We start from the raw sequence: 70,963 nt of genomic DNA, 5'->3' as shown, positions 1-70,963 counted from the left end.
ACAGATATTTACGATTCTTAACAGTAAAATTACAGTTTCTAAGCAGCAACAGAAATAATTTTCTGGTTGGGAGTCACTGTAACATGAAGAACTGTATTAAAAGAGTCACAGTGTTAGGAAGGCTGAGATCCACTGTGCTGGACATGTTCAATTAGCGGCACTTAAAAGTCAATTAGCAGGGCTGGAGATGGCTCAGTGGTTAAAAGCACTGGCTGCTCTTCCAGGGGTCTTGGATTCAGTTCCCAGCAACCACATGGCAGCTCACAGTGTCTGTGACTCCTGTTCCAGGGGATCTGAGACCCTCACACATGCAGGCAAAACACCAATGGACATAAAATAAAAAATGTTTTAAAAGTCAATTAGCAGAGATGGTTTTCAGCATTTTTCAAACACATGTTTAGAATCTGTGCTGGAAATGTGCAAGGCTCTAGGTCTCTAACCCTTTAATAATTACACAGCAGGACACTTGCCAGATTTCATAGGGAGGCTGAGACCTGTATCAGTTTCAGAAGGTGTTTGTTGGAAACAGGATGTGCCTTAATTCCCTCATGAGAAAATTCAGGCAAAGAGAACCCCCACCTTACAAGAGTGCATTCAATAGCATGCCTGCAGAACAAAATAGAAAGGTAACAAAATGGGGCTGGAGAGATGGTCAGTGGGTAAGAGCACTGACTGCTCTTCCAGAGGTCCTGAGTTCAAATCCCAGCAACCACATGGTAGCTCACAACCATCTGTAATGAGATCTGAGGCCTTCATATATATACTTATAAATAATAAACAAATCTTTTTAAAAAAGGAGAAGAAGAAGAAAGAAAGAAAGAAAGAAAGAAAGAAAGAAAGAAAGAAAGAAAGGTAACAAATCAAACAGGTCAGGCTTGTGAGCTCAACTATTTGGGAAGCTAATGAAAAGACAGACATAAATTAATCTGGGCTATACATCAAGCTCAGGCCTGCATGAACAACGTAAGAAGATCCTATCTCAAAATGAAAAAACAAAAACGAGTCTAGACCAGGAGGACTACACAATGAGATCTTGTCTTAAAACAAAACAAAAAAAAAACCTTTCTATTTATTTGTCTTTTATACCTTTTACTTCTTTGAAAATTTTACAACTCCCTTTCAAGCCTTTTTCCTACCCATCACCATGTTGTTTTTAAAAAGTCTACTTGTAGTTAGTATTTTAGAACTTCGTACATATTATGTTCCTAAGTAAAACCCCAAAAGCCCACGCCAGTAACGACACCATATTATTTAACTGACAAGGTATCACTGTGTAACCTTGAACTTAAGAGACCCACTTACCTCTGCCTTCTTTGTATGGGGATAAAAACGGGGCACCACCACTCCGGATTTCTACAGCATGATTTTTATAAAACTTTCTTTGGATCTTTTAATTAGTAACCCGATAGTATTATGGTATTGTCTCTTAATCCTAGTAAATTTTAATAGGTATTTTAGACTATGAAAACTGTGGTAGAAAATCTAGAAGATGGCAAGGTGAACTACTAGTTTAACTACTATCCCATCTATCAAAGAGAGCAAAATGGAATCTTTCATTCAACTTGGTCTAAGAGGATAATGGAAGAGCGCAGAAAGGGCTAGGGATCCACCAGAACTGCTCAACAGAGCCGCAATAGCCTCCCTTGAAAGAACCAAGAAGAACCAAGCAAGTCAAAGACAATTTCAAAAAGTAGCGAAGCTGCAGGGAGCTACTGGCAGAGAGCAGGGATACCCACCCTGCCGGTCCAGAGAGGAAAACCGCGAGGGAAGCAAGGAGGAACACCGAGGTCCACGGACAGAGATCAGTGTAGAAATGCAAGGCAAGCAGGCTACCTAATTCCTAGGGTACACCGGCGCACCGCACAGCTTCTGGGGACTTCAAGCCGCCGAACCGCGCTGCTGACAGCCGCAACGCAAATCCCAACTCCTGAAACTTCACTGGCCACCACCAAGACGCCCAGGGCAATGTCCGCACTTCCGGGAGGCCGGGCTGCCAACAGCCAATTGCAGTTCAGGATACTGACAAAGCCCTATACGTCAACCAAGGGGTGCTCAGAACGTAACGATGACGCATACAGAGCTGCCGCACTTCCGGAGCTGCGCTGTACTCAGCGCCTGAGGCTAACCCTTCGGGGGTAGCAGAGGGTGCAGCTGTGTACAGAAAACCCAATTTCCAAAGCACCGGAATGGTTTTTGAAGAAACTGTTGTGCTGTCCAATATCATTGGAAACAGGACTCTGGGAATAAGACTTGCCAGGTCCTCTTCACCAGCTATAGGAATGGCGCTGGAACATAAGGTATTTTCAGGCTGATTGGCTAAGCCAGTCTGGGTTTTCACACTATCTCAACGTCAGAATTTTCAAACTATGGTCTCCCTGTGGAAGCTGGGATAGTTGTGCTCCCTATCACATAACTTAGGGTCCTTCAATCAAGTAGGTAAAAACTCTGGGCTGTTTCTAGCACTCAACCCCTGGGCTACTGCCCATCTTACTTTCACTAAAACACAACAGACTGGTCTTAAGAATTTGGAACACACACTGCTGGTTGAAAACAAAGCCTCTTTGGCAATGTCTTACTGTTACTTTGCCACCTGGGAACATCCCAAGAGAAACCACTTTTCCTACAGATCCTTGTTTACAAATAGTTCAAAAGAATCATTGTTACAAAACCTGCTCTAGTATGTTCAAAAAGATATAGATCACATTCCTGTGATTACAGAACTTGGGAAGTTCTTTCACTATGTCCTGGGTATCTAGATTTGGAACCTTCACCCTGAGTCATTTAAACCCTATGGCGCAAGTAAAAAACCTATATATGTATACATAAAGCTTTCAAAAACAGTGGCAAAGGCCTAACTGGAACTTTAAGTGCTCTATAAATAGATAGAAGATAGTTCAGGGGTGCAGTACTAGCAGGCAACTCTTCAGGGTTTTAAGTGGGATGTATGACTTGAAAATCTGCTTTAACAGATATCCGTTAAGTTATGCAGGAGTTATGAGGAATACTGCAACCCCCCAACTTTTCTTGTATAGCTGAAGCATTAAATGGTATCACCCTTGGAGCTTTAGAGATTCACTGCAGAACAGTATGCGCGTGTCTAAAAGCAGCCACTAAAAACTTTCAAGTGTATCCACATCTGGGGGCAGGAGAGATCTCTGAGGTTAAGAGCACTGACTGCTCTTCCAGGTCCGAATTCAACTTCTAGCAACCACATGGTTTAGTGGCTTACAATCACCAGTAATCAGAAGCCCTTTGTGTCTATCCACATCTGTTTGGGTGCCTCCCTCAGAGGAAAACTAGCACTTATAATGGCTGATATCTAAGCCTGAGATGATAGAAAACTGTTTCATGTGTGGGCACCTTCCCCCCAAATCAGTAAGGTGTTTGCCTATTTAAAAAGGCACTTACAGAGAAACTTAAATGGCCAAGTGGCAATGCAAACCTTTAATCCCAGCAACTGGGAGGCAGAGGCAGGTGGATATAGTTTAAGACCATACTGTCTACAGACAGGTTGGAGGACAGCCAGGACCACAACAAATAAAAATACCACCTTTTCAAAAAAAAATTGTAATGAATTCCTTTCCCAAGACAAGCTTATATATACCCAAGTTTGTAGATGAAACAGATTTTTACACCTGTAGTCTTCTGCATAAGTTTCTCAGTAAATGCTAATTCAATAAAGATAGGCAATCATATTTACAGTCATGTGGTTGTCAACAGTCTTTCACTGCTTAATTAAAAAGTTCCTCTGGATGTTAAAACACATCTCTCCCAACAGGGCCCATCAAGCAGGACTGATTAATAGATAATCTAAGACATTTTGCTTATAAAGACCACCAGAAGATGTTTACTTTAACTCCATTTATTTTATGCTGAATTTATTCCCGTGCCATGAGCTTTTGCTTCTTCAGTTTCTTCTGGGATATCTGAGAAAAGACAAAGGAACCATTTAAGTTTCTAGACTAGATAAAACCTTAAATCTTAGAGCAACTGAATTCACACCCAATAGGAAAAGCTCCATTGCTAAAAGGTCAAATTTAGTTGCAGACACCAAATGCAATGACTAACTACTCCAGTAAGGGCACAGGGTCTGCAGTGCTATGCCATGGAAGCTGCTTTCCTGCATAGTTATTACAAAAGTGTATCACAAGAGTCACCACAGCACCTCTTGTCTCTCTAGTAGACAACAGCAAAACTGAGCAACTTACCTTTTTCTTCTGTGCAACCTCCTCTTCTGGCTTTGGAACAATCTGTTCCTTCTCCGTGAGGATCATCTCAATGTGGCAGGGGGAGCTCATGTATGGGTTAATTCGGCCATGAGCTCTGTAGGTTCGCCGGCGCATCTTAGGTGCCTTGTTCACCTGGATGTGTTCAATGACTAGAGAATCTACATCTAAACCCTGAAAAGGGAGAGAAATCCTCAAACATCTGGTTTTTGATAAAGCTTCAGTACCCCAGGCCAGCCTCTAACTTGGATGACCCTGAACTTTTTGCTCATCCTCTAACTTTTTGAGTGCAAGGTTACTTTGCATTTTTAAAAGATTTCATGTATGTGAGCACACTGTAGCTGTCTACAGACATCAGAAGAGGGCATCAGATCCCATTAGATGATTGTGAGCCACTATGTGGTTGCGGGAACTGAACTCAGGACCTCTGAGAGAGCACTGTACACTCCCCTAACTACTGAACCATCTCTCCAGCCCCACTTTGCATTAAGTAGTGACTTTCAAGTGAAATAATTTCTAAGGCACTATTTTTAAGACATTCAATACCATAAAACTTACTGCTCAGTGGTTAAGAGCCCTGACTGCTCTTCCAGGTTCTGAGTTTAATTCCCAGCAACCACTTGATGGTTGTTGATGTGTCTCAAGAAAGCCACAGCCTACCTACACACATTAGCAAATCCACACAATTCTTTCTGAGGCACAACCTCAATGGAAAAAAATTGTTTTCAAATATGAAGTGATTAACCTGCCTCTAGAACAGCCATATACAATCAATAGACTATACCATCTCTAATGCTACCAAACCACCCAAAAGTGAACAGCATTTTGGTAAATTAAAATGTTTCGTTTGGTGTCACACCCTGATCTACACTCATCAATAAGGTATAACCCCCACCAACAACGAAAACTTTTTATAGGTTTGAGAATGGCAGAAACCATTAGGACACAGTACATCATGACCCTAAACCTTTTTAGGCAAAATTGTGATACTAGATTAGAAGCACAAGACAAAAGGCATCTTGGCCCCTCTTTCTAGAAAGAAAGTTTACCAAACTGACCTCAAGATATACCAAAAGGACAGCAATGGCTCAGGTACCTTAAGTTCAGCATTACTCTCTGCATTCTTAAGCATATGCAGCAAAAACTCAGCACTCTTTTTTGGCCAACGTCCCTGTGTCCAGCCCCACTGTTTGGCCTGAAAAGAAAAGTAGGTAAGCAGTTTGTTATCCTCCTTGAATCGGCAGAGATCGTTAAAAACTATGCCAACACCAAGGTTGCTCAGAACAAGTTTTATTTCACGGTTAATCCAAAGGTGTCCTAAGATAGTCATCACAGCAACCCAACTTTAGCCTACTTTCCCACTTCCTTACAATCTGCAAAAGAAAGCATTTTCAAAGACTTCTCACCTGGGCGCACCTACCAACGCCACCATTGTAACGCCGGAATGGCACACATTGCTTCTTTAAAGTGACATCCTTCAGATACTTGGTGGCTTTACGGATATGCATACCCTTGATTGCCTGGGCAGTTTCCCGGGTGTTCTAATGGAAGCCAGAAAGGTTTGGTTAACAATTGAGATGAATAAATTTAATTAAGTAAGCCCCACTATCTTGTAATTATCTGTCTGTTCCACAACAGTGCAAGTTTTACCCAAGTTCCCCACCGGATGACTGCCTTATATAATAGGGGGCTGCTCAGAGTTTATTTATTTTCACGGTAAATCCAAAGGTGTCCTAAGAAAGTCATCACTGCAGCCACCCCCAAAGACACTTAGGAGCAAATTAGGCTTCTTTTGACAGGAACACGACTCCCTTACCTTAAAATGAACACGAAGGTTTGAACCTCTGGATTTGCATGCTGCAAACAAGGAAAAGCGTCCATTATCTATTGAATTATGAACATGTCAAACAAACAATACAACTCACAAATCAAAACAGAAGCAGGTCTTTTCGGTCACTTACATTTTGTGGGGTTTTCTGGGTCAAGGGAGTAGCGAACCATCTTTACAGGTCACCTGTGAACACAGCAGCTAGTAACTAACACAATCAGCTAATAACCAAGGAGGTTAAACTAGCAACAGCTGCTCAGAGAATAGCTATTTTCATGATTAATCCAAAGGTGTCCTAAGATATGACATCATCGCAGCCAGGTTTTCCTTGGGGTGTGGGGGGTAGGGTTTCTCTGTGTAACTGCCCCGGCTTTCCTGGAACTCGCAGATCCGCCTGCCTCCCCAAACTGGGATTAAAAGCCTGCACCACCCCGACCTCGCAGGGAGCATTTCCTTAATGCCCACCTACCGGGTCTTATGAAGGTTCGTGACCTTCCCCTCGGACTACCGGGGTTCAACAACCCGGCGCCTCTCCACACTGGGACTTAGCGGCGGCAAGGCACAACTCTCTGCAGTCCCCTCCTTCTCCCCCGACCTCGCAGCCTCCCCGGCACCGAACTCGGCACTCCCGCCCCGTCCTAGGCTGCCCCTCACCGCAGAAGCCGAGCCTCCGGCGTCCCGGCCTGTTCCGAGCACCCGCCGGCCCCGTCACCTATGCCCGCCCCTCACGTTGCTCCGCGGCCTGCAGGGGCCTGCGGGACCCGGGGCTCCAGGTCGGACGCGCCCGCGCCCCTCCATACACAGCACGGCCGCCTGTGCCGAAGACCCATGGCCCTTCGAGCTCAGATGGCGGGACGGAGTCGCCAGCGCTCCCGAAGCCGCGATGGCGGAGGATTCACCTCCAGAACCCGACGCAGAGTCACACTCACCTCTGGCCGCTTACAAGAAGAGGAAGCGCAAAGGCTACTGGGAGAATTCATGAGACCTCGACCTCTCGCGAGACTTCCTGCCCTAAGGACGAGATCCGAGGAGTGGGCGGGCCAACTAGGGAGGAAGTGCGGGATGTTTATAGGAAACTTGGAAAGGAGTTGCTGGTTTAGGGACTTTCTCTTTTTTTTTTTTTTAAATCCCGAAATTAAAATGAATGGGTTTTAGGTGTCAGTAAATAAAAAACAGTCTTGAAGCATAGGACACGAATTAGAAATGCACGAGAAATCTAGCCATCCTCGTTGTTAGATTTGATTATTGTCAATATGTACTCTCTGAAAGTGGTTTGTAAATGGACAATTAAGATGAAAGGTCAGAGCCAGGAATGGCTGTGTTCGTCTTTAATTCCAGCACTCGGCAGGTAGAGGTAGTGGACTGCACCAAGTCTGTCGCCAGCCAGGGCTATATAGTGAGATCTTGTCTTAAATAAATAGCCTAAAGGCATGTGTCATGGTGCCTCATACCTGAAATCCTACTGTTCATTAGAATGGTGACCAGGGCTGGAGAGATGGCTCAGCAAGGAATAACATCTGTTGCTCTTGAATAAGACAAAGTTCTGTTCCCAGCACCCACAGGTAGCTCACACGTGTAACTCCAGTTCCAGGGAATTAAGATGCCTTCTGATCTTGGTAGGCGCCAGGTACACCCATGGTGCACATACACACTTGCAGGCAAAACACATATACACATAAAATAAATCAACACATTTTAATTACTTTAGTAAAATAGAATTCTAGGCCAGCCACCACTACATGAAACCCTGTCTCCACAAAAAGATCCAAGACTGGTTTATTGGGAGGCTAAGGAAGTAGGGTGGGAGTGGAGGAGAAAAAAACAGGGGTGAGGTGAGATGGGGAGTCCATCAGGTGTATGTTAATTATAAAGATTAGGCTAACTGAACACTGGTTCAGGATTGCTGTCTCCAATGCCAATTTCAGATTTCACTTGCAGAAAATGTGTTGGTATTTTCTTTCCCTCTCTGTCTTAGTCAGGGTTTCTATTCCTGCACAAACATCACGATCAAGAAGCAAGTTGGGGAGGAAGAGGGTTATTCAGCTTACACTTCCATATCGCTGTTCATCACCAAAGGAAGTCAGGACTGAAACTCAAGCAGGTCAGGAAGCAGGAGCTGATGCAGAGGCCATGGAGGGATGTTACTTACTGGCTTGCTTCCCCTGTCTTGCTCAGCCTTCTTTCTTATAGAACCCAGGTCTACCAGCCCAGGGATGGCACCACCCACAATGGTCTGGGCCCTCCCCCCTTGATCACTAGTTGAGAAAATGCCTTACAGCTGGATCTCATGGAGGCATTTCCTCAGCTGAGGCTCCTTTCTCTGTGATAGCTCCAGCTTGTGTCATGTTGATACAAAATCAGCCAGTACACTCTCTTTCTTGTCTTTCATTCTGTTACAGTCTGGCTTTGGATCTTCTGTGACCCCACTTCCAGGCAGCTCAGATTCCCAGGGACTGAGTTTGGCTTACAATACCTTGGACTCACTTGGCTTCCAGATGTAGTGTCAAAGATTCTTCCTTCCTCAGTACCAACTGCAAGGCATTACAGCTTTTTCTTAGTGCTTTTCTTTCTTCATAAGCATTTGCTACAGTCTGTAGAGTCCCAAATAAACTATTCTCTTAAGTTAGATAGACCCAAATATCAAACCATTTTCTCGGTATTTTTTCTGGGAATCTCTTAGGTGAATATATAACTAACTCATCCTTAAATAGAACCACGGGCTTAGAATGTAGTTTGCCAGTAGAATACTTGCCTAGACTCTCTCAAGACCTGGCTTTGATCTCTACCACCATGTGTGTGTGTGTGTGTGTGTGTGTGTGTGTGTGTGTGTGTGTGTGTGCTGTTTGAATATCTCTAGGCAAGGAAGAAATGATACAACTCATACTTTGGAAAAATGACCCTGACTTCCCAGTAAAGAGCAAACCTCAGTGGGAGTAGACATAAGAAGAGGGACGTGGACCATTTTGCAAACTCTGAGGGTCACTTATGCTAGGTTGGTCCTAGTGGCCAAAAGGAGTCCAATCAAATGTCTTCGCTGGAGATGTAGCTAAAGAACTAGCTAACAGACTGAATATTGGAGGAGTGTAAAGACAACGAAGATGCTCACATTTCCCTGTTGAATGCTGAATGGCACAATGCACTGAACCTAGAGAAGAAACAGGAGCAATAAAATAAATAGTCTGTGTGGTCTTATTCAAAATGTTGTCTTATCAGATGTGCCTGCACACATCACTCAGTACTCAGGAAGATGAAGCAGGGAGATCATGAGTTCCAGGCCAGCTTATGTTACTCAGTGAGTCAGAGACCAGCCTGAGTTATATAAGGCAACTACTATCTGAAAGTTTTGTTTTAAGATTTATCTTAGGAAAATTTAAAACACACACACAAAGAAATACACAGGGGCTTATACTGAACTTCCAGAGCAGTCTGGGTTTTGTCTTTTTCCTTTCTCTCTATCTGGCCAGTGTTACAGTGGTATTAGAACCTGTTTCTACTTGGGGTGTGGCTCAGCCCCTATGATACACCTTTAATCTCAAACAAGGAAGATAAAGTTAGTTTGCAAAAAAAAAAAGTTAATTTGTAGAAAGAAGCAGCCACATTTGAAATTGAAGTCTAATTGATTGGCAAAGTGATGAATCAGAGAAAGATTTGACAGAGTAGGATTTGCTCAATTCACATGAGAAGAGAGAGGAAAGCTACTTAAGTACTTAAGGGAGAGACAGACAGCACAGGAGGAGAGGACAGTGGAGGGATACAGTGGATGATACAGTGGATGGATACAGTGGATGGATACAGTGGATGGATGCAGTGGAGGGATGCAGTAGAGGGATACAGTGGAGGGATACAGTAGAGGGATACAGTGGAGGGATACAGTGGAGGGATACAGTGGAGGGATACAGTGGAGGGATACAGTGGAGGAATACAGTGAAGGGATACAGTGGATGATACAGTGGATGGATACAGTGGAGGGATACAGGAGGGATACAGTGGAGGGATACAGTGGAGGGATACAGTGGATGATACAGTGGATGGATACAGTGGAGGGATACAGTGGAGGGATACAGTGGAGGGATACAGTGGATGATACAGCGGATGGATACAGTGGAGGGATACAGTGGAGGGATACAGTGGATGGATACAGTGGAGGGATACAGTGGATGATACAGTGGATGGATACAGTGGATGGATACAGTGGATGATACAGTGGAGGGATACAGTGGAGGGATACAGTGAAGGGATACAGTGGATGATACAGTGGATGGATACAGTGGATGATACAGTGGAGGGATGCAGTGGAGGGATACAGTGGAGGGATACAGTGGATGGATACAATGGAGGGATACAGTGGAGGGATGCAGTGGATGGATACAGTGGAGGGATACAGTGGAAGGATACAGTGGATGGATACAGTGGAGGGATACAGTGGAGGGATATGGTGGATTGATACAGTGGAGGGATGCAGTGGAGGGATACAGTGGAGGGATACAGTGGAGGGATACAATGGAGGGATACAGTGGAGGGATACAGTGAAGGGATACAGTGGAGGGATACAGTGGAGGGATACAGTGGAAAGATACAGTGGATGGATACAGTGGAGGGATACAGTGGAGGGATACAGTGGAGGGGTACAGTGGAGGGATACAGTGGAGGGATACAGTGGAGGGATACAGTGGATGATACAGTGGATGGATACAGCGGAGGGATACAGTGGAGGGATACAGTGGAGGGATGCAGTGGAGGGATACAGTGGAGGGATACAGTGGATGGATACAGTGGAGGGATACAGTGGATGGATACAGTGGAGGGATACAGTGGATGATACAGTGGATGGATACAGTGGATGATACAGTGGAGGGATACAGTGGAGGGATACAGTGGATGATACAGTGGATGGATACAGTGGAGGGATACAGTGGATGATACAGTGGAGGGATACAGTGGAGGGATACAGTGGATGGATACAGTGGAGGGATACAGTGGATGGATACAGTAAAGGGATGCAGTGGAGGGATACAGTGGAGGGATACAGTGGATGGATACAATGGAGGGATACAGTGGAGGGATGCAGTGGATGGATACAGTGGAGGGATACAGTGGAGGGATACAGTGGATGGATACAGTGGAGGGATACAGTGGAGGGATATGGTGGATTGATACAGTGGAGGGATGCAGTGGAGGGATGCAGTGGAGGGATACAGTGGAGGGATACAATGAAGGGATACAGTGGAGGGATACAGTGAAGGGATACAGTGGAGGGATACAGTGGAGGGATACAGTGGAAGGATACAGTGGAGGGATACAGTGGAGGGATACAGTGGAGGGGTACAGTGGATGGATACAGTGGAGGGATACAGTGGAGGGGTACAGTGGAGGGATACAGTGGAGGGATACAGTGGAGGGATGCAGTGGAGGGATACAGTGGAGGGATACAGTGGAGGGATGCAGTGGAGGGGTACAGTGGATGGATACAGTGGAGGGGTACAGTGGAGGGGTACAGTGGAAGGGTACAGTGGAGGGGTACAGTGGAGTTCATGGATTGCAGTGCAGTAGGGTTGAGAGGGAGAGCAGAGCAGCACAGAGAGGGAAGGAGGGTGCGGTGTCACTGGGACAGTTTGTGCAGATACAGGTTGGAGAGAGAACAACTGGACTCACAGGTAAAGATAGATCAAACCAGAGAATGAGAAGGAACCAGAAGACTAGAACATATTGCTAGGGATAGTTTAAAGCCAACCAGAGCTATTCACGGGGTGAAAGAGAAGCCAGATTGAATCAACCAACTGGGAAAGGAGTTTGAGCCAGAACAGCTGAATTGAACCAGCCAGCTGGAGTTCAGAAAGAACTAGAAAGGGTGAGTTTATTCAGCAGAGAGTCTCAGAGGCTAGAAACATTGAGGGATAAATTAGATGGTATGGAGCCTAGAAGCTTCCAGGACTAAGCCTGGGTTAGCGTTAGCAGACAGAGGCAGTGAGCCTCCCAGACAACAATTACAACAAGGGAATAAAAGTTACTTTTACAGGCCAGGAAGCCCTGATCATCCTAATTCCTTTTCTTCTATTATGTTTGTTGGGGTCCTGGAATTCCCTCACAAACCACAGGAACACCAATCTCATCAGACAGTGATAGTTTATTGAACATATGCCCAGGACTGATCTACCAGTGCCATGGTCCTGATTTAGGGAGTGAACTGTGACCTCTCAGTTAAGGTCCTACAGGGCTTTAAAAACCTGAGACCTACAAGCATCTGTGCCAAGTTATTCCACCAATCAGGATTTAGGGATGAGGGATTTCCTTAGGAACATGTCTTTGTACATTTATCCTGCTTCCATTGGTTGGGGGTCTTCAACTGTGGTAGGGGACTTTCCTTGTCTAATATTCACGTCCTAACTTGTCTACCAGGATGGGACTTGTCTAACATTCATGTCTTAACTTGCCAACCAGGATGTCAGTTCCCAGAGAGGTCTTTGGAACTTAAACTGTACTTGAACACTACTCAAAATGGAGGTCCTATGTTGTGGTCCATCCCAGAGGCATCTTAGAAAAGCAAATACCATAAAAGCTTATACACAGGTGCGGGAAGTGCTGTTCAGTATTTGGTTCGGGTCCAAGCTTATTGAGGGTAACTTTACAAAACAGTTCTACTGACTTCTATCATGATTGGTTTCCAAGGGCACAAAACATAACAGAATATGTAATCAACTTGGCATTAGAAAGCTTTCTAATAACAGCAGAAACATATGAAAAAGTTTCCTAATAATGGAAGGCTATCCAGGTAACAGTTACCTAGGCCTTAACATTCCATCTCGGCTGTAATATTTTACCTAGACCTTAACAATGTTTTTTTTTAATCCCTCCTTCTTTAATTGCAGAGGTACTTTAAATAGATCTCATCATTTGGAATAACTGCAATGTATATCCCTGTACTGGCTGGGATCTTGACACAAGCTGGAATTATCACAGAGAAAGGAGCCTCCCTTGAGGAAATGCCTCCATGAGATCCAGCTGTAAAGCATTTTCTCAACTAGTGATCAAGGGGGGAGGGCCCAGACCATTGTGGGTGGTGCCATCCCTGGGCTGGTAGACCTGGGTTCTATAAGAAAGCAGGCTGAGCAAGCCAGGGAAAGCCAGCCAGTAAGTGACATCTCTCCATGGCCTCTGCATCAGCTCCTGCTTCCTGACCTGCTTGAGTTCCAGTCCTGACTTCCTTTGGTGATGAACATCAATGTAGAAGTGTAAGCTGAATAAATTCTTTCCTCCCCAACTTGCTTCTTGGTCATGATGTTTGTGCAGGAATAGAAATCCTGACTAAGATAATCCCTAATGGATAAATGGATAATCTATTGCTGCCTGTTGAGATTGGTGTTCATATGGTTTGTGAGGTAACTTCAGGACCCCCAACAAACATAACAGAAGAGGAATTAGGATGATCAGGGGTTCCTGGTCTGTAAAAGTAACTTTTATTCCCTTGTTGTAATTGTTGTCTGGGAGGCTCACTGCGCCCATCTGCTAACCCAGACTTAGTCCTGGAAGCTTCTAGCCTCTGTACAATCTAATCTAGCTCTCTAATGTTTATAACCTCTGAGACTTACTGATGAATAAGCTCACCCCTCTTTTTCTTCCAGGTAGCTTTCTCCCAGTACCCTCTTCCTTTTTACTCTTGTATTTTTAATGACACCATTCGTATACATCAAACCACCATCATCCACAACAGTGCCTTAATATAGCTCTTATCTTCATTTGAAAGGTTTTTCCAGTCTCCCCAAAAAAGTCTTTACAGTTTGTTCAAATTAGAATCAAAGCAAGATTCCAACATTGCATGTGAAAGATAGAGCTCTATCTGATCCATGATGTCTTCCCCTTCTTATCCTCTATGTCCCGCCCCTTTCCCTCATCCCTTGCTCCTTTGTGGAAGAGACAGGAATGACTAGCGTGGAAAATCTCCATACTTCAGGATTTGGCCTGTTGCATCTTTATTATATCTTTAAACATATTATTTACACATCAACACTTGATCAGATTAGTTTCTTTGGTCTTCTGTTTTGACATGAGGTCTCACTATGTAGCTCGGGCCAATCTCAAAGTCACAGTCCTCCTCAGCCTTCCTAGTTCTGGGGTTACAGGAGAGTGCCACCACTCCCTGCTTGTGAGGTAGCTGTATGCAGCCAGTTATCAGAATACTCTAGCAAGTGGCGAATAGCAGCCTGAACTCCTGCAAGGTGGGATGGGAAACACAGTCATTGTGCATTGTACTAGGTATTAATAGATCATTGTATGAGTCAGAAACTGGGGTTCATAGGGAAATGGTGGCACATGCCTTTGATCCCAGCACTTGGGAGGCAGAGGTAAGTGGATCTCTGAGTTTGAGGCCAACCTGGTCTACAGGGTGAGTTTCAGGACAGCCAGGGCTATGCAGAGAAACCCCTGTCTGGGGAACAGGGAGGGAGAAAAAAGGAAGAGAAGAAAAAAAGAAAGAAAGCAAATAAGAAAGAATAGGAAAGAAAGGGAGGAAGGAAGGAAGGAAGGAAGGATGAAAGAAAGGAAGGAGGGAAGGAAGAAAAGAAAAAAAGAAAATTGAAGGAAGAAAAAAAGAAAGGAAGGGGGAAGAAAATAAGAAAGAGAAAGAAAGAAAAGGAAAGAAAGACGAAAAGAAAGAAAAGAGGAGAGGAAAGGAACAGAACAGAACATGGGGCCTAGAGGAGATGGAGCAGAATGTGACCTTCAATCTACCTTTGAAACCTGTGCTCTTCCCACTGTCCTTGCTGCCTACCCCTTTCCCATTGCTCCAGGTTGCTGGCGACATGTGTCACAAGCTGCTGGCTTTGTTTCCTCCCTTGCCTTAGGCTGCCCACTCTGCTCCCCAGGGTCTGATGAACTATTTCCAGTTGTGTGACCACTACTGCTTGCTGTCCTCAAGATGGTCCTGAAAAGGAGCACTTCTCTCCAGTGCTGGGGGTGCAAGGGGTCTGGATTCTAGTATCAGAGGAGCTGGAGAGAAACCTAGGCAACAAAGAACATGGTAATGGGCTGCCAGCAAACGCCCTTGGGCTTTTCTAAGAGGAGTAAAACACACACTCCATTTGGCTCTCCTTAACAGTGACAACTGGAGCTTAATAGTGACCACTGGGGATTCCTTCGCCCCTTACATCTCCCCAGAACTGCAGAAAACAATTGAGTCTTATCCTTCCCCCAGCAACATTGAGTCTACTCACAGACTTGCAAAGACAGGTGTCATGTGGACTCTGCCAGTGTAACAGTCTGTCCAAACTCATTACTAATGGATCCTTTGGAAAGTCAGCTGCCTCATTAAACCATCTGACCAAGATGGTTAGCCTGCCCATCTTCTCAGAAGAGCTGTCTTCGGGGGTTTTCAGAGTGAATATTCCATGTTTAAGTCTTGTGCAGGGTCCACTGGCCTCCCTTGCTTCTGGAACATTCTTCAGAATAAAGCTGCTCGGCTCCAGGCCTCCAGGAGAGCAGGGAGAAAAAACTTAAGCCCCGGGTGAAGATTAGCTCTGCTCTGCACAGTCCGATTAGCTAGGAAAGGGGGAAATTCCTTCCAGACAATAAGAGGGGATGTAATCTTTTCCTCAGGGGGTCAGAGTCCTTTCATTTGCTTCTGGAGACAGGTCTGTTTTTCCCTGTTTTTCAGAGCTAGGATGGTGTTTGGAATTATGTTCTCTACTAGGCTTTCTTGAGGGATCCTGCTCTGTTTTGTTTTCCTGACGCTTTAATTCCTGATGCTACAGTGTATTCTTTATCATTATAACTCTATATCTGCATAGGTTTTAGGAAGTGCAAAGATTTTAAAGTACACATTTTACATTTTTATTTATCTATTATTACCTTTAATGGTATTATTATTACTATAATTATAATATTAATAATATGATATACTATATTAACAATATTATAGTGTTGTATTATGAATGACACGCTATAGTATTACCATAATTGTTAGGATTCTGTCTAAACTCCGCCCACAGTTGCCTGGCACTATAAAAGGTGCTGCTTGACCCCTCCTCACACTCTTGCTCTTGCTCTTACCTCCCCACCCTCCACGTGCTCATGGCTGGCATAACTTCTCCTCTTCCCTCTCTGCCCCTACTACCCTCTTAACTCCCCTCCCCATGTCTTGAATAAACTCTATTCTAGATTATAGAAAAGTATAGTGTGGCTGGTCCCTCAGGGGAAAAGGATGCCCAACATGGGCCCACCAAGGGACCCCCTCCCCCCCACACCTCGCCACACCTCCATAGAACACACCCTCCACTCTTTGTCGTTGTCATAACATTGGTGCCCAAACATGGGACATAGCCTCTCTTTATCTTTTTATAAACACATCCTTTGGGGTGGAGACTCGGATCTAGAAACTCTGCAGGTTTGCATTCCTCCTGCTATCCCATGGAAATCCAACACTCATTAGCTTAAACTTCGGAAAACTGGTAAGCCCCCCCCCAACTGGTCCGAGTAACCATTCCCAAGGTTCCAGGGGAGAGTTCTTGAGCTCGGAGGTACGCCTGTGCTGCCCTTGAGGATGGAGACATTCAGTCTTTTCACTGACCCTCGTTCTAGGACTTTTCCCCTTGGGTTAGATTTTCTTTTTCATTGCTGAACATGCCAGGCGGGGCCTGGATAGACTGCTGAGAAATTCCCGGGCCGAGTAAACTGCTCTCTGGCTTGGAGTGTAGCCCCAGTCTATCACATGACGACCTGATGGTCTGGCCTGTGCTAGAGTTTCTCTGGTTATTGATGATGCCCTCAGGACACTGGTAGGGGCAGTTAATATCCCCATCCTCACCCTATTTACTGGGATGTTTTGGTCTCATTTACAGTAATCAGAAAGCAATTTATCTCTACATGGTCACTGAGCCGGCACTCTCTTGCTAGCATCCATAGTATAGGCTCCCCCCTCCTTCCCTCATTGCTGTGGCTAGGGCTTGTGCACCCTGCTCTGCTGCTTCCCTCCAGTCCCCTGGTTCTAATCAGAAAAAGTGGGTCTGGCCCCACCCCTTGCTTCCTCCTAGAGATTCTGTGAGACTCGTGTGCAACCTTCCCTGTATGCACCATCTTCCTTCCGATGTGTGTGTGTGTGTGTGTGTGTGTGTGTGTGAGCTCTTTCTGTCTGCCACTGCAGGTGCTGCAGTCCCTGGCTCATGGACTCTGGAGACTTGCTTTCCCAGCCTTCCTGCTCAGCTCAGCTGCCAGGCTGGGAGCAGCTTTGGCCCTGCCTGCCTCTATAAACCTCTGAGCCACCACAACTTTGAGTGTGCCGGTGCCTGTCACATTCCCAAAGGTGCTTGCTCAGTGCCACAGGCCTGAATCCACTCCATCATGCCTGGCACAGCTTTCTTATTCCTTCTCCTCTACTTAAAAAAACCTGTCAACGTTATTTAAGATCTTCATTCCTATCTTGTCTTGATAAATAATGATTTTTGCTACTGCCATTAAATTATGCTATGCTCTATTTAGATGTAACCAGTCGTATAGCCTTTAGTCTTGTCAGAAGTCTAATAACTATTAATATATTTAAGATTATGATGGACAGAATCTCCTGAGATCTTTAACAGTTGGCCCCACAAGGTCTCAGAAGATACGAACACAGCTTCAAGAGGCTTCCTGGATCGTGGTGTGACAGCCACTGAGAAACACAGTGGACAGAACTGGACATCCTGAGTCAAATGATTTATCTAAATCCAGGTGAGTCATTTCTCACACGTATCCACTCCACAGAGGATAAAGCCCTGTCTCTGGGCTTGAAAGCCAGACTGGCTCCACCCAAGGTGCCACAAAGACAACAGAGACCACAGGGAACGGTTGGCTAATCGACTCTGTCGTTTTTTAACTGATATATGACTCCCAGGTTATAGTTTGTTTATTCTGACCAGGATTTCTGACAGCTAAGGTAACTGTAGCCTGACAGCTAAAGTAACAGACCTCTAAACTCAGTTTCTATCAACTAGTTCAGATACAAGCTTTCACAGATGGAAATGGTTTACTTCCTTACCTAAACTTGGGTTCCATTAATGCTTCAAACTCCTCTTCTTGCAAAACTTTCCATTATATGATATCCAAATGTATAATCACAAATTCTTGTTCCTTCTGCTCTGCAAAAAGCTCATCTTAAGAAAAAAACTCCTGTTGCTAACTCATGTTATTTCTTTTATAAACTTATGAGCTACAGGAAACCCACTCAGATCTACCTCTCATGGACCAAGTAGACTCCACCCAGATAAGTACATCTGCCTAAAATACTCACTACCTATTCCAAAGGGTAGGATTCCTCTGGATTTCAAATCTCTGGGTATATCTAAGAAAAGAAATTCTTTCTCCCAAATGTACTTAATCTCTACCTATAGTGTGTGTGTGTGTGTGTGTGTGTGTGAGTGTGTGTGTGTGAGTGTGTGTGTGTGTGTGTGTGTGTGTGTGTGTGTGTGTTCCAGCATCTTGTCAAGTCCAAGCACTCACTACATCTAGGACAGCTCCAGAGAGGCCACCAACAGATGCTTCAATCTTCTCTTGCAGACACAGACATAGACACTATTAGACCTGTTCCTTTTGACCTATCCTCAGATGGTTTCACAGACCCTGAACAACAAGGAAACAACCAATTCTAAGACTGACAAACAAACCCCATACCCACTTTTCTAGATTCCCTGAAGAAGAAACGTCGCTCCAAAGTAAGCGTGAAGTACACAGAGGTCATGGCAACCCTATTCCTGTTCCACCATTGTCTCTAATTTTTCTTTTTAGTTAAACCAAAATGGGAGAATGTTAGGATTCTGTCTAAACTCCACCCCACAGTTATGGCAACAGCCAGGAATGCCCCGCCCAGAGTTACCTGGCACTGAAAAGGGGCTGCTTGCCCCCTCCTCACTCTCTTGGTCTTACTTCTCTTGCTTTTACCCCTTTGTTCCCCCTCTCCCCATTCCCTTCCCCCCATCTCCAAGTGCTCACGGCCAGCTTCTATTTTTCTTCTCCTCTACTCCTCTTCCTCTTCTCTCTCTCCTCTCTCTCTCTCTCTCTGCCCCTACTACCCTCTTAACTTCCCTCCCCATGCCCTGAATAAACTCTATTCTATACCATACTGTCCTGTGGCTGGTCTCTCAGGGGGAAGGGATGCCCAACATGGGCCAGCCAGAGGCACCTCCCTTTCCACCATCATCTCACACATGGGCCAGCCAGAGGCACCTCCCTTTCCACCATCATCTCACACATGGGCCAGCCAGAGGCACCTCCCTTTCCACCATCATCTCACATCTCCGTAGAACATACCCTCTACTCTCTTTATCTTTTTCATAACATTAATAATACTAATATTATTATCTTTAATAATACCTTTAATAATATTATTATTGAGCCTTTGGAAGCACATTGCTAAGAGTTCCTTGTTGCTAAGGTTGACACTAAATGTGAGTTCCTCCTTGCTTCTGCCTCTCAAGTTCTGAGATTATAGTTAAATGCCACCACATCTGGCTCTGGGAGAGCCATAAAAGTACATTTCCAGGATGGGGGTAGCACGGTCAGTAAAACACTCTCTCCTTGAAAACAGAAGGGCTTAAGTTCCATCCCTAGTGCCCAGGAGGCAGAGATAGAGTTTAAATAAGCCAGTTGTTCTAGACTACTTGGCCAGTTCCAGGCTTTGTCTAAAGACAGACATGTGGAAAGTCCTCAGAGGACCCTTGAGTCCTTTGGCCTCCACACATACCTACACACATAGGTACCCTCACACAATGTCCACATACAGAAGAGTACATTTCCTTAGCCAGGTGTGGTGACACATGTTTTTAATCCTAGTGCTGGAGAGGTTCAGTGTAGCTTGAGGCTACATTGTGAGATCCTACCTAAAACAAAACAAAAACAAACAAAAAACCAAAACAGGTACGTTCTATTTTCTTTTCAACTTGTTATAAACTGACTTGTATGTGTGTGTTCGAGAGAGCCCATGTGTGCACGCATTTGTGAGATTTTCCTAGTAGGATCGTTGATATGTGGGTGTCCTTGTGTCTGTAATAAGTCTTCTGGACCCTTCCTCAGCTTCACACTAATCTCTCCCCTCCACGTAAGCAGGAAAAGGCCTTTAACAAACTGTCTCTAAGACCATGGATCTCTTTGGACATATATGCAAGGTTTCAACAAAAGAAAAGTTTCCTTCTCAGAAAGGCTCGGGCTAGTCATCTGCTTGGCCTCATACTAACTTGGGCAGTGTCTTCTTATCTTCTGGCTCCTTCACATTCTCTGGCTCGTTCTGTCTTCACCTGTGCCTAGCATGTTCTCTGTACAACTGTCTGTTTAATCCACCCTCTCTCTGCACTGTTCTTTCTTAAGCTGTCTTTTTTCTCTGTTCTCCTGAGACTTGAGCATATCCTATTCTGTCAAATATTTCTCTGATCCATCACCTTGTCTGCTACTCAATTAAGTGCCACTTTCAAACCCGGGTGCTTCCTTCTACATACTACCTTTATCTTCACTGTTTGGGATGAAAGGTGTGTAAATTAAGGGCACGTCTGAATTCCGGCCAGAGGGATTAAAGGTGTGTGCTAAGGCTGAATCGAATCACAACTAGAAACAGGTTTTTTCAGTAAACAACTCAGGGTTCACAATGTGATCAAACATCCTGTAACACACCTTGATGCCCTTTTAAGCCCTCAGGGTAACTCTAAGACTGGGTTCAACATGTGCATAACATAGTTGACTTTGTGCCTGGATATTGCCTATTCTCTTCCTTACCCTAAGTAAGGCTTAGAATTTCTTTTGACTTTCCTTCTTTTGCCCCTCTCACGATTTCCTGACTGTGTCATTGTAATTACTGGATGCTCTTTGTATCTGTTACAATTTTCTTGTTACAAAGAAAGACTATCGAACCTTTTAAACTATAATGTAGGTGAAGGGCTGAAGACTAGTCTCTAGAGCCAATTCTTTGTATGTCAAATGAGTATTTTGGGTGACAGGAAAGTGCTTCTAGAGCACACAGAGAAGATGGCACAGACCCGTAGCAGAACAGGGGAAGACAGGGGGAGATCAGAATAGAATAAGCTGCTGTGTGTCCACCACAGTCTCCTCAACAGCTTTGTAAACTGGCTCCTAACTCGGATAGGTGGCTGAGGACTCATTCCCTCTGGGTTCAAGGGCGGGGGGCCGGGGACTTGAGTTTACTGCTTCTCCTTCCGTGACATCTGCCTGACATAAGAAAGAATTCAGGAAAGGGATACAAGAATTCTGGGAACTTTTTTCTTGGTTTTTGTGAAGGGTTATCCTAGAAACTAGGATTTTTTTAATTTGACGACCAAGTTCCTGTTTCAGGTGGGCGAGCAGCAACTGGACCACTAGGTGGCGCCAGCTCGGCGTCTGGACCGCGTTCGCCTTCATTTATATGGAAAACATTCAGAAAGTTTGTCTGGCCTTGTAAACCTGAGGGACTAGGTGTTTCGTCTAAAGCAGGCTTTGAAGCTTTGCAGTGCTGAGATTGTGAATGGGGCTGGAGCTGAGAATGCGGACCCAGACGCCTAGGGAACTGAGCTTGTAGGAGATACAGTAATGAACCCATATTCCCACACCAGGGAAACCTGCCAATCAAGTGCCTGGCAGCATCCGGGCTGGGAAGTCACAAGAGGTCTTCCGGCTCAACCCTCTTGTTATGCAGATGGAGAACTATTCCTCAATTTCTCTCTGTGCAAAGACTTTCTTTCCGAATATAGCTAATTGTTTGGATGAAAATAAGGGCCACACATGCCTTATGACCTCCCTAGTAACTGAGGCGTTTTTTTAGAGATAGCTGTCTAAAGGGGTATAAATTTTGCTTCTTTCCTTTTGTTTCCAAGGGAAATTTTCCTTCCTTCCTTCCATCCATCTGTCCTTGTGAGACTCTGTCACACTTATACAAACACACACACATATACACACACACACAACACACTCCTCCCCCAAGATAATAAACAAAAAAGTGTTTCTTGAGTTTGGGGGTCTGTCACAGTAAATAATTGGATCTGAGGAGGGGACCATAGAACCCTGGCTTACAACCTAAGTATTTGTGGGTGATGTCTGAGATGGAAGGAATTGGTCTAGTGGAGCAAAACCTGAAAGTAGGAGTCAGAGTCTAGCCCAGGTTAGTGGGTTAGGACCAAATAGACTTACAGATCCCTTCCTGGGTATCTGCTGGAGGACCTCCACGCTCAGACAAGACCTTCGAACATCTGGTTTCAGACACCAGTAAGGGGTGGTGTTGGGGAAGTGGGGGGTTGGTGTTTTCTTCTACACATGCTATAATCAGGAAGAGGGGACTTTGTGAGAATGTCCAAAGTACCAGCCATCAGGTGTCAGAGGGGCATCTTAGCCTGTCAGCCACCGTGCCTCTGTGGTCGGCTGTTCCAGCCTTGTGGTGTGAGTGAGTGAACTGAAGGCCAGGGCTGAGTGACTCACACGAGAGGGATCTGGACAAGGCCCAGCAGGCATTCACTGTCGTGTTTCGCTGAATGAATGCCGGTTTGGATTTCACCCTGTGCGGATGGTTGGTCTTGATTGTATCAGCTGGATGGTACTAGGGATGACATGGAAACAGACCTCTGATGTCTGTGGTTTTCTGGATTAGTTTTAATCATGGTGGGAAGGCTCGCCATAAATGTGGGTAGTACCGTTTCACCATCCCATGACTGGGTTCAAAAAGTCAAAGGAAGCTGCGGAGGGGCACCCATCAATTCCTGCTCCCTGCCTGGGCTGCCCCCAGTGACTCCATGCTACACTGCCATGGTTAAGACAAATACCTCTTACAGAACCTGTCAAGGGCCATGGCCTCTCTAGAGAAGCTCCGCAGAGCTGTCCCTCCTCCACTGAGCATCTACGGGGGGGGGGGGGTAAAGGTCTCGGTGCCAGCAGCACTGTACACGTGCCCTGTGAAGGCCCGAGATTTTATCAGGGAGGGAAACCAGAGGCCACCGTGTGGTATCTTTTGGCAGGTCATACTCAGTTTTTCTTCTGCTCCCTTTAGCTGGCGTTGCAACCCCTCCAGTCACAATGTATCCAGCTGGTCACCCCATGATTGGGTCGCATTCATCTGGAAGCTTCAGACCAATGAACGGAGTGGACACCTCACCCCACCATTTATTGCCTCAGAACAAACTTCTTGTCTTGCTGGCAATTCTTTTATCTGTTGCTCAGATTGTGTCAAACCACATTCTGGGGCAACAGGCCTAACTTTGTGTCCCAGACAAGGCTCTGTTTATTTGGCTGGCTGGCATTACTGTGCTACTTCAGTCTTAATTTTCTGATATGAAGTCAGGCAGAAGTCGCTTGTAGTAGAACCAATCTAGGCTTATCCCTGACTAGCTTTCAAATAAACGAGCCTCAGACTATGGCTATTCTATATGGATTTGATGATTATTGGGGTAACCCCTAATCTACTCTTCTATCTGCTGGCCTGGCTACCTCTGATGTGTTTATAAAAAGATAAAAAAAGGGGGGGATATGTTCTATGGAGGTGTGGGGAAAAGGGTGCTTTGGTGGGCCCATGCTGAGGCATCTCTTCCCCCTGAGGGATCAGCCACATGATGGTATAGTATAGAATAGAGTTTATTCAGGGCATGGGGAGGGGAGTTAAGAGGGTGGTAGGGGCAGAGAGAGAGAAGAGAGAGTAGAGGCTAGCCATGAGCATGTGGAGAGAAAGGGGGGAGGGGAATAGGGAGAGAAGGGACAAAGGGGGAAGAGAGAACAAGGGGGAGGGGGAAAGCAGCCCCTTTCATAGTGTCAGGCATACCTGACTGTTGCCAGGTAACTGTGGGTTAGCGCATACCTGGCTTCCATTTCTGGATGGTAGCTCATTCCAGATGTAGTCAAGCTGACAACCAAGAATAGCCACCACACAGCCAAACAGTGAAAGCTGAGAAGAGAGGTAGGTCTTTTTATTTGTGTCTTTGAAACAAAGTCACCGGATGCTTGTTTTTAGCTTGAATTAGCTGGCCTGATGTTACCACTGGTAATCAGGATCTAACCAGTGCGGAGCAGGACTGTCCATGGGCCTTCATTTTTAGTGTTTCTTTGTTCGCAAAGAAGACATGGAAGAGAAAAGATTTGAAAGAGGAGAGGGGAGAGAAGAGAAAGCACCAAAGGAAGGGTTGGGGAATCAGGATGCTCCTACCAACTGCCAGGCAGTTTTCAATTGTCCGAGGAAAAATGACCAGCTGTCTGAGCTCGGACCCACCTCCTTCCCTGTTGAGTTCTGGAGTAAGGTTTTGGTGTTCATCTCATGTCTCTAAGAGCAAAAGTCTCCTTTTTGTGTTTGCCCAAGTCTCAGATCAGAAATGTCCTCAAGCTCTGACTTATTCTGCAGGGTTCTCCACAGAAACAGGACAGACAGAATGTGAAGAGTGTACATATTACATAGCAAGTATTTTATATGAACAGAAAATGCATTTACATACATTACATCATATAGATTCTATATGTTATCTGCATGGTGGATAGAATCTATCAGAAGAGGGTATCACATCCCCTGGAACTGGAGTTACAGGTGGTTGTTGAGCTATTTTTCTCTCTCTCTTTTAAGATTTTCTTTATTTTACATATGTGAATACACTGTCACTGTCTTCAGACACATCAGAACCCATTACGATGCAGTTGTGAACCCCTATGTGGTTGCTGGGATTTGAACTCAGGACCTCTGGAAGAGCAGTCAATGCTCTTAACCGCTAATCATCTCTCCAGCCCAGTTGTTGAGCTCTTGTGTGGATGCTAGGAAGCCATCCTGGGTCTTCTGTTCTTAAGCACTGAACCATCTCTCCAGCTCCCACATGTTTTGTTAAGACATATCTCATATGACACAGGTTGGCCTTGAACTTACAATGCAGCTGTAGGTGACTTTCAACTTCTGATCCTCTTGCCACTGTCTTCCAGTGCTGAGGTCACCGGAGTTTGCAGCATGCCTGGCTAGGCATTGTTTTCTTGTTTTCTTCACTTAACAAGAAATGTGGGATTTTCTCCTTGGCCCATATCAACCTACCAGGTTCTTTTCCATAGCCTTGTTGCTGGTATGTGGGCATGTAGGTAGCTGGTCAGTGGGGCCTGGAAGTTGTTGCCTATATGATGTTATTGCAAACTTTGCTTTGACAAATATGCTTCTATGGTTGCCACCGATCAGAGGATGGTGGCATATATCCTTAGCCCCAGCACTTGGAAGGCAGAAACATGGATCTTGTGAATTCGAGGCCAGCCTAGTCTATATATGGAATCCCAGGCCAGCCAGAGCTACACAGGGAATCCTGTTTAAAAAACAAAACAAAACACTGAAATGACCCTTTGGGGGGGGTGAAAAATAAATTATTTTTTAAATTGGATATTCTCTGTACTTACATTTCAGATGTTATCCCCTTTCCATCAAGCCCCTCCCCCTCCCCATCCCATTGCCTCCATGAAGGTGCTCTGTCTTCCAACCAACCTCTCCCACCTCAGCACCTTGGCGTTCCCCTACACTGTGAAAACAAGCCTTTGCTGGACCAAAGGCCTCTCCTTTCACTGATGCCAGAAAATGCCATCCTCTCCTGCATAGGCACCTGGGGCCATGGGTCTCTCTATAAGAACTGATTGGTTGGTGTTTTAGTCCCTGGGAGCTGTGGTGGGTTTGGTTAGTTAATAATTTTGTTCTTCCCATGGGGTTGCAGAACCTTTTCAGTTCCTTGAGTCCTTTCTCTAGCTCCTTCATTGGGGTCCCTGTATTCAGTCAAATGGTTAGCTGCGGGCATCCTCCTCTGTATCAGTATGGCTCTGGCAGAGCCTCTAAGGAGGCAGCCATATCAGGTTCTTGCCAGTAAGCATGACTTGCTATCAGCAATAGTGCCTGGGTTTAGTGGCTGCATATGGGGTGGATGCCCAGGTGAGGCAGTCTTTGGATGATCTTTTCTTCAATCCCTGTTCCTCTATTTGTCCCTTTATTTCCTCCCATGAGTGTTTTGTTCTCCCTTCTAAGGACTGAGGTGAAATAACCCTTTTATCATGTACACCCTGACTCACCAAATGCACCCTGATAGGAACTCTGTCCTGTTTTACTTCTTCCCTGTCCCTCTGCCTTCATCTGATCCTTCCTCTTGGATTGGCTGCCTCTGGGCAGCCTTAAACTCCCTTTAAGAAGTTAATCTCCCTCTGGTTTCTTGAGACTCCATTGAATGGTCCAGTGTCTGCCAGAGTGTCTTTATTTTACCCCAAATGTGGCTGTTCAAATCCAGGGAGGCTGGCTCTTTGTGGAAGAGGGAGCCCATCTACTTTCTTAAAGGAACTTCAAATGGTGAAGCATTCAGATTCAAACTTCTGCCACTTGGCTGCCATCAAAGTGGCCACTGAGAATGAATTGTAGGCAGACAGGCCTCACAATCCTTCTGCTCAGCAGAGGGGTTTGTTGGCTGCAAATCCTGTCAGACAGCAAGCAGACATACTTACTGCACTGCGGCAGGTCCTGTGGGAGGCTGTGATAGATAATGAATGTGGGGCCATCTCCAGGCCCTGGAAATAAGCTCTGGTGTCCAAGTGCCTGGGCACGGTGACAAAGGGCATGGTGGCAGGTACTGGAAGAGGCTATGAAGATTCTGTCATCCAACCCTGGTTTGCTGCCTGTGGTCCTCGTATTCTTGGCTTTCTCGCTGGAGAGGCAGGCAATGCTTTGAATGTGCTGTGTGTTTGGTTAGGGCAAGGTAGAAAGCATTCTGGGTTAAGAGTTAAGTAAGATGGTCTTGAGGAGGGAATATTGAGGAACTAATCCAGGAACTCCTTGCATTCCACTAATCAAAGGACACATTTCTAGCCCGTAGGAAAGGGCTTCTCAAAGAGCTTCATAAATATCAGGTACCATGATTATTTTTCTCCCCTGCAGGGCTCAGCTTAGAACATTGCTCTACTCACCTGTCTTTGGCTGAACTGACACTGACATCATTGTCTCTTTGCCGAGTGTTGGTTACAATGTGACAACTGACTGCCTCTTTCCTAAGAGGAAACTAATTTTTCTGCTCATTGAACTGAGCTGAGGACAGGCTTCAACTGGTTACAGCTGTGCATGGCGCTGAGCATATAACAGGTGCCATTCAGCTGTGACAGCTGTGTGTGGTGTTGAACACATAACAGGTGCCATTCAGCTGTGACAGCTGTGTGTGGTGCTGAGCACATAACAGGTGCCATTCAGCTGTTACAGCTGTGTGTGGTGCTGAGCACATAACAGGTGTCATTTAGCTGTTACAGCTGTGCCTGGTGCTGAACACATAACAGGTGTCATTTAGCTGTTATAGCTGTGCCTGGTGCTGAGCACATGGGGAAGCAGGAGTACTTTGTCTTCTTAAACTCATTTTCCTCTTGAAGCTAGATACAGCAGGACCAGGACCAGTGTACACTGGTGCATACCTTTAAACATCAGCACTGGAGAGACCAATACTGTACAGTGTGTTCCAGGCTAACCTTTTTGAGATTCTGTCTCAAAAAAAAAAAAAAGTCAAAAAGTTATGAAAGGGACTATTTTACCTCCACTACAAACAACATTATCTCTCAATTCACCTTCTGTTGTTTATTTCTGGAATTGAGCTCAGAGCCTTGCAGGGCTACCTCTTCATTGAGCTATACCCCAAGCTCCCTCCCCAGAATTTCAGCAGTGTGTAATTCTATTTCCTCCCAACTTGCCACAAGAAAGCCTTTTTATTAAAGAAAACACAGAGAAAGAGGAAAAGAAGGCTGACCTGGTGTCTCAAACCTGCTATCTTAGCGTTTAAAGATGCAGAGGCAGGAGGTTTGATGCCAGGCTTGAGGTCAGCCTGATCTATGCAGCAAGGGTCAGGTCAGAGTTACATAATAAAATCTCAAAACTACCAACCAACATAAATAAGTACAAAATTCCAACCTTCAGAACGTTAAAACTCTTGGATTTGACTTCTAAAACACGGGCTTGCGCTCACACAATACTGCACCTCACCCCCGCCCCGAGTGCTCATTTTTTTTCTGAAAGTGTTTTAACATTTTTTTTTTCATTTTTTTATATGTGAGTACACTGTAACTACAGCGTAGCTGTCTTCAGAGACAACAGAAGAGGGAATCGGAGCCCAGTACAAATGGCGCACAGAACCCATGTGGAAGAGAGGTCTGCAGGGGAAGTTGTGAAGCTCTGCTGTTAAAGATTCCACACACTAGAGGCCATGGTGGAGTTTCAGGACCGTGATTTACAAGCACTTTTGGGCAGGTGACTCCCTGCCTCCTCCTTCCCTGCTTCCTCCTGGCCTCTGTCAGCTGCACAGTGACCTTGCTTTCCCCTTTAAAAGCTTCCTCAGCTGGACAGAAATCAGTGTTTTTTCCACTCCTCTGTCAATATTGTTACTGCTTGGGGCAGGCATCTTGCTTTTGATGGCAGTCATTAGTGCAGCCATTTTACTTTTAAGTCATGAATGACCTACTTGGGTCTCTTCTTCTTTCTTCTTCTTTTCTTCCTCCTCCTCCTCCTTCTTCCTTCCTTCCTTCCTCCTCCTTCATCTTCCTCCTCCTTCATCTTCTTCCTCCTCCTCCTCCTTCTTCCTTCCTTCCTCCCTTCTTCTTCTTCTTCTTCTTCTTCTTCTTCTTCTTCTTCTTCTTCTTCTTCTTCTTCTCCTTCCTCTTCCTCCTCCTCCTTCTTCTTCTATTCAAAAGCTTTTCTCCTACAGGCACTTTGGACTTTTAAATTTAGCTTTCTATAGCTGGCTGTCAGGTTATTGTACACATGTCCATGTGTCTGGTATGAGCATGTCCTGTTGCCCAAATCATTCTGTTAAAATCATATTTTTTTGTTCGAATCTTCCCTCTCTGTCTAATGCTTTAGGAAGTGGACAAAGGTCTGGGCTTACAGATGGTGAGGCAGAGAGAATATGGTTGATCACAGTCTGCATGCTTATTTCATTACTTTAGTTTCCTGGCTTTACATTATGAACTATTTCAAGAAGACAGAAAAATGTGGCTAGGGTGTAGTCCAGTTAGTAGTCTGCTTGCCTACTATACACAAAACTGAGGGTGGGGTCCCCAAACTAGGTATGGGGAAACACACCTACAATCTCAGCATTTGACCAGGGGAGGCAGGGGCAACACAAGTTGACTATATACAGCATTTAAGGGTAGCCTAGGCTGCAAGATGCCCTATCTCAACAAGACAAACAACAAAATCAACAAGAAATAATACCGAAAGGGGGCTGGAGAGATGGCTCAGCAGTTAAGAGCATTGAATGCTCTTCCAGGTCCTGAGTTCAATTCCCAGGAACCACATGGTGGCTCACAACCATCTGTAATGGGATCTGATGCCCTCTTCTGGTGTGTCTGAAGACAGCTACACTGTACTCATATACATAAAATAAATAAACAAATCTTAAAAAAATACCAAAAAATCTGACTCTATTTGTGTCCTTTACTTCCTATTACAAATGTGTGACATTTTCTTGGGAACTCTCTTAAAAATCACATCTGAAGCCAGATGTCTAACTCCCCGCAGCTCCCCCTCCTTAATGTAACCCCTCCCCTAAGGTTTCCTGATTTTATACGTTTGCTAAAGTATACGGCGTAGCAATGAGTGCTTGCTTTGTTTTAATGACCAGCTACGTGGTATTGAGCCATAAATCTGTGGTGTGCAGCTTTGCCTGAACTTTTCTGAGGTTTCTCTGCTGAGCTATACTGTTCATTGCTGCTACATTGCTCATTGACTCCCTTCCCCATGCCCTGCAGCAATGGCATGCTGTATTTCAGATTAGGAAATGTGCTATTTAGTAGTTTTCTAACTAGATATTCAGTTGTCTCTCCTCCTAACTCTCCTATGTTAAGCATCTTAAGTTGTCTCCTGTGTGTGTGTGTGTCCCTTGGCATTTATACCACAGTGTACTTGTGTGTAGAGGTCAGAGTTGGTTCTCTCCCTGAGCTGGCCACACACTTTGCACTGATTGCACCGCCTCTGTCTTCCATCTCTCCATGGGAATGCTGGGATTACACATCCAGGCCAAGGTATCAGGCGTGAAAACCTGGGTTCTAGAGTTGACATCCGGTCATTAGGCTCGTGTGGCAAGAAGCTTTACTTGAGTCACTTCCTCTGCCCCCGGATTTACTTCTCGCCGTCCTGGTGGGCTTTCGTAGGTTTAAGGGTGGGAACTGGGTGGAGACAGGTAGGTAGTTTTTACTGGGATTGGTTGTTTTGGTGTGCGCCTTGAGTGGAGCTAGTAAGGAGTACACATTCTTTAAGCATTCTCCCTTGGCACCCAAGGAGAGTTACTGGCACGTTTTCGGGAGGGGACCACACTTACTATATTAGTAGTTCAGGAGTTCTTATGCACCCAGTCCTAAGGAGAACTACCAATGCATCTTTTAAAAGGAAGAGATTTTTTTCCCCCCTGTGTGGGGGACTGAACCTCAGGGGCTTGTCACACCAGGCAAATGGTAGCACTAAGGTACACCCCTGGCTCTCAAAAAAGAAATCATACCCAGCTGAGACTTGAAGTATGAGTATGAAATAGGACTCCCCCCCTCACAGTAGGAGTACAGTGCATTTGCAGAAATGCCTTTAAAAGGCAAACATCAATAAAGGAATGTGTGATAGTCAGCGATTAGCCGGTACAAGGGGAACCATGGTGTGAGAGAGGGAACTGAATGCTAGGACTTGTCTAGACAGGAGTTGGATGAGCCAAGGTACCCAATGGCGGGTGCAGGGGCTGATGATATAACCTACAGACTAGGTATTGAAGGGAGCCCCTAACGGCCTTAGGTCAGAGGTAAGTGAGAGAAGATGAGAGCAAGTGAGCCTATGGTGGAGCCTTTGCCTCTGTGGGGACGCTGCCAGGAACAGAAATGATAGCATCTCATAGGTGGGCTCCTTCTTCTTCCCTACAGCTTCTCCGTTCCAATTGGCTGAAAGAACAAAAGTAGGCATTAAAATAAATTATAAACGGTTTACCAAACCGTTAAATAAACTATAAATGAAAGAATAAAAGATGAATTAAATAAACCATTTTAAGAATCCACAGTGGGAAGTTACCAGCGAGGAGCAGTGGGACAAGAGGTTAAGGACATCGCTGGGATGTATCGATGATGTATCGATGTATCGTTCTGGAGCTCAGAATGAGTAGGAGGGACTTCAGACCTCACAGTGGGAGGTCCAGCGTTTTCGGGTGCTTAGGATTCTGTGAAGGTCTAGGCAGTCTTTTGTTTACCAACGTGAGTGTGGGTGCTGCTTTATTGAGAACCCAACGTGGCGGTTTCAGAGATCAGTGCAGAGTTCCTGCTCGCAGTTTCCCTAGTGTGGAGAGGGGGTCAGATGGTGGAGGTTGATTATGGAGGGACCACATTTGTTTCAATAGAGATAGTATTCTGAATGTAGACTGACTTCCACTCTGAATGTTGAATTGCCCCCTTCATTCCTTCCTACCATCCTTCCTCTTTTCCTCTCTTCCCTTTTCCCTCCCTTCATTTTAGTAGGGGGCAGGTTTCTAACTAGATCGACCAGGATGACCTCAAATTTGTGGTCCATCTGCCACATGTCAGTATAACATGCCTCAGAATCAAGGAGCGGATATAAAAGAGATTCCATGAATCACTGCACTTAACTTGTTCACAGAATTTTGGCCTTCAGTTCCCGCAACTTTGGGTCCTGTTGGCTTGGAAGGCTTGGGTTCCAAGACGGGAATTCTATGGGAGGCAACGCAACATTTCCATTGGCTTGAGGATGCGAGTGCTGTTTGGCCACGAATTGGAGCTGGTGAGATCGATCCAACCAGAGAGAAGGTTAGATCCTGACGAATGAGAACAAGGAAGATTCTGTTTGGGGCTTAGGTGTTCTTTCTTTTCCGCTCCTTCTTTTCTGTTAGTCCTTCTCCTCTTGGGGGTCTTTAATTAATTAATTTTTTTTTTGTAGAAAGGTTTACATAGCCCAGGTTGGTCTGGAACTCAGGATCCTCCTGCCTCGACTTCCGAAGTACTGCAATTGCAGGTATTAGCTTGTCCGGGTCATCATCTGTTTCTACGGTAAGTGGGGAAGGTCTGAGGGGAAGGCAGCCTGTCATTTGGGAATAGCCAGGAAATATCACAAAGTCACACTGCTCAACATGCCTCACGAAAGAGATTTATTGGAGGGAAAAACCTAGAAGGGTGGCTGCCTTAACTTGGGACAGAGGCAGTGGAGAACTGGGCAGAACAGTGCCATGTCAGAGATGAGGGTTGACCTTGGGAACACAGAGGAATTCTATATCACAAGTTGGGATTAATCTGCAGGGAGGGCCTCATAGCTTGAGGGGAAACTGGGAATGTGTGAGGTACCTGGACCAGTGGGGTGATGCTGTTGGGGTCCTCTGAGGTAGGAAACTGTGTTTCATGCTAGAGAGATCAGGCTTCTGTTAGCCTTACAGTTGCAGCAGAGGCCCAAATGGGAGCCACCTGTGGGTGGTCTGTTAAAGTTGAGCAAGGCGTGGTGGTATAGTTGATTCCTGACAAAGGCAGAGGCAGGAGGATCTCTGTGAATTCCCATCCAGGTGGTCTACATGTGGGATTCCTGGACAGTCAAGGCCACACAGTGAGACCTTGTGAAACTCTGTCATGAGTGAGTTTCTCCAGTTGGGTGGATGAGTCACATGGCTACAGCCCTCAAGAAGGCTAATTTGCTGAAAGCTATGCTAAGGTAAGGGGTCGTTTCAGACACTTAGTCAGGTATCCACACAGGAGCTGTGGCGGGGCCTCATGGAATCTGGGTTTAAGGTAGGTGAGGAAACTTAAGCCAGAAAGTCATAGACCCTGCCCATCACCTTTAATAAGCATTCTTATTCTGATGATTTGATTCTCCAGTGGAGAGACCTGGCCTCCTGCTTGGGCTGCTAGTGTCCGGTGTCCCCAGACCTCACATCTTGCTTTTTTAGATTCATGGTCTAAAGTCTTCTGCCTGATTCCCACTCCTGTGCTTCTCACTGGGGACTACAACACGTTTCACCGGGTCAAACGCTGAGCTGAGAGTCGGATCAGCCACATTAATTCCTGATGGTAGTGTTGGGAATGCTAGGCCTCCCACAGGCCTCCATCAGCATTGGGCTTCGATCAGATGTCCGCCCGTGAGTCCGGGTCAGTACAGAAAAGCCTTCTCTGCCTATACTGACCCTTCTCTGCCTTTTCACCTGTCCCCCGCTTTCCTTGTCCAATCTAGAAGGTTCTGTTTTTATAGCAAAGTGATTTCATGAGAACCATCCACGGCTACTGGTTTCCGAACCAAAAGCTCTCTTGACGTTTATTTTGTTGAACTCTTCTTCCATCTAGTTTTGAATGAGAATACCCCTTCATATTTCAAAAGCTTTCGAAAACCAATGAAATCATAAAAAAATAAAGCAAGATCAATTTCCATTCTATTCCTAGTCATCTAGATGCTTTCCCTAGTTTCCTCTAAGCTGCTAAAAATATTCCATAAATTCACAAAGTGTACGTGTATTTTCTTTCTTTTTTTTATTTTAAGAAAAAAAAATTTAATTTATTCTATCAGCGTTCTGCTGCATGTACACCTGTCGGCCAGAAGAGGGCATCAGATCCCTTTACAGACAGTTGTGAGCAGCTTGTGGGAGCTGGGGGTTGAACTCCGGAAGAGCAGCCAGTGCTCTTAACCGCTGAGCCAACTCTCCAGCATTTGCTCTTTCTTTAAGATTACATACTTTTTATTTTATGTGTATGGGCGTTCTGCATGGGCGTCTGTCTGTACGTGTGTGTGCTGCCCATAGAGGACCAGAAGAAGCTAGAGTTGTAGATGGTTGTTAACTGCTGTGTGGGTGCTGGGAATTAAGTGTGTATGTATGTGTGTGTGTGTGTTTTCCTGTGGAAGAGCAGTTGGTGCTCTTTTTCCTTTAATTAATTGATTAATTTTATTTTATGAGTGTGGGTGTTTTGCAGAAGAGGGCATTAGATCCCCTGGAACGAGTTACAGATAGTTGTGAGCTGAAAGGTTGGTGCTGGGAATCAAACCAGGATCCTATGGAAGCATAACCACTGATCTCTCCAGCCCTTCCTTGGGGCTCTTGACTGCTGAGCCATAACTCTAGCCCGTTTCTTTGTCATCTAGACACAAATTTAAGCATAATGTAACTTGCTTTTCCACCCAAATTTGCATATCTAAGACATACCGATTTATTTATTTATTTATTTATTTGTATTTGTATTTGGAGACAAATCAATGTTCTGAGCTCTAGCTGGCCTGGAACATGCTCTGTAGATCAGGAGGGCCTCTGAGTTGCTGGGGTCCGTGAAAAGCCAAGTGTGGTGTTGCACACCTTTAATCTCAGCAGTCAGGAGACAGACACGTGATGCTCTCTGGGGGTTCTAGGCTAGCCTGGTCTACATAGGGTTCCTGGACAGCCAGAATTACTTTCGGAGACTTTGTCTCTAACAACAATAATATATAAGTAAGTAAAAATTGAGTTAAAAATATGACTTGTTTTACTAACTTTTCTAATTTTAAAGAGTTTCCTTTTGTAAACGAAATTATACATTTTCCTGCGATTAAAAGGATTCTTACATTTTAAAAATCTGTATATGTATGAGTTTTTGCCTGCATGTTTGTCCATGTGTTACTTGTCTGTCTGGTGGAGGTCAGAAGAGGGCCTCATATATCCTGGATCTGGAGTGGCAGATAATTGTGAGCACCATGTGGGTGCTGGGAATCGAAGTTGGGCCTCTGGAAGAGCAGCCAGTGCTCCGAACCCTAGGCTCTCTCTCCACTCCAGCCCTGAGAGATGTTGTATGAAGTATGCTGTTTAGATTTAGAGATGAGAGAGGAATGTGAACTCAGTTAAACTCCAGGCCAACAAGTAAGTACAGTCTGATTTTTCATTCTTCTTCTTTTTTAAATAACACACAGCTTCTGTGTAGCCCTGCCTGGCCTGGAACCTGTTTCATAAACCACTTCCCAAGTACTGATATCAAAGACAAAAATTGGGTTAAAGTTTCTTGATTTTGAATCAGCGACATGCCATGCACAGCTTAGATCCCCGGCGAGGGATGCTTTCCCTTTCCCTTTGTGTTTCCCTCTAGCTTCCCTGTCCTTCTGTCCTGCTTCTAGCAGATATGCAGGGGTGGGACTGGGGTGCTGGGGCGGGACGCCTAACTAGGTCTTTTTTTTTTTTTTTAAGATTCATTTATTTATTTTATGTGAGTACACTGTAGCTGTCTTCAGACAGACTAGTAGAGGTCATCTAATCCCTTTACAGATGGTTGTGAGCCACCATATGGTTGCTGGGAATTGAACTCAGGACCTCTGGAAAAGCAGTCAGTGCTCTTACCCGCTGAGCCATCTCTCCAGCCCACCTTACTTGGTCTTAGAGGCTCATTTTGTTCATCTCAGGTCTCTGCTGAGTTCACACAGTTGCCTTTGGTGAGCTTCAAGCCTGAATAAAACCTTTCTTTTGGTTCTGATGCTGGGGACTAAAGCCAGGCTTTACACATAGGAGGTAAGTGTTCTACCAACGAGGTACATCCCTGGGCCTCTATGTACTTCTGATTTTTGAGAGAATGTCTGTGTCAAAGGCTGATTTTGGTCTGTGTTTCTCTGGCCTCTGCCTCCAGAGCGCTGAGATTAATGTGTTCCACCATGCTAAGTTTCTGATTTTTGCCTCACAACAAAGTTACAAAAACTGTTTATGTTCTCTGTTTATGTAGTGAGCTCCCTCACTAGCTCCTTCAAAGGAGCAAGCCTGTAACGCAGCCACCGTACAGCAAGCCATCAGAGAGAGGCTCAGAATTGCTACACTACTCTTCCCTGAACCACAGACTTGAATTTTTATCACTATCTGAACTGATTTAGGCTCACAGAAAAGCCTTTATTTTGCTTCATGCTTTTGAGCTTTCTGCCATTTGCTTGCTTGAAGAAGAATTTAAAAAAGACACATAAACAATTAACAAAGAAACAGTAATGGAAAAAGTGAAACTTAGCCAGTCATGCCTGGATAACTGTTTCATCATCCAAGTTTGTAATTTTTTTCTTTTACATTATGTTTTATGGTGTGTAAATTTAGCTGAAGTTACACTTCAGCTAAACAAGAGCTTTTGTGTGAGTTCATAGTTTATATGATACAATGAAACATTTGGACAGTGAGCGCCTGTTCAGCAAATTGCTGTGACTTCCAGGAGCTCTCCCTTCTAAGTCACTGGCTGCACAGAGATGGAAGAAGAAGAGAAACCATCACTGCGATTTCTAGGCCAGACTTTGCTAACGAGTTGCTGGTGAGACAGTCGTGGACCTTTGTATATTAACTACACAATCATTTGTTTTTATTGTTTAATTTTCAGAAATAGGGTCTCTACCTGTAGCTCTGGCTGTCCTGGAACTCACCATGTAGACCAACCTGGTCTTGATCTCACAGAGAACCATCTGCCTCTACCTCCCAGGTGTTGAAATTAGCAATTATTCTCATTACTGATTGTTTTCAAACTCAAAAAACCCCACCCCCTTTATTTTATGTGTATGATTGTTTTGTGTGTGGTGTATGGCCATGAACCATATGCATTCTTGGTGCCAGAAGAGACCAGCACAAGGCATCAGTCTCCTTGGAACTGGGGTTACAGGTGGTCATGTTCTTAACCATTGGAAGAGTGGCCAGGTTCTTAACTATTGACCCTCTCTCCAGCTCCAGACTGGCTTTAGCTTGTCATCCTTTTGTTTCTGTTTGTGAAGGCTGAGATCTCAGGGGTGCATCACCACATACAACCCTGATGATTTTGGATGAGGAGGGGCTGTAACTGGAATTCAGAGCAGCCCCGTATGCACACTAGGCAAGTGCTCTGCTTCTGAGTTACATCCCTACTGAATGTCTTATTTCTGATTCTTTTCAACGACTTGTCTTCTGTTGATGTACAAATGTACTGAATTATATTCATAGATTTCCTTGTATGATCTATGCTTATTTCATTTCTAGACTGAATATAAGAATAACTTGATAATGATTTTTTTACTTTCACATGCTGTTAAACTTTGCTTACTAATATTTTGTGTAAAATTACTTAAAATCAGGTTGGTTTGTGGTTTTCTTCTTTTTCTCTCTTGTTTTTCAGTCTTTGTCAGATTTGATGTGTTATTCTGGCTTGGCAAGAAGAACTTGGGTGATTTTATTTCTTACCTGAAAATGGCTCTGAAAAACCTTTAGGTACTTTAGGAGTTTGTTGTGTGTTTATTTAATAGATAAACCTTGGCATTGGGGATACAGCAGTGATCAAAATGAACCAAACTCCTTTGCGTCTTGGTGGGGGAAGCAGGTTGTGAACAAATGCTCAGCCAAGATGCAGAACATGTCAGCTGACGGTATGTGTCATGAAAGTAAAGTGAGAGTAGGAAGTGAGGTAGTTGCAAGGTAGGGGGGTTTCACTTTAAAGCTGGTGGCCAGGAAGCCTCAGAAAGACAGACCTACACAAAGACAGACTAGAGCACAGACCTGAGAGAGTGAGACCCATTAGCTTCATCCCAGAGACCAGTGGCCCAATGGGGACCATGCCCAGGATGTGAAAGGCTATGCTGAAGAAGGGAGAGCTGTAAGAACTCACATCCAAGGGGCCAGGAGGGCCTTGCAGAGCCAGAGGCTCTCTCCTCTCAGAATGGAGGCTGTGGTTTACTACAGGTGAAAGGTACTAGGGAAATGGACTATGTTGGGAGCAAAGGAAGTGTTCAGAAGAGCCAGACGGGAGAAACCTCGGAGGGGAAGTGACCTGGTTTTATTTCTGTTGCTATGACAGAATGCCCTGACATAAAGAACCTTAAAGGATTTATTTTATTTCACAATTCCCTGTCACTGTGGTGGAATCATTTTCACAGCTAAGAGCAGAGAAGGAATAAGTGCACGTGTGTTTGCTGCCTGCCTCTTCATTCATAGAGTCCAGGGCTCAAACCCACAGGAATGGTGCCATCTACAGTGGGCTTGGTCTCCCCACATCAGTTAATGTAACCCAGATAATCTTCCCAGACATGCCTACCAGCCAGAATGGCTGGCTGGGATAGTCTCTTCTTCCCAGCAACTGTGGGCTGTGTTTACAACCTTGGGAGGGACCTCATGAATCTTGTAACTTTCTGAACTTCTTAAGTTTCATTGATTTCCTGAGTCTTATGCCCCCCTTTTCCTTCCAAGAGGGGTTGTTTCAATTAAGAGGAAATACCTACAGACAATTCCAGAGTCCAGGGAGGGAGTGTAGTCCAGAGCTATCAACGGTTTTTCAGTCTGAGAGGAGACAGATTATTGACGGTGTGATTTTAGGTAACCGAGAAGGAAGTTGGGAGGATTGATCCTTGGGGCGCCCCATCAATTGTCAGTTAGCGGTGGCGCTAACTAGAGAGAGGAGAGAGAACTTAGGATGACCTATGCTGAGCTAAGGTGAGTGGTGGGGGTTGACATGGCTTGGTGGAGGCCATTGGTGACCTGGTGACCGGATGATAACAGTTGTGTTGGGTGGTGGGGGCCCAAGTCAGGCTGAAGCACAAGGGGTAATGGGAAGGAGAACAACCGGAACTGAGGGTGTCTTTGTAAACCCTCCCTTACCCTGCCTCAGGATTTCAATATATGGCATAGGCTGTCTTCGAACTCACAACCAGTCTTGGTCTCCAGATGACAGACATGTGCCACTGCCACACCTGGTGTCACAGGTACATCTTTAAAGGGCAGCAGAGAGTATAGTAATAGTATGAGTGTAGAAAGGGAGGTGGAGTCTGTGAGCGATTTTTTCCCCCTCCACAGAGTACATTACGTCATAGGTTCCCATCTCCCCACTTCCTAGACACCAGACCACTCAGTGTAGCCTCTCCCCAGACAGAGCTGATAAGGGAAGCCTGCTGTGACCTTGCAGTCTCCCTCAGAATTACAGCTGGGAGCAAGCCCAACCACTGATACCCAGGTCCAAGACAACCTTGAATAACTTCATCTAGTGCTTTCTGAATCCTAGCATTTAGCCTAGGTCACATGATGTGAACTCCTCCCCCTGCTCCCCCCTCCCCCGCCGCCATGTTCCCCAAGAAAGAACCTGTGAGCATCAGAAACTGCCTGTGTTCTTTGGAACTGAAGGGTAGGTCTCTTTCCTTTCCTGTCCTGCTATCCTTGACATCTGTTTCTCCTGGGGCTTTGTTGTTGTTGGTTTTTGTTGGTTGGTTGGGTTTTTTTTTTTGTTTTGTTTTTGTTTTTGTTTTTTGTTTTTGTCAGTCTTCTTTCTCCCTCCAGGGCATGGCCGTGGTTACAACTCCATAGTCTTCTAAAGTGAAATTCATCTCAGCCTCGTCTTTATTAACTTGTATTATCTTTTATTATCTATAAAACAGAGTCAGCATGATTTTGTATGTTGAAGTTAATGATCAGAGATGGAAAAGCAGTTGTAGTAATGCCCTTATGTAATGAATCTGGGGTGTGTGTGTGTGTGTGTGTGTGTGTGTCTTTGTGTGTATGTTGTTTAGACAGAGTTACAGACAGTCTTCCTAAGTAACAAGAAGGCAGGCTGAAGGCATAGGTACAGATCTGGAATGTAACATTATGGGTATTCTTTTCTGCTTTCTGTTTTCCCAATAAAATAGAAGTAGGGATATCAGCTGAGAATGGGGATGGCAAAGTGTTGGAAGTCTGAGAAGAGTGGCTCATGAGAAGGCAAAGATGGGTAAACAGTCTAGGGAGATACTCTTTTAGCCAGCCGATATAGTGGTCATAGATTTAATTAAGTAACATACACATTTTTTTTCCTTAGCTGTGTTCTGCTTTGTAAGTACCAGAGTGAAAAAACAAACTAATTTTAGCTAAGAGTTTGGTAGTATAAAGAAATTTATCCAAGGATAAATATATCAATATATTTTTGATGCTTTGGGGCTAGTGACTGGGTAGGATAGCTGTTGTTTTATTGTCTTTTCTTGTGGCTATGGGTCAGTGCCGGCTACTTTTATGTCAGCCTGACACAGGTATAGTCATCTGAGATGAGGGAACCTGAATTGAGAAAATGTCTCCATAAGATCCTTCTGTAGAGCATCTTCTTAACAAGTGATCCATGCAGGAGGCCACGCCCACTGTGGGGGTGTTACCCCTGGGCTGGTGGTCCTGGATTCTGTAAGCAAGCAGGCTGAGCAAGCCATGAGGAGCAAGCCAGAAAGCAGCACTCCTCCGTGGCCTTTGCATCAGCTCCTGCCTCCAGGTTCCTGCTGTTTGAGTTCTTCTTCTGACTTCCTTTGATGATGAAGAGATGTGGAAGTATAAGACAAATAAACCCTTTCCTTCCTAACTTGCCTTTATAGTGTTTCATCATAGCAATAGTAAACCTAAGACAGGGTCTATTCATTTAGCTCCTTTGAACTTGATGGGGCCAGTTACTTCGAGGAAATGGAGCATTCTGGCTCCAGCTTAATATTCCACTATAGTTTCAGAAGTCCCCATACACCTTTAACCAGGAAGTTAGCTTGTGGTCTGGTCCTCCCATTTGTCATCTGGCCCCATCCTCCGTGCAGTCCCTGTCTTCTGCCCTTTTCCGTTTCCTGGGAAGCAGAGAGTATGGCGGGAGGGTCTGGGCAGGCTAGGTAATATGTTATTCTCCCCCAGCTGGGCTTCTTCACACAGAAACATGTCTGGCAATAGTCTTTGCCTGGAGATGCTAGGCCCCTCAGATCCTGAAAGTCCCGATGATCTCATCAGGGTTCATTTAGCATTTGTGTAGGAGTTAGTTAGAGATGGCCAGTCATCTAGCAGATCAAAGCAATCGCTGCGGCTTTATGATTGGGGGAAGTTAAGTGTGAGTAGAGCTTCTTATCCATTCCTCATCTCACCCTCAGAGTTGATCTGTGACAGGATATGGCCTCTCCCCAGAGAAATGTGATAGCATGGATTGGTTTCTAGAAAATTCCTTTGAGTTACTCAAGACCCTTGTTAAAACTGAGTTTTATATGCTTTTTAAAGATACGTATTCAAGAGAAAAGCAAAACTATGCACGGAGTGCACAAACGGTCTTACTAAATTACCTTTACAAGAAGAATGACTTACTGCCTTTGATGCCTTGTTTTGATTTGTTTGAAACAAGGTCTCCTTATATAACCCAGGCTAGCCTGGAAGTCAGTCAGTCTGCAGCCCAGCTGGCCTGAAGTCTTGATCCTTCTGCCTCAGCTCCTGTAACAATGATATACGCCACCATGTAAGGGTTTTAGTGTCAACTGAACAAAAGAATTCAGAGAACTGGAAGGAGGCCATTATGTGTAAGAGAGGGGACAGAAATAAGAAAGATATCACAGCAGACCCACCCACGGCTGCCTCTGCACAGCCCTCTGGGATCATCCGGCAAATAGGATTGGGATTTCATTTCTCTGCAGTCCCTGACTCAATGCTTTTCAAACTCTGCTCATGGAGAATTCTGACCCCTCGATAAATCCTTCATGGGGTGAGCGCTCAAATCAATTCAGCCAAGGCTGAATAATCTCTTCCTGTCTTGGAGACTCACACTATATTTCATTTGCAGAATCATTCAACGAGTATTAAATGAGCTCTCTTCGTGTGTCAGGCTTTGTGCTGGGATTGGTGGAAATTAGAAGCGGAACCAAACCCAACTGCTGCTTTCGCGGAACTTCTCAGGAGGGGGATGGACATTACTCAAACAGCCAAACAAATGGTACATAGTTACAAACTAAAGTGAATTTTGAGGACTGAAGTACTAGTACTGAGCTGGATACGATCAGAGGGATGGAAAAGACCAAGTGACAAGAAGCAGAGAGAAGAGGGTCGTGACGTGATGTGACGTGATGTGAGATGGGATGATGCCACTCTTGAGGCCTTTCATACAGGGGTTGCCGATTAAGGACTAAGGCCAATCAGGAGCATTAAGGATCCTAATTTCAAAGCTGAAATCATAGGATGGCTGCAAGCAAATTAATGCTCCAGAGAAATAGTGCTGGGAAAAAAGAAGAAGGAGGAGGAGGAGGAGGAGGAAGGAGGAAGGAGGAAGAAGGAAGAAGAAGGAAGAAGGAAGAAGAAGAAGAAGAAGAAGAAGAAAGAAGGAAGAAGAAGAAAGAAGAAGAAGAAAGAAGGAAGAAGAAGAAAGAAGAAGAAGAAGAAAAGCGAAATCCAGACCCAGCTTGCCCAGCTTGAGTCACTCAGTTTTTCCACATTTAGTGCACGTAAACACTCTGGGGCCGGGCACTGGACCGTCTTGCGCCAGTTCACCAGTCTGTCTCCTTTCCACAAAGTGTTGTTGCCGATGGAAACCTCAGTGGTTGGAAACTCGCAGCCTCTTACTTTGTGGAGGAGTGCCAAGGTGCTCATTGCTCCGATGCCACTCTCCTGACCTAGCTCTGCCACTCGAATCCCAAATTCCGCAGGCAATAAATAATGCAGGAAGAGCCCAGCCAGGAGGTGGGGCATAGGCCCATCTATCAAGGTCTCTGCGAGCCTTAGCTTTACCCACGGGGTCTTTCTCTTCTCTGAGTAAGCCACACAGATTATCATTAACCCTTTCGAGCTTCTTACAGTATCTAGCACAATGCCAAAGGTTTAATATTTGGTGGGGCCAATGTGATTTTTCGTTTTCTTTTATTTCATGTGCACTGGTGTTTGACCTGCACGAGTGTCCGTGTGAGGGTGTAGGACCTTTAGAACTAGACTTAGAGACAGCTATGATCTCCCATGTGGATGCTGGGAATTGAACCTGGGCTTCTCTGGAAAAGCAGTTGGTGCTCTTGGCCTCTGAGCCATCTCTCCAGCCCTAGGTTTTCTTTGCTACAAGCCAATGGCATAGCTGTACTCCAGGTTTTCTACAAAGTCTGGCGGTCCTGTCACTCCCACATTTTCTGTCTTTCTCTTTCCCTTTCTTTGTAAGCTGGTGCCTCCCTATGGAGCCCAGGCTGCTGAGATGTACTGTGTATTTCAGGGTGGCCTTGAGTGAAGGCTCCTCCTGCCTTAGCTTTCTAAGTACAGGGTTGCAATGCTTACATCCATCTCTGTCTCTTCAACCAGCAATTCTGGCTGGGTGTCCATGTCATTATCTGCAAAGGGAGAGGGCATACTTGGCCAATCTCTTAAGATTGGGTTTAGTTTTGATACCATAGAACTGTACTATCTAACATGGTAGACATTAACTATTGAGCATTAACTATTAACTAGCGTGGCTAGCCTGGATTTCAAAAGAAGAGTTTTAAATGATTCACTAATGATTTTCATATTGACACCATGTTGAAATTGTGTGTGTGTGTGTGTATGTGGTATGGGAGCATCAGATGCCAACATTAGCTGTTTTCCTCTATTGTGCTTTATATTTTGAGACAGCAGTTTCTCACTGAACTTAGAGTTTGCTGATTTGACCAGACAGTGAGCCCCACAGATTCCCCTGTGCCCACCCCCGCCCCCAGTACTGGGATCGAATGTTTGCACTGCACGTTCTAACTTTTGGGGAGGTGCTAGCGACTGAATGTGCCTTCTCATACCTCCGTGGCAGGCAGTTACTGACTGAGCTCTCTCTCCAGCCCTCGAAACAATTTTGAAATAATATTTTGAGTGTATTGGCATAAAATATATTGCTAAAATGAATTCCACATGTTTCTTTTTTACTTTTACAATATGGCTAATAGAAAATAAATGTAAGATTATATACACAACTCTTTGGATTAAATCATGCCCCCCCCATTCACATTTTGAAGCCCCAGTGTGATGGTTTTCGGGGATAGGGCCTTTGGGAGGTGGCTATTTTGTTGAGGTCTCCAGGGTAGGATCTATCGTGGGATTAGGATGGTTGGTAGAAGAGACATTAGGACTTTCTTTATGCCATGTAAGCACACAATGGGAGGGCTATAAAGGCCTTCACTAGAACTGGAAAATGTTGCTGCACTCAGTCTGGACTTGTAGAACAGCAAAAATCAAGTTGTTTAAGGTGCTCCATCTATGCCTGAGTTAACTAATACAGTTATAATCGAGATTTCTGGGAACACCTATAGATCAAGATTGTAGCTATACGAGGCAAGGATGGCCTCTGGACCATTCTGAGTCCCTCTGTCTCTAAGTAGCTGCTCAACAAACACCAGATGAGCCCCTTTCTTAGTTGTAAGTAATGTAAACAGCTCTGGATACGAGTGGGACACTGAGTAGCAGTTGGAATCCTCAGAGAAGAGAGCTTGAGGGGCTCCGTGGAGAAGGAGGCTAGCCCAAGGTTTTCTGCACACTTATCTAGTGGCGACTTCATGCTGCACCAGGTAAGTAGAGCTTGTTCTTCCTGGATGTGGTGCTTGGAACCTCAGGAGTAGGTGCTTTGAAACTTCTCTCACTGTTTTAATGTGGAGACACTGGAGGGCGCTCTAACCACCCGGTACGGTGGGATGGTAGGCGCTTCATAGTTTAGTCTGTTCATTAGGTGAAACCACGTACCCATGTAAGGGAGGCTGGCATTAGTGCCTGCTTTGGAAAGTGGGCCCTCAGAATCCGAGGGGATTCAATTCCTTATCCCAAGAAATGGCTAGAATCCTTTACCATGGGAACGGCTGAAAACTCCCCCCCCCCCCCATGTATGACGGGCTCGACAATGGATAGATACTCTGCACTCTAATAACCTCAGTAAGCGTTCTGAAACACCTCACATTGTGTTTTAATATGCAGACACAGGGGGACCTCCAAACACCCAGCAACGAGACGGTCAAGGTTCCATAGCCTTTTCAGTTAAAGAATCAGGTTGATTTTGTTGAACCTTTTTGCTGTTTTTTTTTTTTTTTTTTTTTTTTTTTGTTCCACCCCGCAGAATAAACGGGAATACCTTCTCCTCCCTCGTGGTCTCTCCTGTTACAAAGGTCTTCGAGACACTCCCTGCATACTGAGACAATGACAGTGTCTAAATGCAGAAAGAGAGAGGGAGCTTGGGAGAAGGCTGCTGGGGGAATTCTGTGCTCCTGGCTACCCTTTCACCGTGGCTGTCCCTAGCTAATGGAGACCTAAGGACTATTTTCATTTATTTATTCATTCATCTGTCACAGGCTAGCTCTTGATTTCAGCTATGTAGATTCTGCTAGTAAAGATTGCCAAAGACTCATATCTAGAGGTCAGTTGGCCAAGAGCAGTAGAGACAGACAGACTTCCTCCAAAGATGCAGCCAGTCTGGTGCCTGTTTCTATCTGTTAAAGTGCAGGTAACACCTGGCCTGGGCTTGTAGCCTGCCAAAGGAATAGGCGAGTGGGAGGGGCACCCGAGGTGATAATCAACCTTCCCACAGGTTCATCACATTGAGTTTTACACTCAAACGATAAAGCCAATCTACTTCGTTAAACGGCGATAGCTCACGTGAGCCACGAAGCGTGCTCTTCTGGCAACCAAAGTCACAGAACAGGACTTACTCGCTAGGGCCCGGTCTTTTTTTTTTTTTTTTTAACACTGGTCCCTTGAACGCTCGCTAGCTCACTCTAGGGGGGAAGGGGTGCGGGGCTGCTGCAGGGGTTCTCCTTTCCGGGAGCGGTGGGGCAGTTTCCCACACTCCAGAGTGTAACCAGTAGGGCAGTTTTCCCTAGCTGAAGGAGCGTGGACGGTGACTCGCAGCCCTGAGGCGGCAGGTTCCAGCTAGCTTCGAGATCAGGATCTCCACCAGTTGGAAGGTGCATTGCCTCTGTCACCGCTCTAGACTCAGGGACTCTATACAGACTCCGGATTACTGTTCCAATCCTTTTGTGACTCACGGATACAAGATCCAGATTAAAGCGGGAGGAAAGGATGGAAAACAGACAGGAGGATGCTTAATTTCACACACGGGGAAGTTGGCCAGGTGTCTCAGACCCTTTCTGGGTTCACCTTCCTGGCGCTCCATTTCCAAAATTGAGCCAACCCGCATTAAGCGCTTTCTTAGGCGAGCGAGTCAATTTCCCCACGATCCCTAAGCCTCAGGGACTTTTATTCTCTTACATTGCGAGGTGAAGGAATGGCCGTGTACAAGTTGGGTGGCTTGTCCCGAGTGTCGCAGCTAGCAATGAGACGAAGTTTTTGAGGTGTGGTTTGTGTAACCCTAAAAAGCAGACCCCAGCCCACAGCTCCTGGATCTGCTATCACCTTGCTTGCACCTGGGCTAAAGCTGAGAAAGACGGAATGAACTAGGTGGCTTTCCCGCATCCCCACCCCAGTCTTGGGTGCGGAGAGACCATCCCAACGTTGGTTGGCTCCCCCATCTTGGAGCAGATGACCCCCTGTCTCCGGGGATCTGTTCTCTAGTGGGAGTACCGTTTCGGGGAAATATCCCTTTGCGGGATCCAGGAGCGAGCGGAGGATCTGAAGATTCACAGATAGGAAGGGAGGCAGGGGAGGCTGGCGTCCCAGCGGTGGAGCCGGACCGCGGTGTAGTTAGTTTATCCCTGCGGGAGTCCTGGAGGTGGGTGTGTGGCACGTTCATTCAAACTTTGGGGAGTTCTCCGTTTGCGCGTCAGTGAAGGTGTGACCAATCAGAGTCCCGAGACGGGAATAAATTATGCAAATATCCATCTGGCGATGGGTCAGATGACTAGAATACTTTTAAAAAGTACCTCTCCTGGAGTTCGCGGTGTGACAGCGGCGAGTCCCGGCTTCGCAGCGGGTCCGGGCGAGGACAGGTCGGGCTGGGCAGCGTGTCCCTTCACACGCTCCCTTGCCCCCTCGCCGCTCGAAGCGCTACCAACCTTCCTGGTTCTAACTTCAGCTCCAGCTGTCTACCCCATCACCTTCTGGCCCAGACCCGGTCGGTCCACTTCTAGGCTCAGGAGGTTTTAGTGGCTTAAAAGCAACAAGCAAGCAAACAAACAAAAAAACCCAAACCAAAAAAAACCTGCTTGAGAAGAGGGGGCGTGGCGGGAAAGGATGCAAAACCTGGTTTTCCTGCTCGGCTTCTGGAGTGTCTATTGTTGCTTCCCGGCGGGAAGTCTCACAACCTTAGGTCCCCAGGGGTCGCTGCAAGGTAACGTGCGTTTATTTTTATTATTCTTCTCCTTTTCTGCGCTGTGTCCTTACTGTTCTGCGGACCCTTCGTCAGTGCTTCTACATCCCAACGAAAATCCTTTCCCACTGAGCTGTCTGTGTTCTCCTCCTGGGTCTCGGAGGCCACTTGTCTTAGCGTTTCGGATAAGAGCATCCGCCAGCAAGTAGTTCTGGAGGCTGCGGGCTAGCAGAGTGCGTGGGCTGGAGTCCTCTCTTTGCTTCTTTCCCATTCCATTAATCAGCGCGGTCCGGCTAGTTGAGTTGCCTCTTAGATGCGCTTAAATAATATCATATTTTAAACCTTGTCTTGTCTTTGGAGGTTGGTGAGGCTAGAGGATTCTTCGAAAGCGCTCTAACTTCCGGTGCCTCTCCCCCCTCCCCCCTTCATCTGCGTTTAGGTGTTTTGGAAGTTAAGGTGGTGGAGCGGACGGTTTCAGATTAATAATCGCTTGTAGGGAACACTTGGTCTGTGACGTCCTCCTCGAATAAATCTTCCTTCCTTTCCCCCTTCCCCCATTTTTCTTCTAGCATCTTGCTCGTGCTTCTTTGGTTAGGTATAGCACTCTTTGACCGGAGACAACCTGTCTCTATGGAGTGAGGGCGGGGTTATCCAGAGCCAGCATCAGCTGGTTAAGTAGTGGAGCGCCCCAGAGCACCCAAACCAAAACCTATCATTTCATTTAGTCTGCAGAGATAGCGCCAGGAGCTAGGAGTCCGTGTTAGTTACCTCGGAGCGTAAGTTGGAAGGGGTTGGGACGGGGTGGGGGCATCCTACCTTCTCCTAGCTCGCATTAGCTTGAAGGGTGACTTGAGGTAGGTGGCGTCTGAAGTTCTTTCAACTTTCTGTGTCCGGTGGTTCTGAGTATTTTGGGGTGGGTGCCATTGGTTTGAAAAGTATCACTGCATCTCAGTACCGGGGACTCTTGATGGGGGGAGGAAGACGGTGAGGAAGGGAAGAGATGGCAGCCCCGTCCTTGTGGGATCTAATCTCAACCTTTAGAACTAATGTATGTAAAAGCTATTCAGGAGTGAGGGAAGGAAACAAAGCTGAAGGAGGTTTGAAGTGCTGCTGTCGGGTTGGGGGCTTGAAGGTGGGGAACCTTTTACGACGTGGTCAGCGAGAGCCTTATCTAGAGCTTGACCTCTGGGCAAGAAACTGAGAGGGTCATCTGGGTGAAGAAGCCAAAGTGACCTGTTCTTAAATTGTAGGAACCAAGCTAGATTGCGGTGAGGGGAAGTCAGAGCAAGCCAGGTATCAGGGTGGTCCTCCTTGTCTATGTATGGGTTTGGCTTCAGGAGGCCAACAGCTCTCTTTTTTCCCCCCTAAGCTAGCCCCATCTGCTCCCTGTGAGAATGGCTATCCAGGTTGGAGGACTGAACTGGTAATGTCTGTAGCTCAAATTTCTGCCAGTTGGGGCTTTAATTTCATGACAGCTAACTCGTGTTCGGGTCATGTGTTTTTAGCTGTGTTTTTTTGGATTTTGTCCCTCTTACATCTGGCATATGTCCTCAGACCCTGTGTCTCCACGGTTATGGTTTCTCTGTTCTCTTCCCCCTTTTGTTCTTCTCTGAGGGAGGGGATAATGTCTCATGTAGCCCTGACTGGCCTCAAACTCACAAGCATGTGCCACCATACCTGGTCTATGTGGTGCTTAGGATCAAACTCAGTGTTTTGAGTTACTCCCTGGTTCCCTTGTGTATCTTTTAGAGTCTGGGATTGAACCCGTGGCCTTGTGTGTACCAAACGCACTGCACTACAGAGCTACACCCCCAGTCCCTTACAAGTGTTATTGCTTATTATTATTTTAAAAATTGGAAACCAGCATGAGCTAAATTGCTCAGACGTTCACTCTGTACCTCAGGCAGGTCTCCAGTCTGCTGTCTTCCTGCCCTCAGCCTTCATAGTAGCCCGGATTACAGTCTTGTGCTGCTCAGAAGAACTGGCTTATTCTCCTGTTTCTTAACTCTTGGCTTGATTAAGCTCCACGATGCTCATTTGATATCTCCCTGATGTTTCTGGGTGACGGCTGAGCACTCTATCTTCCTAATCCGTCATTACAGAGGCTTACAAGGATAGTTGAAGGCGCGACAGTGTGGGCCAATTAGTGACTGTCTTAAATTACAATGTCACGTGATCCGAGTGGCCATCAGTGCCATGCCCTGGGAGCAGGAAAGGACAGCACTGTATGTGACAGACAGCTGGAAGGGACAGCTTTGCTGCTCTGAGGAATTTTCCCATGGCTTCTGCTATGGAGTAACAAATCAGTGCCTGTTGCCCCCGTAGAGAGCCCGGAGAATGTGTAAGGTCTTTGAAGTAAGTGTTAGATCACAATGGGAAAGCCGTTTGTACAGAGGGTCAATACCCTTTTGCCCCCAGTTCCAAAATCCCAAACCTCTCAAAACTTGGAACCTGGGAACTTGGACAGCAAGAACCTGACCTTATATGATCTCAACTCGCCTGGCAGCAAACCCCGAGAGAAAGCTATCTGTGGTTTTTGTATTTCTGTCTCTAGAGTGTGAGCGGTCCTGTGTTTCTCTGCAGAAAAATTTTAGTACATTTGACCCACAGGGGATACCTCAGAGTCTGCAGGGGCAGCCATGTAATGTGTGGTATGTGTCACAGTGCTTGCCCCCCCCCATGTCAGTGTCACACTCTGCCAATAGGAATCCTTTTGCTTCAGCCTCCCACCTGCTGAGATTAGTTATTTGAACTAATTTGAACAGGTGTGAGCCACCAGGTCTATGGGGTGGGGGGGGGGGAAGACAGAGAGAATGGATGAGGACAAATTTCAGCATCCCTGGAACTCTCTCTCTAGCTCATGCTAGCCTAGAATACAATCCTCCTGCTTCCACCCATTTCTGCCTCTGGACTGCTGGTATCACAGGCACACACCAATGTACCTGGCCATAAAAATTTTTAAAAATCGGAACATCTTGACTCGACTGGTCTTAGGCATTTCAGGAGAAGAGAACCCACACTCCGAAGGTAGGGATTTGAGGGAGGGAAGGAAGGGAAAAATCAGTTTGGTAGGGAAAAATTAAGAAAAGTAAGAAAGACAGCTACTTACTTCCGAGCCACAGAATTTAGTTCAAATGACTAATTAATACTCATTGAGGATAGTTGAGATATTGGACCGATAATAATTTCACATTCCCTTAGGAGGCAAAGAGGAAAACACTCAGTAGGTGTAAAAAGCAAAACCCAGTGAAAAGGAACCGGCTAAAAAGATTGAACTCGAACTCACCACTTCAGTCATCAGAAGTATTTACCCTGTTCTTTCTCCCTAGATGAGTATCATAAACCCACCGGAGCACCAGTTCCCGCCAAACCCTCTGTGACTTTTAACATCCGCACTTCTAAGGACCCAGAGCATGACGGGTGTAATCTCTCCCTTGGTGACAGCAAACTCTTAGAAGACTGTGGCTTCAACATGACAGCCAAAACCTTCTTCATCATTCATGGATGGACGGTAAGCTCAGGAGGGGGCTCCTCAGCTTTACATAAGATTTGATTCCTTTTGTTTTGGTCAATTAAAAAGAATAGCAGTGCTTCCAGATTCCGAATTCTCTACCCCCCCTCTCCTTGTGGGCCGCTTGTATTTCAGACAGCTGTGAAAAATGTAATGGGCGCTTCTCCGAGGGGGTAATCTGGGCTCAGCAGGGTGGCATTTAGGGTTGGCATGCAGTGGGCTTTCAGAAAGTGGTTCTCTTGAGGCCAGCAGCCCAACTCCTCCAGCTATGAAGGAGCTCTAATTATGCTTAATTACACTGGCCAACCACTGCCTGGAGGGAGCCCATCCTACTCCAAGAGCAGAGCTGAACTGAAGCAAGTGACTGGCTCAGAGAGTCGGAGGGGCCAGCTGGCCTGGTTGGCTGGCTTCTGTTGGCATGCTGCCCTTCTGTTTGCATAGAGATGGCCCCGTTTAAAGGCACTGGGCTCTTTATGTGCCCTAGCTGAGCAATTTCCATTGAAAGGCCCATGACAAACTTCAACAAAAAAGGGCTTTAACACTCGGCTTCAGAAACTCTTGGCCAGCAAGGGATTTGTTCATTCATATAATGACAGTCTGTAGGAAAATGGCACCATTAAGCGAACAGGTTTCTGCCTGGACTAATTGGGAGGGGACGTTCTTCCGCTTAATGATGAGAAATTCATATCCGTTACATTCTTGCTGGGTCTTCAGTTGGGGATGGGGTTTGGGAGCTGGGAGTCCACTTTCCTAAAGTGAATGACGGGAAGACTGAGGGCCTGTCTGTCTGTCCATCTTCATCCTTCAGGACACCAGTGGAATCTCACAGTTGAATTTCTCTAAAGTCCTCCTGTCAAAATGCAAATACTAACTGCCTGCAGCTTACAAATGTGGGAGCATTCCAGAAAGTTCTTTTGTAATGTGTTTGGAGCTTGGAATGGTAGTTTCCCATAGAAGGAAGTTGTAAATAGTGTTTGGGTTCCCAGGCTAAGCACAGAAAATCTATTTATTTGATAATGTACGTGTGGATAGGTTTACAACTGCTTCTAGTCACCATGTATAATGTTGCTTCTGTGGGAAAATGTGTTCTGAGTTCTAATTTGGGATTCCAGGGGTGGATTTTCCTTACTCTGGGGTCAAGAGGATGGCAGAGATGGGTTGTGGGAAGGACTCATTTGTTAACTTGGCGTTTGGGTAAGTGACAGTGCCTCCCTGCATCTCAGAGGGAGGAGCTAATTCTCCAAGGCAACCTTCTTCAGCTCCTTGGAGGATGGACCAGGCCACTTGCCTGACAGACAGAGGGATTCAGACTAACATGACGCCACTATTTATCACCATCAATACCCAGGCAGGAGAAAGTAGGGCAGTACAACACAGTACAGCAGCTGGGAACATTTTGATGGGAAACTGGATCTATGAAGAACAGTGGGGGCTGGGAGGAGGCGGGGGCGGGAGAAGCATCGAGCCTTCCTGCCTTCAGCTGACTTGTGTGTGTTCGAGTCCTTATTACCTCAGCAGCCTTTACGAGGGATCAGTCAGATGGGGAGAGGATCCTGGGATCTCTGAAGTCCAGGCGGAGAATTGAAAGGAAAACAATCGTTCTGTTCCCTTTGCAGATGAGTGGAATGTTGGAAAGCTGGCTGTATAAACTTGTATCGGCCCTGCAGATGAGAGAGAAAGATGCTAACGTAGTGGTGGTTGACTGGCTGCCCCTGGCTCACCAGCTGTACACAGACGCAGTCAATTACACCAAGGTGGTGGGACAGAGAATAGCTGGGATGCTTGACTGGCTGCAGGTAAGCGGAGATGAAAGGGAGGCGTCTCCCACAGCAGTCTCTTAGGAAACACAGAGCACAGGTTGAGTGTGATCCAAATTTCTAGCGTTGCAGCGTGCACTGCATGGACTACTTCAGAGCCCACAGCAGAGCCTTTTAATTAATGATAGATATCTGGGTTCTTCTCTTACTTTATTTGCTATTTACAAAAAAAAAAAAAAAAATTGTCTTGCGGAAGATGAGTTCTTGATCTTTGAAGCCAATGCCTCCCGGGTGGCTGAGAGTGGCCAGGAGCCAGTGCCGGCTTTCACTCTGAAGGAGCCAAAGATAGAGGCTCTTGCCTTAGGAGGGTGGCTGTCCTGCAGGCTGACAAGGAGGCTGCTTCACAGAGATCAGCCTCTGCATTGTTTGAAATACTGTGTGCAAAACAGATCCTGAGGTCTTGATTTACTTCCTATAAGCTAACCGCTTGCCTGAGACTGGTAGACTTAATGGGGGTTGAGCGTTTCCAGCCTGGCTCTCCTCTCCCCTGGGGAGCTTAGGAGTCCTGGCAGCATCCTGGGTAGGATTTTTTAGCAGTAGTACTTCTTCGCTCTGACAAGCTTTAGAGTGTTTTCAGAGCCACAGGTCAGAGCCCCATCTCAGCATACCCCCCCCCACCAAGATGAATATTCTGGAAGGGGACACCATGTAGGAGCCCAGGTAGCTTAACGTAAGGAGTCAGAAGCTCTTGGGGGGAGGGGGGTAGAGGTCAAAGCCTCAGGGTACAGGCTGGACGTAGTCAGTGCAGTTATGACTGGCAGTTTGGTCTGCAGTAGGTATAGTGTCTTTTAGGTCGTCTACACTCTGCCCCAAAGAAAGGAAGCCATTCTGTTCTTACAGGGGGAAAGGTCAGGCATGGCCTGTAGTCACATTTTCCACCCCACCTGCTTGGCATTTCAAAAGCCACACCAAGTCCTGGTAATGCTGCAGGGAGTCTTATGCCTCTGACCCCGACAGCTCTTCTTTTATCACGATGGACTTGTTGAATTGTTGGTGGCCCCGGAGACTCAGGAATACACTTTTCAGCTTATACTTTTGGATGATTTTCTGCAGGAGAAGGGAGACTTTTCTCTTGGGAACGTTCACTTGATTGGCTATAGCCTTGGAGCACATGTGGCTGGATTTGCTGGCAACTTTGTGAAAGGAACAGTGGGCAGGATCACTGGTAAGATCTGCCTCCATCATATATGTTTATGTGTGTGTATATGTATGTATATATATGTGTGTGTTGTATATATGTATGTATGTGTATATTTGTATATACATGTGTATATGTGTGTGTGTGTGTGTGTGTTGTGGTAGCTGTGCCCTTTCACATGTATATATGAACTGTGTTAGCCATGCCTTTCTGACTTTCTCCTTCCTGGGAGACATTCAGGGTGGGGAAATACCAAGGTCATTGATTCTATCAACATAGCTTGGAAGCCGCGGGTCTAGTCCTAGAGGAGGGGAAACAGGCAGGGGTGAGACAACTTGCTCAGGGCCAAATAGCTAAAAAATACTGAGCAGGAGCCAAAGGGCCCTGCCCTGGCTTCCAAGTTTCTGAGTCGGTTTTGGTTTCCACCCTTGAGATTCCAGAGAGTTGGGAAAGGAGGAGTGGTAGAGTCTACTTTGGATGCTGGTCTCTTTATTTTATCAGCTGACACCTTCTTTCCAGGACTAAGGTTGTTTCTGAACCAGTGACAGTTACCTGTGCAGAATGAGTGTTTGAGTTTTGTGATTAAAGAGACTTTCCTGATACTGGTATCCAGGTACTCAATAGAAAAAATTTTTTTCTGTGTTGAAATTGAATTTTTAATGCTTGAATTTGGATTAAATTACTCAATGATTAGGGAAAATGTCAAAGATCCTTTATCCAGTTTTTGGAGGGCCATCTGTCAGGTACACAAGAGAGCTTCTTCCACACTAACATTGTTGGTAAATTTGTTGCCCTGACCTTTTTGCTCCTCCCAGCTTCCTTTACAGCCATTCATCCCTAGCTCCCCTCTCATCCCTAAGATACTAAGGATAAAAATCTTAGATTGTTTTCTGTTGCTATAACTGAATGGCACAGAATGGATAGCTTACAATGCATAGGAGTTTGGGGTTTTTTGTTTGTTTGTTTGTTTTTTGCTTCCTGGCATCTATTAGCTGCATGATAATGTGATGGAGGTTATCTCATGATTAACCAGAACAATTGTGCTTGTTTAGGTCATTCTTTCTCTTAAAAAAAGAGAATTGGGGCTGGAGAGATGGCTCAGTGGTTAGTAGTACTGTTTGTTCTTACAAAGGACCCAGATTCAGTCCCTAGCAACCAACATGCAGCTCACAGCTGTCTCCAGAACTGTGACTCCAGTTTCAAGGGATCTGACACCCTTCCACAAATGAGCATAAAATAAAAATAAGTAAATTATTTTTTAAAAAAATCAGAATCAGGTTGGGAACCTTATTCTGATGACTTTTTCTGATGTTAATTGGCTCTCAAACTTCTCACGTCCCAGTACTATGGATTTGGGATTACTTTTTCTGTCTATGAATTTTGTGGGGAGGATGCATGTAAGTCACAGTCAGAGGATACCTAGAAGAAAAGGTATGCCCATCTTTCCCTGTAGTTGTTTTAGTTTAATTCAGTACTCAAGTGGAAAGGAGTCAAATAGGTGTGCACACAGAGATTAATAGGTACACACGGAGAGTCTGAGAGATACAAACACAGAGTCTAGTGGATGCATACACATGCCAGTTAATAGATACACACGCAGTCTAATAGGAGCACACACAGAATCTAATGGGTGCACACACAGACATGCATACACACTCCTTTAGAGCCAATGATTCAGTCCAGCATAGCCCAAGAGCCCTTCTTCCTGACTGGTAGTGTATTAGTGTGTGAACTGTCCAAAGGAGGCTGTGATTGTGTGGCCATTCTCCAGTGTTCCAGCCAGGGGCAAACTGCAGCACACATGTGGTCTCTACCAGGATCAAGGCCCAATGTGTCCTTGGTAACAGGACAAACCAAAGATCTTGTTTTTCCCTGTTCCTAGTCTGAGGAGAGATAGGGCTAGCAAGAAAGCTTTTCAGTTCTTTCTGCTTGTCTAGGTGGGAGCCACTGAGGAGAAGACCTCCCATCTGTGGCCAGCTGGGGAACTGGCAGGATGTTAATCAGTGCCACATGCAGCAGTCCTCATGTCCCCAGAGCAGGCCCTTCCCTCCAACCTGTCTGTGGAGCAAGGGCCTGGCCTCTGTCCAGTTTCGTGCCCCACACTGGTGTGGGTGTCTGATGGGGGCAGCCTGTCTCTTCTCTTCTCACGGAGACCTGAGTGATAAGAAGGTGGAGACCACAGCTTGTGTGTGACTCTCGGCACTGATGTCACTGCACAGAGACCACAGGTGTCCTTAGCTCTGGGTCTATCAGAGATTTGAGTCCTGGCTTGAAGGTGTGGGTTTTGTGGGAGTTTAACCTTCTATAGCTTCAGACAGCAATCTGTGGTGCAGAGGGAAGAGGCCATGCCTTCCTAACTGAGTCAGCAAGAACCAAGCAGGTAGATTCTTTTAAGAGTATGACTGAGGTATGCATCCTGGGTAGGCTATAGGATAGGTGCTGTTTAACGTTCAATTCTCAAGCATATGGTACTTCCTCCATGTTATCTCTAAGCCACACAGTAACCTTGCAGCTTTCACAGATTGGGGAAGGAGGGACGGGGTGGTTAAACAATGAGCCCAATATCTTGCACAATATTAAGCCTCAGATCTGGGATTCAGGCCAGGTTACTGGGTTGCAGGGCCTGCCCTTAGCTACTATCTAAGGGTGTAGATAAAATATATAATAAAAAAAAAATAGATCATGTCACTTTTTGCCTTGTGGGCCTGGGATGTATGTCACACAGTTTTGAGCAGGGAGCTGGCTCAGTCTGGGTAGGTGAAGGCCCCACACTGGCCTGTGAGGCCCCCTCAGCTGTCGGCATTCCTCCAGCCCAGCTTCGTTTCCATGGAGTTGCCTGTCTGGTGGGGACCTTTGTTTGCACCAAGCAAAGAGCCCCTCTCTTGTACTGGTTGCAAAGCATAATGTTCCTCTTCTTCTTTCTTTTCCCCTTCGGTGCACATGGTGAGAAGCAGGGAGAAGTTTCTGTGTCACACTGTGGCCTTGCAGCCTATCAAACAGGACATTGTAGACTATCCTAGAAGGGCACACTTTCGTGCCTTCTTTTTTTTGGTCCTGGGCTAGGGTTGAGCCCGACATAGCCTGGGATCCCTTTTGGCCGTGGCCACCCATACAATCCTCCAAACGCCTCTAACTTTCTGTACCTATTGCCTCTTTCTAAGACATGGACTTGCTGGGTGTTGTGATGCTTGCTTTAATCCCAGCAGAATGTGGTTTACTTAGTGAGTTCTACAAGAGTGCGGGCGTGCAACTGGACAGAGGCCGGTTTCCCCGCTGCAGAGAGGTTGGAGGAAAGGCCTGCTTTCAGGCATGGGGGCTGCTGCATGTGGCACTAATTAGCATTTTGCCAGCTCCCTAGGCTCTTGTCTCAAACAAAAAAACAAAAGACAAAACCAAACCAAAATAAACAACACAAAACAAATGATGTGGGGTTTGGCCATATTACCTCCAGGCCTTGGTGTCTCTCTCTAGAGGAAGTGCTGTTATGTGGGGCCTGTGGAGATTTGGTGTGTGTGTGTGTCAGGGCCATGTGGCACATTTTAGGATGTTTATCTGTATCTCCGGCCTGTCCTCAGTAAATGCAGCTACTTTTCCTACTCTCAAGTGCCATAAACAAACATTTCTTCTGAAATCAACCAAATGTTTCTCGGTGACAAAAGCACTTTCCAGAGTCCAACATTGTTCATGATGAATTAGGACCCATAAAACCTTTTTTCTTTTTTTAAACACTCAAGATTTTATTCCCCTCCCAGTCCACCCTCCTACTGTTGCATATCCCATACCCCACACCTCCTTCCCAGTCCCCTGTCTCCATGAGGATGTCTCCACCCTCCCCACCCACCCCACCCACCCCAGTCTCTCGAGGGTTAGGAGCATCTTTGACTGAACCCGAACCCGAGAGTCCTCTGCTGTATATGTGTTGGGGACTCATATCAGCTGGTGTAAGCTGCCTGGTTGGTGATCCGGTGTCTGTAAGATCTCAGGGGTCCAGGTTAATTGAGACTGCTGCTCCTCCTACAAGGCTACCCTCCCCCTCAGCTTCTTCCAGCTTTTCCCTAATTCAACCACAAGGGTCAGCAGCTTCTGTCCATTGGTTGTGTGTAAATATCTGCATCTGACTCTTACAGCTGCTTGTTGGGTCTTTCAGAGGGCAGCCATGATAGGTCCTTTTTGTGAGCACTCCATAGCCCCAGTAATGGTGTCAGGACTTGGGGCCTCCCCTTGAACTGGATCCCCTTTTGGGACCCATATATCTTACTGATTAATTCTTTCCACTTTCTTTTCTTTTCTTTTAAATCTGTAGAACAAGGAGCCTCCCTGCTTGGGACAAATCCAGACAAGTTCTTAGTCTCTTAATTTTTTTTACATGAGCTATATAAATCGAGGCCCGAGGTTCCACTTCATATATGATCCTGAAGAATAGGGAAAATTCTCAGTGTCTGGTTCAGAAGCCAGCCCTTCCCATTGAACTCTCTGGGGACCAGGAACTCAGAAATCTACATTTATGCTTGGGCAGTGAGTGACCTTGGGCAGTGAGTGACCTTGGGCAGTGAGTGACCTTGGGCAGTGAGTTACCCGGAGGGTAAGAATGAGTCCAAGTATGAGCCAACCAATCTGGGGCAGAGCGAGTTCTGCTGTGGAAGGTGCCTAGGGCCAGATGACTGGGATGGATGGGTGGCTTGGGTCAGGAGCTGAGTATGATCTAGAACTGTTATAGTTTTTATTCTCTGTGCTTCTCTAGAGCTGAGATCAGTGTATACCTTGTGGTCAGTGTACCAGGTTGACTGAGGCACTGGGACATGTGGGGGCTTCAGAAAAAAAAAAGCTGGTTCTGTGATTATAGGACTTAATTCTGGTGCTGGCATCTCGGTCAACTACATATGGGTTTCTAGTTTTTTTTCCAGGCTGGCTACATCAGGATTTGGTTACTGGGCTTAGAAAGCATCTTCACTCAGCATACTTGGACTGTATGTCAAGACTCAGTGCCTTGATGCTTCTGACTAAGTTCACTTTGGCTTTCTGTGCTGCAGGTCTGGATCCTGCAGGACCCATGTTTGAAGGGGTGGACATCAATAAGAGGCTGTCCCCGGATGATGCAGACTTTGTGGATGTCCTGCATACCTACACGCTGTCCTTTGGCCTGAGCATTGGGATTCGGATGCCTGTGGGTCACATTGACATCTATCCCAATGGTGGTGACTTCCAGCCAGGCTGTGGATTCAATGACGTCATGGGATCTTTTGCGTATGGAAGTGAGTTTGTACAAATCTGCCTTGTGTTTGATTCACTCTATCCATCTGTGAGTCAGCCCGAGGTGTTAGCGGAGCTAACAGAGTTCAATTAATCACCCCTATCTCTTTCCACAGTGGTGAGGCACACTGCTTGCCTGTTGACAACATCCACCTGCTTCCAAATCACAATCGTTATTGATTAATTTTATTTTTTTGCTTGAGTCCGAGTCTCACTATGTAGCCCTGGCTGGCCTGGAACTTTATATGTAGACCAGGCTGGATCCAAACTTACAGAGATCTGCCTCCCGCTGCCTTCTGAGTTAAAGATGTGGGCCACCATGTTCAGCATTTATGTCTGGTATTTTTATCCAGACAGCTGTTGGGGCTTAGTGAATCTACCACACAGCTGCCTTTTATCACTTGACTTTCTTCCTCCTCCTCCTGTTCTTGCTCCTCCTCCTGTTCCTCCTCCTCCTCCTCCTGCTCCTCCTGCTCCTTCTCCTCCTCCTCCTGCTCCTCCTCCTCCTCCTGCTCCTCCTCCTGCTCCTCCTCCTGCTCCTCCTCCTGCTCCTTCTCCTCCTGCTCCTGCTCCTCCTCCTCCTGCTCCTGCTCCTCCTCCTCCTCCTCCTCCTGCTCCTCCTCCTCCTGCTCCTTCTCCTCCTGCTCCTGCTTCTCCTCCTCCTGCTCCTCCTCCTGCTCCTTCTCCTCCCTCACCTCCTCCTCTCTCTCATAGTTTTAATGTTTGTTTTTGTTTTGAGACAGGGTCTCTATTTCATCTCTGTTTTACTCAACAGGCTGGCCTTGAACTCACAGAGGCTTTCTTATCTTTCTGCCTTGCAGTGTTGGGAATAAAGGCATGTGCCACCACTCCTGGTGGACAGCCTCCTGCCCATCCCTTCACACATGGGTCCTACAGGATCCGGGTCACTCTTAGTGTATGGGCTCTCTTCTCTATTTCTTGAAGCAAATACTGCTGCCTTCTCTCACAGACTGGACAACTATGGTTGGAATGGTCTTCAGTTCCTCTATATCTTAGTAGGAGCTTGGAATACCACTGAGCCTATGTTAAGAATCACACACTGCCAGCCTTAACAGACCTAACCATCACTGATGAGTGTGTATTGATTACCGACTGAGTGGGGGAGTCATCTAGAATTGGCTCATCCCGTGTGTTCCCTGTCCCGTGTTTCCTCAGCGATCTCAGAGATGGTGAAATGCGAGCACGAGAGAGCCGTACACCTCTTTGTTGATTCTCTGGTGAATCAGGACAAGCCAAGCTTTGCCTTCCAGTGCACGGACCCCAACCGCTTCAAAAGGGGGATCTGTCTCAGCTGCCGGAAGAACCGTTGTAATAACATTGGCTACAATGCTAAGAAAATGAGAAAGAAGAGGAATAGCAAAATGTATTTAAAAACCCGGGCTGGCATGCCTTTCAGAGGTAACTTAACCTTCCAGCTCCCAAGTGCCCCTTAGCCTCTTTCTTCCTTTATATTTTCTTGCAAAGCAGAGCGTGTAGTAGCAGCCCAGGGGAGCTGTGGTCTACTTAGTTGTAGCAAGTTACTGCAAATCAAATCACATTATGCATGCCCTATTAAAGTGGCTCCATAGAAACCCAGGGTAAGGACTCTTTTGTGATATAGACACTACCCATTAATCATCTATATCAATATCTTAAAATTCTACCTTGCATTTAGTTTCTCACAGTATATTCATGTGCCATAGATGTGAGACAGTGTATACAGATGGTTGAAGCAATATTTTCTACTTTTATACCCTGTTTACAATAGTTTGCGAAACAGCATTTTGCATAGGAAGACCTTGAGACTCAGAGAGGTTTATACCTTGGTTCTCAGTCCAGCGTCACACAGTAAAAAAAATAAATAAATAGCTCCAAGTCTCTGAACATCTGAGCTCGAGGGTCAGAGTCCTTCTTCAGTGATTTCTTATGCTTCCAGGCAGAGCAAGACCCGAGCCAGGCAGAGACTAGCCTGGGCCAGCAGGATGTTTGTCTCTAAGACTCGGTATGCTGCATGACTTTCGAGATGCAAGCATGGCTCACAGAGGTCTCTGTTGTTGTCTCTGCAGTGAACCATTATCAGCTGAAAATTCACATGTTCTCTCACAAGAACACTGGGGACATCCAGCCCACCTTATACGTTACCCTGTATGGTAACAACGCAGACTCCCAGAACCTGCCATTGGAAATGTAAGTGTGAGCGATCTGGGCAACTCTGATTCGTGATGAAGAACGAATTAGCCTGAGATTGAGAAAGGCAGGAGAGTCAAGCCAGCTTGCGCAGTGGGAGGATCGGGGTGGTTCTAGCTGGCATCTGTGACTTCTCTCTCCTCTCTTCTCCTGTGTGTCCTTGACTCAGAGAGCTTCAGGGAGGGAAGCTCCTGAGATGAATCAGCTGTGTGAGAAACTGCTGGATCAGCTGCCCAGAAACTGCCATTTTATCTCAGGCAACGCCTGACACCCAAGGCTTTAGGGGCTTGAACTCTGTAAAGTCATCCCTGGGTCTTCTGTAGCGACCATCTGTGGGAGGCGTGCGTAGAAGTCTGTGGCGATTGGCTGAATTCCCACCATGAGCAAAACATCTCCCTGCCAATCGATGTTGGCATTGTGAGGGAATGCCAGAGCCAGGGGCAGCCGGTAATCCCAGCAAGGCTGTGGCAGGAACCTGTGAGTTCCAGGCCAAGCCTGAAAATACAGTGGGACCTTGTCAGCAAACAAACTGTAAGGAATAAGAAAGGAAGGAAAGCCACTAGGGTCATGCTTAGAAGGTTCCAGCCTTGCTGGCAGACAAGGCTAGACCCTTTACAGTATCTAGCTTGGTGTGGCATGGCAGCCCATGCAAATTGGGAGAGGAGGAGAGGGAAGGGAGGGAGAACATGCTAGGGAGGTGACTTGGTGTTTTCTCTTTTCTGCCCTTCCTTGGTACTGTCTCTTGGGAAGTCAGTGACACAAAGGGAGGGAGGTGCTTGGGAATGGTTTTGATAAAAAGTCGGGCTCTTTGGGCAGAGTTCAGTCATGTGGATTACAATTCCGCTTTGTGGTCATGTCACGGTGCATGGTCCCGTGAAGTGGGGACCTGGAGGGCGTGAGGTGGGCAGTTTCCTGCGGGGGGCAGGGAATGAGAGAAGCCCCCCTCTCACCTTGCAGAGTGGAGAAGATAGAGCTGAACGCCACGAACACCTTCCTGGTCTACACTGAGGAAGACTTGGGCGATCTCTTGAAGATCAGACTTACCTGGGAAGGGGTGTCTAGCTCCTGGTACAACCTGTGGAGTGAGTTTCGTAGCTATCTGTCTCAGCCCAGCAAGTCCTCAAGGGAGCTGTACATTCGCCGAATTCGTGTCAAGTCTGGGGAAACCCAGAGAAAGTAAGTGTCCCTGCCCCTGTTGGTCTGCGTGAGTGGAGAGCACCAGGCTCTTCTCTGTCTCCTCTTTGCTCCAGTAATATGCAGAGCCAGCAGGGAAACCTCAGCTAACTGTGCAAGGACTTTTACTCCCAGATAAGGGCTTTTGGAAACTGTTGCCATGTCCTCGTCAGAGCCCTCAGGAGGACGGGATGAGCAAGGGCTGTGTGGAGTTCAGGGCTTGTTCTGTGTGCCAAGTCCTGTGCCAGACTCGAGGAAGCCTTTCCCTGGACAGGGCTGTCCGGGTAGATTGGCGCATCTGGGTCCACAGGTGATGTCTTCCATGGACCCTTCCCACCCAGAGCTTACTTCCCAGAGCATTGTCATGTCTCCACATGTCCAAGTCACAGTGGGGGTTGTCATTTCCACTAGCAGGGAGCTCTGTGCTGTGCCAGCTGGTGTTCACTTCCTTAAACACCGTACTGGGAGATCCAGACCTTTATAAGTCAAGTCGTTACTGCGCCCTGTCTCTGCCAAGCAGGGCTCAAAAGCAGTGAAGCCCTGGAGACCTTCCTCAGCAGAGGAGGGTTTTCTTCCCCCACCTCTGCAGTGACCACCATCAGCCCCGGGTTGGAGGAAGCTGCCTGCCTCCTTTATGTCTTTCCTCTGACATCATTGCCATAATTCTTCCTGTTGATTGTCTTTGGCTAGGCTGGCATCAAAGGGAGTGAACTGTCCCATTGGAAAGGGCCTGAATGCTTCCTTGGAGTATCTGGTCTAGGAACCTAGGATTGGCGATGTCTTGAGCGGGGAGCTCTAAGTACCTAGCCTGTGATCTTCATAATTGAACCTCTCCTACTCCCCTGAGCTCTTAAATGCAGCCTGCACTGACAGGTGCAGTAGCAGAAACACAGTGATTATAATAAAGTAGTTCAGACGCAGTGAACACTCACTATTGAGACTTAACAAACACAAGCAATTTCCCAAGTTGTGTTGAGATACAGGATTTTAAAAATCAAATGTCACAGAAACATTTGGAGACGATGTACCACTCCTATGTTCACGCCCCGCCACCTTCAAACCGGATGGAAGGGGAATTTTGCATTAGTTAACTAATGGTAATGTATTTCCTTCCTTTATGTTTTTATGCCCAGTACTACTTTTGTTTACGCCCATTAGCAGTATGTCGAATCGTTTTTTTTCCATAATCGGGCATAATGTTTTATGAGTTGGTCTTAAGCATTCAGATGTTGTCTGTGGAGTTTATCCAATAACCTTAGTTGTAGTTTATCGATACTCAGCTCTCCAAAGTGGTTGGACCAGTTTTCTACCTTGGTCCTAGAGTTACAGCTTCCCTCGTTTGCTTCCTCACCCACAGTGGGACACTGTTGCCGTCTGTGAGATGGGAACAGGTCTTTTTGGCATTGTGTTAACTCACGTTTTCTGATCCTGCATGAGATAAGCTATTTTTTTTATATAGGTTTATAAACATGTAGGCCCAAAGGTGCTTAAACTCCATGGGAAAGGTCTAGAATATGTCTTTTTTTTTCCTGCCTCAGCATCGGGATGAAATGTCCCAATAGTGCTGGTTGTCAATGTGGAAATCGCATTGCTAAGGCTCTTGTGGTACAGCCACAAACTATTGTGAAATGTTGATTATCAGGCCTCTGATTCTTTGCTATGCTTTTGCCTGTCCATGTGCTGAGCATTTTCTTAAAGTTTAAGATTTAAATTGTAAAGTGTGTGTGTGTGTGTGTGTGTGTGTGTGTGTGTGTGTGTGTGTAGGTGTGTGCACATGAGTGCCAGTACTCAACAAAAACCTTTGATTTTGGTGTGTAGTTGAGTTTCAGATGTTCTTGTCAGTGGGTAGGTAGTTCATAGCACTGTACTAGAGGGACCTCGAGTCTGGTGGGAAGGCTGACCATTCATTTCAAAACCCTAGAACAGTTTCGGTCCTGCAGCAGTGATGGGCAGTCCTGTTTAATGGGTGGGAGGTCCTGCAGGGGTGATGGGCAATCCTGTTTAATGGGTGGGAGGTCCTGCATGGGTGATGGGCAGTCCTGGAGCAGCCATTGATGGGCGCTTCTGAAGGCTCTGGAATGGATACAACACACGAGAGTCTCTCTTTCGCTTTCCCATAAATGTTGAATCTGGAAAGCACTGTCTAATAAAGTCTTGTCTAACAACAGTGGCTTCTCTTTTTTTCTTAGAGTGACATTTTGCACTCAAGACCCTATGAAGACTGGCCTCTCCCCTGGCCAGGAGCTGTGGTTTCACAAGTGTCAGGATGGTTGGAGGATGAAAAACAAAACCAGGTAACTAGCACTTCCTGTGCTCCACTTGCCCATGAACACGGATGGAAAGGCTCTCATTTGTAAAACGCACGTGGTGGTGGATGGTGAGAGACAAACACAGACAAACACCGAAGCCAAACCATGAGGCCTCAGGGAGTGTGGCTGTTCCCTCCGCCCCTTGCTCTGTCTTATTCTGTGTGCTCACTGTGTGGATATATATATAAAACCCCAGCACCGGTATCTATAACCCTTCATCCTAGGGTGGTACTTTCCGTGGTGAGCAGGGCTAGGGTTGAGTCTAGTTTCCTAGCCTCTTCCGCCACTAGGCTGCAGTAGGCGGTAGAGTGAGAAGGCAAGATACAGCCCATTTATTAGATTTTCTGGACCTCACATTGGTATGGTGGAGGAAGGTCCATGTCACCGTGTGTGGCGGTGGGATCTTCCGTGAAGCCTGTCTTACGCCACCACATAAGTCAAAACACTTCCTGAAGAGGAGGGAGACTTTCTTTAGCCATTCTTATTTCTTGCCCCTTGCCTTCAGCAGAGCACTGCATGATAATCCTGCTGCGGAATGTCAGACACACAGTATGTGTCCGATGATGGCAGAATCCTTTAATTTTATTGACAACCACAGGAGGCAGGTATTAATGTCTCTGCGGACATTGAGAAAACCAGAGGTGTGGGAAGATAAAGTATCTCTCCCAAGAGTCCCTGCTGTGTGATGGGTCTTTTTTATTACAGCCTGCTTATTTTGGCAGAGAACTTTCACCTGCTCGGATGAAGCACCGGTCTCTGTTTAGGCACCAACTCTTAAGCAAGTTATTCTCAGGAACCCAGTAGACCTGACTGCACCCCCAGCTGATCTGGCCTCTCTTAAAGGAGTATTAGCAAACCCTGCACTTGGCCATCATAGACTGTGGGGGGGGTCTGAAGACTGCCCCTCCCCCATTAAACAGCACAGTCTAGTGCAGGCTCATTTGATCTTCGTTTATCTTAATCCTTTTCTTTTGTTTATATTTCTTTTTTTCCTCTTTGGAAGTGCTCCTGTATAGATTAATTTAATTGATTTGATAGACTGGAAACCATACAAGGACTTATAGAAGGGATAAGGTGCTGTCCCTTACTATTTCTGTTCTAGAATGCCCTAGCGTATGTAATTTGGCTCATACTTTTCTCTGTCTGGAAAACAAGTCAGCCCTTTATTTCCTCTCTATGGCACAGAAAACAGCAGGAACCCAAGCAGTGATGTTCTGGTGTCTTTAGTCATATGCATTACCGTCAGATTTCTCTCCCCTGACATGAACTTGTTCATCAATAAGGAGACTAAAGTTTAGGGAGTTCCTGTAGTTGAGAAAAGAATTCAGGTCTTTTGATTCAGCCCTAGTCTCTTCCTGCCATGGTAGAATCTTGTAGGTAGAGAAGTTTGATAACTCTCTCTCTCTCTCTCTCTCTCTCTCTCTCTCTCTCTCTCTCTCTCTGTGTGTGTGTGTGTGTGTGTGTGTGTGATCCAAAGCACATAAATGCATTGTCTATAACATGTGCACCTAGCAGCCTAGACAGACCCCTGTGGGTGTTTCTCACAGGGGATCTTTTTTATCTTTCTAAGGCCAAGTCAGTAAATTAGCCTGACCATGGCAGAACACTCCTCTGTCTTGGTTCACATCTTGGTAGATGCACCTTGGTACAGGCTTGCCCATTTGCTGATGAGTGACCTAACACTGTATATGCATGGTTCCTTCCAGTTCCTTTGCAGAGCTGGCCTGAGGGCCCAGGAAGTCCTGATGTCTTCTTGGCACACCCATGCCCCACTTGTCCGCGCACATGGAGGAAAGTTACTGCTGAATACCCACTCAATGGAAGATCTCAGCCTTGAGCCCCAGGAGGCGCTTGCTTGCTGGGCTCATCCTGTCTCCTCTGACAACTGTGACTCCCTGAGAGCCCGTGCACTGCTGACGTTTTTGCTGATGATTCTAACTCCAAACCTCTGTTGCCATCTCAGGAAGCTGAGTCCAGGTTGTGTGTGAGCACTGGAATGTCTACAGCCCTTGCACACTCTGGGCTGCTCTCACTGATGCTAGTGAGCGCTGGCTTTGTCCAGCAATGCGGAGCACTAGCTCTGAAGTGGCTCTGTGTGGAAGGCTGGCCTCACTGAATCTTAGTGACAAGTCTTTGCCTCAGGAGCTGACTCATGCCATAGTGGCAGACCTGTTACCTAGACAGGTGGCTATAGATCAGGCTGGGACTGCTGCCTGCCACCCAGCAAGAGGTAGTGATGGATCCTGGTTCGATCCTGGATATTTCATCATGCCTCCCAGATCACCTTCTGAAGTTCACATTGTTGGCATTTCCTTTTTCTGTTATTCATACTTTGGCTGAAAAAAAAAAAAAAAAACAAAATCAAAACATTTATTGGGCACTTCAGCTAATTAGCACCAGGCAGCAGACATATGACTCAACTTTGGCCAATGGGATCAGGATCCCTGGAATCTCTCAAGTTCACTGGCCCATGGGTATGCCTGTGTTAGTTAAAGGCAGATGGAATCAAGGCGAGGGCCACAGGCTGAGTGAGCTTGGATTCTGAGGCTTTTTTTTTTTTTTTTCTTGGAGGGTTACCCCTGGTCACTAGCAGAACAGCAAGCAGAACATCAGACAGTGCTGGCCACAGTGGTGGAGCCAAGTCTCTACAGTATTGCATTTGTTCTTTATGTCTGCTGTTCAGAATCCAGCCCCAAGGGCAGCGCTGGCTGGATGCTGACAGCGCCCCTTCTCCCGTGCCATAGTTCTCATTTGTATCAGTGCCTTATCTGTTAACTCCTGGAGGAACGCCCCCTATTCGAGATCTTAATGTGAACCAATAAATGTGATACCCGAGACACCCTTTTGTAGTTTTTAGACAGCTTACACGTGTGCCGCCTAATTAGAGTACAGGGAGCAGGGCCGATATTATTCTTGTTTTACCAAATCAAAGCTTAGGGAAGTCCAGCCACCTGCTTAGATGACATACCACGGTGGCAGTGGGAGGGGGCAAGCTAAAGACCTGGTAAGCTTTCCTGGAGGCAAAGTTTGTGAAATCCTTTCAGTAACTTCATAAAGATGTCCTCAGCTGTTTCCTACCAATATGTTCCCAGTGTGATAAGCAGGGGAATTTTTTTCAGAGCTATTCCATAAAATCTAAATCCTTTCCTTAAGATACAAGCAGAAGAACACATGGGAGGAGAATTGAGTTTTTATGGGCATGCTGTCAGCTGGGGGTGGGAGAGCATTCATTCCGTGTTTAGTTTTATATTGGACATTCTTTGATGTCTGTACCATACCAACTTTCTATCACTGTTTCATGCCAAAGTTCTGAAGACATAACCAGTTGGCCCTTCACACAGTGCCCTTTGGAGCTCCTGGTGTGCTTCTGTGATTGCTTTCTAGCCAAAGCGAAGCTTGTTGTTGACCATGCATCCTGTGACTTCCAGCTTGTGTTTAGTAATGGAAGCTCAGAGAGTTGAGTCCTCTGGTGGGTTATGTATTTATCCATTTGGCTTGAAGCTTTGTTTGTATATCTGATGCTTTTTTAAAAAAATGCTCATACCAGTATTTATTTTTTGAGTGTATATAATGTACAAAGACAAATATATGGTTAGTTTTTATTTTAAGATTAACCTTAACCGATGTCAAGATTTACAAAAAGTTTAATAGTCAAATAAAAAAGTATATAGCTCTTAACAGACCTGTAACTCATTTTTTTTCTATTTTATTGGATATTCTCTGTATTTGTGTTTCAAATGTTATACCCTTCCCCTCCACTCCCCTCCCCCTCCCTCAACTTGCTTCCATGAAGGTGCTCCCTCTCCCAATCACTCTCTCCACCTCAGCGCCTTGGCTGTTGATGGTGTTGTTCTTCCCATGGGGGTGCAAACCCTTCAGTTCTTTCAGTCCTCTCTCTAGCTCTTTCATTGGGGTCCCCGTGTTCAGTTTGATGTTTAGCTGCAAGTATCCTCATCTGTATCTGTATGACTCTGGGAGAGCCTCTGAGGAGACATCCATGTCTGGTTCCTGCCAGTAAACACTTCTTGGCATCAGCAATAGTGCTTGAGTTTGGTGGCTGTATATGGGGTGGTTCTCTAGGTGAGGCAGTCTCTGTAGATCTTTTCTTGAATCCATGCTCCTCTATTTGACCTTGTATTTCCTCCCCTGTTTTGTTCTCCCTTCTAAGAAGGACTGAGGCATCCACACTCTGGTCTTCCTTCTTTTTGAGTTTCATAAGTTCTGTGGATGGTTTCTTGGATATTCCAAGCCTTTTTTTGGGGGGGGGCATAACTCATTTCTTAAAGTTGGAAACAGTATGGCTGCCTAGGTCTTGGACTTGATACATAATTACTTTAGTGTATTCTCTCATTGATAGTTACTGTTAACAGGAAGTGGAAAACTACTTTTAGTAATGAATGGGGGAAAGGGTAACTTAATTGCAGCATGAAGACCTGAAGGTGGATATATGTAAGAATGGGGAGGTTGGTGGGGACATCAGGAGACATTGGAGAACACATAGGTTTGGTTACACGAGCTCAGGTGACTGTGTCTTAAACTAGGTGGAGGCTGATTTCTCTATTGTGCTGAAGTCCCTGCTGGGACAAGAAGAGATCAAGTGCTTGGTTTTTACTGAGCTAACCATAGCATCCCTGGAGTCCAAGGTGTCTCCACCAACCCTTCAGATCCTCTTCCAGCAATGAGATGGTTAGAAAAGAAAGAGGAGCCCAGCCTCTAGGGGCTGACTGACAGTTATCAGAAGTCAATTACAGCTCAACAGGAGAGACTGGAGAATTCTGCTTCTGTTTGGGATTCCCATGGGCCCAGCTGAAAGCCCAGTTGTTGGATGTGAAAAGGGAAATTAGATATCCCCATCTATTTATGAGAAGTTGTTCTCCCTTGGAGGCAGGGGATAAACCAAGGTACTGTTTAACTAAGGTGTCTTGTAGTAAAAATGTAGTCAACCTAGTCAACCTTGGAGTCAAACTTAGGTTACGTAGTATTTATTTATTCTTATGACTTAAAAAAAAATTAAAAATAGAGTCTTAGTATATCCCTTAACTCACTGCTCAGTATGTACTTGAGGTTGAACTAGAACTCAAAATTCCCTGCTTGGATGGCAGCTGGGGGCCATTATGCCCATCAACCTTTTGTGATCTTAAATTGATGTAGCGCTTTAAATTGAGGCACATTATATACACGTGACGTTATTTCTTATATTAAATGTTAAAACCCATTTTAAATATTTTTAAAAACAGTCACAGACGACTGCAAAGTTACAAATGACTTCTCCTACCTGTCAGTAATACAGATCTGCATTGATACCACCAAAGCCAAGGTGATGGGTGAGCCCCACAGAGCTTTCCTCAGTCTTACACGCAAGCATCTATAGTTGGATTTTGTTGTTTGTGTTAAGCAGTCTTGCTTTCTGGCCTAGACTGACCTAGCACTCACTCTGTGATACAGGCTGGTTTCAAACCATGGATTCTGCTGCGTCAGCCTCCAAGTGTTGCAGTTAGAGGAATATATCAGCATACTCAGCAGTGCCAACGTAATTGATATCAAATCTTGGGTCTGTGCAACCCAGGTTTAAAGTTGTTAGTAGTTTTTAAAAAAAACAAGTCTGCACAGTGAAAGCAAGCACAAGCACAGTATAAGCTCCTAGCCAATGTCTTGAGGCTTCTTTCTTGAAGAAACTTCAAGAGCATATATGATGGTCCCTAAAGAGATACTTGAATATACATTTGCTGCAGCACTTCTCAGGGACAAGGGTATAGTCTATGTTCTGGTTTAGGGTTGCTCCTCACATTCTACTACCATATCTTCTACAGTAGCATGATAGCATGTCAAGGTACCTTGACCTTCAGAATTAGGGGCAGTTGTGTGACCAGCATCAACTGAGAGTCCAAAGCCACAAACTTCCATTGTTCCAGTTCTCTTTGAACTGCACAACCATGTTCCTAGCACTAGCATGGCAGTCATTTTTCTCATTATCAAATCATCTTTAGAGGAAATGGCTAACAAGCCGATCATGATCATAGTATGCTCAGAGCCCAGGCTGGAAAATCTCTCAAGAGATGAAGGGCTAACGCAAAATTCTGGAATCCAGCCACCACTGTATCAGCAGCATCTTGCGTCATGAATCTGACCCTCCTACAGCATGAGGTGTACATGCTGTAGATCGGAGCTCTGGTTTGCATTGAATGCTCATCTGCCTCACTGCCACACTGATCACAATCTTATGTTCAGGGAGTAGGTTGATCTGACTGCCTTTGGTCTGAAACCTCAAAGCAGCTTTAGGGGGACCTAGGCCTATGCCAACTACAGTCCTAGCAACTATTGGATCAGAAGACCAAGGCTGTCAGCTAGGGACTGCTGCCCAGTGGCCAAGATGGTGGAGAACCCATGAGCTTGTTTGTTGTCTGATTTGGGTGGAAAGCTTTGTTGAGTGGACTTCATGAGAGCCTCTTTGCTTGCTCACAGCTGTGCTACAAGAGATTCTCTCATCCTAGCCATTTCACTTTCTCCTGGAAGAAGACAATCCCATATCAGTTAAGCTCCAACAGCAAAAGGAATCACTTATCCAATCCCCTACCTCCTTTCCCAGTGACTTCAGCCTGCCGGTCAAGTCCAGATGTTGGTACAGTTCCAGAAAACCTTTCCTTTCTTAATAATCACCAACAAAATCTCAGATATCAAAGATGAGTGCTTTTAA

The 70,963-nt window shown here is 45.9% G+C and overlaps 3 protein-coding genes across 4 annotated transcripts in view; 1 reads left to right on the top strand and 2 right to left on the bottom strand.

The window, feature by feature from the left end:
* LOC308423244 (UPF0729 protein C18orf32 homolog) overlaps window positions 1–1,974 on the bottom strand; it is a 6,220-nt gene extending 4,246 nt beyond the window's left edge. The window contains exon 1 of one of the 2 annotated variants that reach the window (XM_080919952.1): window positions 1,737–1,974. The gene's annotated coding sequence lies outside the window, so the exon portion shown is untranslated. The remainder of the gene's footprint in view (window positions 1–1,736) is intronic. The other variant, XM_080919951.1, reaches the window with a different exon arrangement.
* A 1,828-nt stretch (window positions 1,975–3,802) lies between these two features.
* Window positions 3,803–6,240, bottom strand: RPL17 (ribosomal protein L17). The gene is made up of 6 exons (XM_080919950.1): window positions 6,188–6,240; window positions 6,043–6,083; window positions 5,633–5,767; window positions 5,323–5,421; window positions 4,209–4,400; window positions 3,803–3,926 (listed from the first exon to the last, which is right to left on the bottom strand). The coding sequence occupies exons 1-6, from the start codon at window positions 6,225–6,227 to the stop codon at window positions 3,879–3,881; spliced, it is 555 nt and encodes a 184-aa protein (XP_080776076.1). The 5' UTR covers window positions 6,228–6,240; the 3' UTR covers window positions 3,803–3,878.
* A 40,568-nt stretch (window positions 6,241–46,808) lies between these two features.
* LIPG (lipase G, endothelial type) lies at window positions 46,809–64,258 on the top strand (the record flags this gene model as incomplete). The annotated part of the gene is made up of 9 exons (XM_080920319.1): window positions 46,809–46,905; window positions 50,214–50,395; window positions 52,012–52,191; window positions 53,266–53,377; window positions 58,381–58,602; window positions 59,777–60,019; window positions 60,667–60,787; window positions 61,745–61,963; window positions 64,150–64,258. 9 exons carry the CDS (start codon window positions 46,809–46,811, stop codon window positions 64,256–64,258), a joined length of 1,485 nt encoding a protein of 494 aa, XP_080776445.1.
* Between the last annotated feature and the right edge of the window lie 6,705 nt (window positions 64,259–70,963).

The sequence above is a fragment of the Micromys minutus genome, assembly GCF_963924665.1.
Source record: "Micromys minutus genome assembly, chromosome: 8".
NCBI classification, from domain to species: Eukaryota; Metazoa; Chordata; class Mammalia; order Rodentia; family Muridae; genus Micromys; species Micromys minutus.
This window is presented reverse-complemented; position numbering and strand designations above follow the sequence as displayed.

Bases quoted from the DNA above. Each gene is read 5' to 3' on its own strand.
- RPL17 (XM_080919950.1), bottom strand. From the start codon at position 6,227: ATGGTTCGCTACTCCCTTGACCCAGAAAACCCCACAAAAT. The intron at 5,422-5,632 runs GTGAGAAGTCTT...TTTTCTTTTCAG, and splicing joins GCGTTGGTAGGTGCGCCCAG to GCCAAACAGTGGGGCTGGAC. The intron at 4,401-5,322 runs GTACCTGAGCCA...CTCCCTTTTCAG, and splicing joins AGAGTAATGCTGAACTTAAG to GGTTTAGATGTAGATTCTCT.